At 36.8% G+C, this 57,233-nt stretch overlaps 7 protein-coding genes and 1 long non-coding RNA gene across 20 annotated transcripts; 4 read left to right on the top strand and 4 right to left on the bottom strand.

Annotated features, from left to right (window-relative positions):
- The first annotated feature begins 3,488 nt into the window (after nucleotides 1-3,488).
- On the top strand, nucleotides 3,489-6,704 carry LOC113278562. The gene is made up of 5 exons (XM_026527372.1): nucleotides 3,489-4,097; nucleotides 4,656-4,844; nucleotides 4,957-5,067; nucleotides 5,213-5,748; nucleotides 5,845-6,704. The coding sequence occupies exons 1-5, from the start codon at nucleotides 3,512-3,514 to the stop codon at nucleotides 6,433-6,435; spliced, it is 2,013 nt and encodes a 670-aa protein (XP_026383157.1). The 5' UTR covers nucleotides 3,489-3,511; the 3' UTR covers nucleotides 6,436-6,704.
- Nucleotides 6,705-21,869: 15,165 nt separating this feature from the next.
- On the bottom strand, nucleotides 21,870-26,771 carry LOC113284549. Of its 8 annotated transcripts, none has more exons than XR_003328212.1 (8): nucleotides 26,533-26,768; nucleotides 26,388-26,446; nucleotides 25,866-26,142; nucleotides 24,541-25,179; nucleotides 23,679-24,028; nucleotides 23,073-23,121; nucleotides 22,665-22,771; nucleotides 21,870-22,331 (listed from the first exon to the last, which is right to left on the bottom strand). It is a non-coding gene; the product is annotated as an uncharacterized LOC113284549 (long non-coding RNA). The 8 variants fall into 8 exon arrangements; XR_003328211.1 differs by having other exon boundaries at nucleotides 23,675-23,970; nucleotides 26,533-26,706; XR_003328210.1 differs by having other exon boundaries at nucleotides 23,679-23,970; nucleotides 26,533-26,706.
- A 5,271-nt stretch (nucleotides 26,772-32,042) lies between these two features.
- LOC113278560 (MLP-like protein 43) lies at nucleotides 32,043-32,825 on the bottom strand. Its single transcript, XM_026527371.1, has 2 exons — nucleotides 32,603-32,825; nucleotides 32,043-32,516 (listed from the first exon to the last, which is right to left on the bottom strand). Exons 1-2 carry the CDS (start codon nucleotides 32,787-32,789, stop codon nucleotides 32,362-32,364), a joined length of 342 nt encoding a protein of 113 aa, XP_026383156.1. The 5' UTR covers nucleotides 32,790-32,825; the 3' UTR covers nucleotides 32,043-32,361.
- A 652-nt stretch (nucleotides 32,826-33,477) lies between these two features.
- On the bottom strand, nucleotides 33,478-39,929 carry LOC113278559 (DNA polymerase I-like). Of its 4 annotated transcripts, none has more exons than XM_026527369.1 (15): nucleotides 39,592-39,929; nucleotides 39,259-39,499; nucleotides 38,993-39,071; nucleotides 38,688-38,726; nucleotides 38,133-38,168; nucleotides 37,271-37,324; nucleotides 36,625-36,752; nucleotides 36,490-36,558; nucleotides 36,197-36,282; nucleotides 35,587-35,696; nucleotides 35,394-35,444; nucleotides 35,228-35,286; nucleotides 34,646-34,690; nucleotides 34,379-34,453; nucleotides 33,478-34,145 (listed from the first exon to the last, which is right to left on the bottom strand). In XM_026527369.1, exons 7-15 carry the CDS (start codon nucleotides 36,748-36,750, stop codon nucleotides 34,035-34,037), a joined length of 732 nt encoding a protein of 243 aa, XP_026383154.1. In that variant the 5' UTR covers nucleotides 36,751-36,752; nucleotides 37,271-37,324; nucleotides 38,133-38,168; nucleotides 38,688-38,726; nucleotides 38,993-39,071; nucleotides 39,259-39,499; nucleotides 39,592-39,929; the 3' UTR covers nucleotides 33,478-34,034. The 4 variants fall into 4 exon arrangements, with proteins under 4 accessions (XP_026383154.1, XP_026383152.1, XP_026383153.1 ...); XM_026527367.1 differs by having other exon boundaries at nucleotides 38,137-38,168; XM_026527368.1 differs by having other exon boundaries at nucleotides 38,150-38,168.
- Nucleotides 39,930-41,981: 2,052 nt separating this feature from the next.
- Nucleotides 41,982-43,058, top strand: LOC113280719 (pentatricopeptide repeat-containing protein At3g53360, mitochondrial-like). Its single transcript, XM_026529306.1, has one exon. The coding sequence runs from the start codon at nucleotides 41,982-41,984 to the stop codon at nucleotides 43,056-43,058; it is 1,077 nt and encodes a 358-aa protein (XP_026385091.1).
- A 15-nt stretch (nucleotides 43,059-43,073) lies between these two features.
- Nucleotides 43,074-43,517, top strand: LOC113280718 (pentatricopeptide repeat-containing protein At5g27110-like). Its single transcript, XM_026529305.1, has one exon. It carries the CDS (start codon nucleotides 43,074-43,076, stop codon nucleotides 43,515-43,517), a length of 444 nt encoding a protein of 147 aa, XP_026385090.1.
- Nucleotides 43,514-44,254, top strand: LOC113280717 (pentatricopeptide repeat-containing protein At4g16835, mitochondrial-like). The gene has a single exon (XM_026529304.1). The coding sequence runs from the start codon at nucleotides 43,514-43,516 to the stop codon at nucleotides 44,252-44,254; it is 741 nt and encodes a 246-aa protein (XP_026385089.1).
- A 167-nt stretch (nucleotides 44,255-44,421) lies between these two features.
- LOC113284548 (5'-3' exonuclease-like) lies at nucleotides 44,422-50,571 on the bottom strand. Of its 3 annotated transcripts, none has more exons than XM_026534045.1 (15): nucleotides 50,140-50,571; nucleotides 49,878-50,052; nucleotides 49,686-49,765; nucleotides 49,369-49,407; nucleotides 48,758-48,776; nucleotides 47,603-47,656; nucleotides 46,994-47,121; nucleotides 46,847-46,915; nucleotides 46,601-46,686; nucleotides 46,079-46,188; nucleotides 45,866-45,916; nucleotides 45,717-45,793; nucleotides 45,361-45,405; nucleotides 45,100-45,174; nucleotides 44,422-44,891 (listed from the first exon to the last, which is right to left on the bottom strand). In XM_026534045.1, the coding sequence occupies exons 1-15, from the start codon at nucleotides 50,278-50,280 to the stop codon at nucleotides 44,760-44,762; spliced, it is 1,281 nt and encodes a 426-aa protein (XP_026389830.1). In that variant the 5' UTR covers nucleotides 50,281-50,571; the 3' UTR covers nucleotides 44,422-44,759. The 3 variants fall into 3 exon arrangements, with proteins under 3 accessions (XP_026389830.1, XP_026389831.1, XP_026389833.1); XM_026534046.1 differs by having other exon boundaries at nucleotides 45,717-45,775; XM_026534048.1 differs by having other exon boundaries at nucleotides 45,908-45,916.
- Nucleotides 50,572-57,233: the final 6,662 nt, after the last annotated feature.

Genomic DNA, 57,233 nt, shown 5'->3' with positions numbered 1-57,233 from the left:
GATTGTTGTTGGATGATCCCAAATGAATCCATCCTATGCCTATTTATAGGCTTCATGACCAACTCCTTACTTTTCTAGATAGTTCTATCTAGACTCTTCTTCAAATTAGATATTATAAGAAAATTCTAGAGAAAAGAATTCTCTAGATAATACTTGATGTAAAGAAGGCCTAGAAGATTCTAGTATTTGGGCTTTACTTAGAGTAGATGATTATTTGGGCCTTACTATTGGGTTTTCACAAATTATGTTTTTAACATCCTTCACTCTCAACTGAAGAGAAAAAAGCTTTAAAACTTCCAATTCTTCAAGATGAGGTGCTGCAAGTCATCAACAAACTTCCATCCGATAAGTCTCCAGGTCCAGATGGGATGACAAATGAATTTTTCAAAGCTACTTGGAGTATCATTAAAGAAGATTTTATGAAGGTGGTTAAAGACTTTCAAAATGGCGGGAAGATTGATTGGCGATTAAACTGCACGTTTTTATTTTTAATACCCTAAAAAGATGGAGCATCTACTTTCAAAGACTTTAGGCCTATAAGTCTGATAGGGGGGTTTACAAGATAATTACCAAGATACTTGCTAATCGAATTAAGGAGGTACTTCCTAAACTCATCCCCAACTGTCAAGGGGCTTTCGTTAAAGATAAACAAATCTTGGATAGTGTGTTAATTGCGAACGAGTTAATTGATTCTAGACTCAAACAACAACGGGCGGGTTTTATATGCAAAATCGATATTGAAAAAGCTTATGATAGGGTGAATTGGAACTTCTTGGACTATATGCTGGGAAGATTTGGTTTCGCAGATATTTGGAGGAAATGGATTAGAGGATGCTTGAAAACAACTCATTTTTCGGTTCTTATTAATGGTGTGTCAACAGAGAAATTCCGAAACTCTAGGGGATTGAGACAGGGTGATCCCCTGTCACCTTTCCTCTTTTTGTTAGTAGCGTAAATCTTGGCAAAAATGTTACAACAAGCTAGAGAAGCAGGCCTTATTTCAGGATTTCAGGTTAGTCATGATAGTGAGAGTATAACACACTTACAATTTGCGGACGATACTCTATTATTTGTGGATGCAAGTATAGAGGAGATACAACATGTTAAAACTATTCTGTTTTGTTTCGAAGCCATTACTGGGCTAAAAGTAAACTTGGCTAAGAGTAGTCTTATGGTGATTAGCAACAATGAACAAGACAAGGTATTGGGTTTACAAGCAGCGGAACTTCTTGGTTGTGCCAGCGGAGAGGTCCCGTTCACGTATCTTAGACTACCTCTTGGCACGAAAGCTAGGAAAATTCTTATTTGGGAACCAGTAATTGAGAAGATTCAGAAAAGATTAGCACCATGGAAAAAGAAGTATATCTCAAGGGGCGGAAGTCTGACGCTAATAAAGCGTACCTTGGCTAGTATTCCCATCTATTATATGTCGTTATTTTCTATACCGGTGTCTGTAGCCAATAGAATTTAGAAAATATCAAGAGACTTTTTATGGGGGGATACAGCTGAAAAGAAGACAATGCATTGGGTTGGCTGGAAGAGAGTTTTCAAACCTAAAGAAAAGGTGGGTTTGGGTATTCGGAGGATAAAAAAAACCAACAAAGCTCTGTTGGCAAAGTGGGTTTGGCGATATGGGGGTGAACGTAATCAGCTGTGGAGAAAGCTTATCGAAAAAAAGCATGGGGGCAACTCAGAAACGTGGTTACCAAACAAGGTCTCTACGAGACATGGTTATGGGCTGTGGAAGGGGATTATGCAATCCAGGCAGTTAATTCAAGACAACTCTCGCATCACGGTTAATGATGGCAAAAAAACAAGCTTTTGGAAGGATAGATGGTGCAATACTCTCCCTTTGAAAGAAAAGTATCCTCTTCTATGGAGGCTAGTAGAGCTAAGGAGGCAACAGTGAATCAAGCTGTAACATGGGCGCATTTGAATTCAGCATGGAATCTTCATTTCAGTCGGGACTTGAGGCTTTCGGAAATACAAGAAGAAATTAACTTGGTGGAGGATATAGAAAATCCCGAGCTCATCACGTCACAAGAAGACAGTAGAAAATTGGCTCCCTTCAGATTCGGGTAACTTCTCGACGAAATCTTGCTATGATGTCCAACTGGTGTCCAATCATACTGATAAACTCATAGATCCAAAATTGATTTGGAATGCTACTGTACCTCCCAAGGTTTCATTTTTCATTTGGTCTACTCTTTGGAATGCCGCACCAACCTTAGATAACTTATCTCGAAGAGGTATGCGAGTGAGGTCTCTGCAATGCGTCTTGTGTAGAGCCAACGACGAAACAATCCATCATGTGCTACTTCACTGTGCGTTCTCTTATAAGGTGTGGTCATATTTTCTTGAATACTGTAAAGTTGCCTTCGCGATGAATGAGACAACGGAAGGTTGCATTAAGTCATGGAAAAAGAAATTTCCAAATGCAATTCATAACTTCATATGGAACAGCCTTCCTTATGCGATATGGTGGGATCTATGGATCGAAAGAAATAGAAGGACTTTTCACAACAAGGATTCCGTACCAACTGATGTAATTATAGCTGTTAAATCACTTCTGTTTCAATGGGGACTCCTCTCTCAAGCTTTTAAAGGTTTGTATTTTGATTATTTGGTACATAATTGGGAAGCAAAGATTTATATGTAATTTTGCACCCAGCTAGGTTCTTTTAGCACTGCCAGTCTCTTTGATGACGGAGTGTTTTACTATATGTTCCCCTTGTGCCTCCTTGGCACTTTGAAACAATTTTAACTTTTATCAAAAAAAAAAAACACATTTTCTAGTTTGATGCTAAACCTTCTAGTACAGCCACAATAATGCAAAGGTTATTCTTTTCGACAATCTTTTCATTTACGGCCAACATACATTTTACGTCAGAATCCGTGTATGTCGATGATGTCATGTCCCTTTCATGCTTAAAGTAGGAGTATTTAAATGCTTGCTAATGGAGATAAGTAGTTGTTCCTCAATTGATGGATTACTGCTGCATCTTGAATTTGTTTTGCTTTCCATGTCTCTTCATTTGGACTCTTCCTTCCTTTATTACCATTAAAAGCTTAAATTCCATTATTGGCAGAGCATAAATGGGTTCAGTCTCACTAAATTTAGAATACAGAATAGGAGAGTGTACTAGTGATGGTAGAGTGATGCATTTGGTGTAGTATGAGATTTTTCATCGTAACCCACTGTAAACCTTGTTTAGGAATACTTTTAGGGCCACAGAATTGCTTTAGAAAAAGCCTTATGCGTAAATTTGATACTTACAACTAAAGGAGAAAAAAAGGAAAAGCATTTACTGTTGGTATGAGCCTCTTTTGAGTAGCATTTGCCCAGAGGGCACGCAAAATACAGTAAAAAAAAAAGGAAAAAGGTTAGTGCAATAATTTATCATATTCCTTTCTCACCTTCTAAATAAGCAGAGAAAGATAAAGTCTGTCTGTCACCAACAGACAGTGTTTACCCAAAATAGAGAAAGATATCAAAACAGGTCTCCAAGTGATGAATACCATAGCGGCCACTAATGAGGACTTCGATGTGATGAGAGCAGCACTAAGAGGGGAATGGGGTGACATCATAAACTTTTATAACTTGCAGCAAGTGGAACCATCATGTAACAATATCGATCTCGAAAATGATAACAACAAGGTTTTAGTCTGTAATGTTACAGGGGATACCATTCTTCACATGTGTGTTCAATACCGGCGAACTGATGTTATGAAACAGCTGTTGAGAATAATGCCAGCGGCGGGGGAGTTGCTATCAAGGATTAATAGGATGGGGAATACAATATTACATGAGGCAGCCAGGACTGGGATCGTGGAGATGGCTACGTTAATCTTAGAGAAAGAATTAGATGGTGGAGGAGATCAAGTGCTGATATCGGTTCCCAACTTAAATGGTGAGACACCTATATATTGGGCAGCAACGTATGGACATAAAGATATGTTGTTGTTCCTAAATACAACTGCTAGTAACAGAGGAATCACAAGCACATCCACAGCAACATCAATGGTTGGCCCGTTAACAATGAGGAGTACTGATGGCTCAACACTTCTTCATGCTGCTGTTCTTGCCAAAGCTTACGGTAACAAATACTATAAACTCATATAGATTGTCTTGGTAAAGTGTTTTGCTTAATTATTGTTAAGAATAACTGAACAAAAAATTGGATTTTAGACAAATATTGTAATACTCCCTCCGTTACTTTTTAATAAGTCAGTTTCTTTTCTTGAGAAAATTAAGGATATTAAGAGAACTAATTATTGAAAGTGGTCTGTTAGACACTTGTCAATAAAAGAAGTGAAGTAAAATGGTCCCCATGACACTTGTCAGCCAAAGAAATAAGTGAAATGGTCCACATAACACTTGTCATCAAAAGAAGTTAAAAAAAATTGGTCCCAGAAAATTAAAGTAATATTTGACTTTCCCAATTAGGAAACTGGCCTATTTTTTTGAAATATTTATTTATAAAAACTGACCTATTAAAAAGTAACGTAGGGACTAATTACTAGAGATGATATTGAGAACTCTGTCATGTCCTGCAACCTAGCAGCTTGTCTACTTCTACAAATTGTGTCCTCATTTGACCAGATTGTTTCTCTTCCTTACTTTTATTTTGGCTACATGTCCGCCGATAATTTAGATGTGGCAATGGAGATCATGGAGATCTATCCTAACCTTGCTTCTAATAAAAATGGTGATGGCGCCACCGCTTCACATTTATTAGCGCTATCACCTACTTCTTTCAAGAGTGGAACCATATATGGTGAACAGTACCTTGGGGCAACACCAATTGTTTTGGCCAAAAAGGCTGCAGCTATTGTTTATTCATGTAAGACCCATTTGTATTTTATTTTAGAGTCTCACCTTTACATATAAAGATGTTTCGAATATGCCTTATATTTAACCACTTCTTTCTTGAATTCCCCTATGTCTTATTTCAGTAATCCCAATCGAGAATTATGAGACACATAATGCAGCTAATCAGATAACACTACAACCAGATTCCTCGTTGAAGGAAAAATTCAAGCAATACCTCAGATTGCTATGTAAAGGTAAAAATTCAGATAACATAAATAAGTGCGTTTACAAGTGTCGAAATTTGCATCCTTGATACAGTGATAAATGAAAGAAACAATCCTGAAACCAAGTGTTATTCACTAAGAACTCATCACAATTTTACATCTTGAACTCGTACAGATTTTCCAGTCCTCAAACTCATATACAATGCAAAACAACAGCACACTTACGCAATACAACTTCTTAGGAAGTTACTTGAAAAAGATTATGGTCAATGGACGATGAGCTATGGCCCTCCCCATGGATGGGATGCCTTCCATAATAAAAACCATGAAAACCGACATCCGTTGTCGGCAATAACAACAAGGGTTATAACTCACCGAGTTAGAGAGAGGCCAATTATTTTGGCTACCAAGTTGGGTATTGTAGAGATGTTTAAAGAAATAATTAAAGCATATCCAGAATCAATTGGAGTTTGTGATGAAGAAGCCGGAAGGAATTTGTTGCACTTAGCGGCAGAATACAGGCATGAGTCGATAGTAGAATTCTTGAAGTCATCATCATCTAATTCAAAGAGGAACTTGGACATGTTGGTCGTCGGAATTGATAGAGAAGGTAACACGCCACTCCATGCTGCTGCTAAGCTTGGAAAACATAAACCATGGCATATTCGCGGAGCAGCACAATGGATGCAGTGGGAGTGTGTTTGGTTTCAGGTAAGTTAACTGTATATAATGTTAATGATACATACACAGATATGCTCACACGAATACATATAAAATAATCATTATTGTTGGGTCATATATATGCAGCGGGTAAAACGTATGCTTCCACCAGCTATGCTAACAGTGAAGAATCGCAATGAGAAATATGCTCACCAAGTATTCACTGAAACTCATATAGATCTTAGAGAACAAGGTGAGAGATGGTTAAAAGAAGGATCAAATAATTGTATGTTGATATCAGCTCTAATAGCGACTGTGATGTTTGCATGCGCCTTCACCGTACCTGGGGGAAACGATTCAAAGTCTGGACGCCCATTTTTACTCAAGAACCAAGATTTTGGACCATTTTTTCATTACGTGTCTTATTCCTTGTTCTTTTCTCTTATATCTTTGGGTTTATTTCTCTCTATCCATGCTGCTCCCTTTAACGAACACGACTTCTTTTTCCGACTGCCTTTGAGGTCTGTGTTTGCTGTAACTGCTCTATTCAATTCAGTTACTTTCGTTGCTTGTGCGTACTTCCAAACGTACATGCTTGTCACTGCCTGGACATTCTCTATAGGATTCCGTATCTTAGACATTGGATTAGCTTCACTGGGAGTTCTCTTCTTTGCTGAGTTATACGTTGACACCGTTGTGGGCTTTATCCGTTACTTGCTCGACATTCTTTTCATTTAACAACCAACAATTAGCACTGATCAAGGGAGAATCACCTACAAATGTTAGCAGCCCACATTAGTAGGAGGAATACAGTAGGGTTTTCATCAAGATAATAAAGTTCTATGGGTTTCTATAGCGTGTGGAAAATTAGTCAAAATAAGATGATTTCCCAGTTGTTTAGAATTTTTTTTTTCTTTTCTTTTTCTCTGATCCATTTGTTTTGTTCTGTTGTTTGCTTGTAATTCTAGTTCTGATGCCTCTACCTTATTTAGGCCGAGGGTGTAAGTCCTCCTTTTTTGATAATAAAATTTTGGTTGATACAGCAAAATAAAAATAAATAAAAGACACTCTTCAATTAAAAATAAATAAAAGACATTCTAGGTATCAACGGGGTCTTACGGCCCGGCTCTACCTCCATGTTAGCATCAGTTTACATAATTTATTTCTTTCTCGTTCCAAGATACTTATAATTTTATAACATTAATAAACACGTAATGGAAAAATTATATGAGTTGGTACATGCTTCTTTAATTAATAGAAAGTCGATACTAAAAAGCCAAGTCAATAATAGGACATTTCCCTAATATTTCAGAGTAAGTGAATCTCAAGGTCTCCGATCTAGTTCCTAACCAAGTTGTTGGTGCTCGGATAGGTCTCCATAAAACTCGATCATTAAGAACAGTAACAGACTTAGTAACCTCAGTACCACCACCATTATCTCCCTCCTCATCATCTTCTCCAGATGGATCGCTTTGTAGTTTATGATTTAATGTGTACTACAATAACATTAAGTTGTTTAGTGTACAGTATCCGGCTATCAGCTTGCAGAATAAGATAATACTAATAGAAAAACAATGGTCTCAAGGACAATGCAGGTTTATTTTCAGTACTTTCTAATAGCGAAATGTTTGTGCAATCGGTTAATCGAAATATGGATAATAATTTCTAGAGTCGAATATAGCTCCCACTTTAAAATTAATCGTGATTAGGTTGAAAGTTAGAGGGTCGTCGAACCTATAAGGGAGATCTAGATGTCTTGCTGGCATGATCAAATTTGGTCACCCAACCGCTCAGTATCCTCATATAAAATTTTAGTATCCTCATATAAAATTTTAGTCGTCGGGTAATGATTGGGGCGGTATTTAAGAAATTTAGTTCCAACAAATTTAAGAAGATTAGCCGTGTTTAGAATTAATAGCTAGGTCATCTTTATCCCAGGGCGTGACAATAATCCCAGTCTTCCTAGATAATAAAATCTTGACCGTTATAATACAGATGAGAAGTAGTCCAAATGTATTGATTCGTTTTCTCATATTCCCTTGCTTATTTTTCACCCGTTAACGAAGTGGCTAGTCAAACCAACAACGTCTAGCTAATCCGGGTGGCATGTCCAAGAAAAAGAGAAATCACTCGCTCGAGTAGCACCAATGTGGTTAATCTCGCTTCTCGGCTTGTCTCGTCTGGGTCCGAGACACCGAGACAACAGTGTCTCGCCGAGATACTCGGCCGGAATTTCGGTGCACTAGTAATCGTTTAAAGAGGACAGTTTGCACATTTGTACCCATAGAAACTTAATATAATTACATGTGACACTTAACTCTCATGTTATCGTGAGATCCTCAACACCTGCATACTTTTAAAATTCATTTGAAACCAGGGTTGCTAGCACCTAGCAATAAGAAAAGAAGAGAGGAAAGAGAAGATAGAGTATACCATTAACTTTTCCATTTTTTTCTAAGAATTGAATTTCTCTTTCTCTCAATTTTTTTTTTATGGGAGTTCAAGACTTATAGGTTTAGATAATTCTGTCTCACAATTGTTGAGCAGATTATGTTTCATTCAGTATTTATATGATTTAAAAGAGAAGATTTCTAAAACTAAATAAACAAACTGTACGACATTGCTGGAGATTCAATATAACTTGTTACAACAACTATCTTCTTATTCATCGGAAGACTTGAATATATACAGACTTCTTCTTCTAGTCATCAGGCTTGGTAGTTGCAACGGACTTGTACTATATCAGTCTTGGACCTGTACGTTGGATATGTGCTGTGACCGCACATACAAATATGACTTGTACATACGTCTAATACCCCCCTTCCCTCAAGTTGGTGTCGGAGGAGAGTCAGGACGAAGGCCCAACTTGCTGGACAGACGTCGAAAATGATCCACTCCTAGTGGTTTAGTGAAAAGATCAGCTAATTGATCAGACGACGGAATGTGAGTTGGTTTGATGAGACCGGGCAATAGTTTTTCACGGACAAAATAACAATCGATTTCGATATGTTTAGTTCGTTCGTGAAATACTGGGTTCTCAGAGATATGAATTGCGGCTTGATTGTCGCAATAAACTGGAATAGGCTTCGGAATAGTGATTCGAAGATCCTGAAAAAGATAATGCAACCATTGCAATTCAGAAGTAAGTCTGGCAAGAGCACGATATTCTGCTTCAGCAGAAGAAAGTGATATGGTTGGTTGTTTCTTGGATTTCCAAGAAATAGGACTATCGCCTAGCATTGTAAAATATCTTGTCGTCGATCGACGAGTTGTGGGACACCCTTCCCAGTCAGAATCAGTATAACCGGGAAGGGACAAAGTACTAGTAGCAGAAAGAAAGATGCCATTGCTAACAGTACCCTTAAGATAACGAACAACACGATGAGTAGCCTCTAAATGACCAGAACATGGTTGTTGCATGAATTTACTCAAGTAATTAACTGAGTAAGTGATATCAGGACGGGTGACTTGAAGGTAGAGTAGTCTACCGATGAGACGACGATAGATACTTGGATCCGTTAGTGGAGTACCCGAAATGGGAAGAAGCTTAAGATTTTGTTCAATGGGAGAAGGAGCAATCTTAGCACCTAAAAGACCATAATCATTAACAATGTCAAGAATGTATTTACGTTGACAAAGGAAAATACATTTTGGAGACCGTGAAACCTCAATACCAAAAAAGTATTGTAAACGACCAAGATTCTTAAGTGAAAATTGCCACTCAAGTGTATCTTTGAGCGTTTGAATGGCAGATTCATTGTTTCTTGTAATAATAATGTCATCGACATAAACTAAAACATATAAAGAAACATTACCAGAATCAAAAGTAAAAAGAGAGTAATCTGCACGGGACTGGCTAAAACCAGCATTAATTAAGGCTGCAGAGAATTTAGCAAACCATTGGCGAGATGCTTGCTTGAGCCCATACAAAGATTTGTTGAGTTTATAAACGCGTGTATCTCCCTTTATTTGAAAACCTGGAAGAATTTTCATGTAAATATCCTCAAGTAGATCACCCTGCAAAAAGGCATTGTTAACGTCGAGTTGATGCAAAGGCCAGTTATGAATGACATCAACATACAATAAAGCACGTACAGTGACTAATTTTGCAACCGGTGCAAAAGTATCGTGAAAATCAATGCCCTCTTGTTGTGTGTAACCTTTAGCAACAAGGAGAGCTTTGTGACGTTCAATTTCACCATTCGGTCTATATTTGATTTTAAAAACCCATTTACATCCAATGGCAGTTTTACCCGGTGGAAGATGAGTGATAGTGAATGTGTCATTGTCTTGAAGGGATGTATGCTCCTTTACAATTGCATCACGCCAAGCCGGAATTTTGATGGCCTCCGTAAAATTGCGTGGTTCGTCATTGGAAATGACTGATGAGAGAAATGCACGGTGTTGTGCAGTGAATTGATCAAAAGAGATATAATTAATCAAAGGATAAGGAGACTATGAAGTGCATTGAATAACAGAACATATATAGTCTTTCAAGTGGGAGGGTCGGTGATGCTCCCTAGTTGAACGACGCAACTCAGTATCCTGTGAAGAATCTGTAGAAGGTAAAAACCTATTGTCAATAGCAGGAGCTGAGTTAGAAAAGGATATTTGAAGGGAATCATTGGTCGCCCTGGAAGGTGATTCCCTGTCAGTAGTTGTCGAGGAGGCATTAGACTCTAAAGTGATATCGTGTAAAAATGAGCCACCAGATTCCCTGTCAGTAGGCACAGGTGACTGTGAAGGTAGTCGTGACATAATGTCTGCTGGGAGCAAACGTGAATATGAAAGAGGAGTAGCCTTGTAAAAAAATTCCTCTTGAGTAACAGATTGAAAAGAATCACTTATATGAATTTGTGCATCTTTGAAGGGAAAGACACGTTCGTGAAAAACAACATCCCTAGAGATAAATGTAGATTTGGTAGATAAATCCAATACTATATAACCTTTATGGTTGTATGGATAACCTAGAAAAACACAAGGTGTAGCACGAGGATCAAATTTATTGACAATTTTAGTATTGCGAGCATAACATAGGCAACCAAAAACACGAAGATTACGATAATCAGGTTGCTTACATGACAGGACTTCATAAGGAGATCGTTTAGAGAGTACCGGAGTAGGAATCTTGTTGATTAGATAACTGGAAGTAAGAGTGCATTGTCCCCAATAAGTAATGGGTTGCTTGAAAACGAAGAGCACGAGCAACAGTCAACAAATTCCGATGCTTTCTTTCCACCACTCAATTTTTTTATGGATTATAAACGCAGCTGCGTTGGTGGTGAATACCATTCTCATTTACCCATGCCTGAAACTCATGAGAAATAAATTCTTGCAATATAGGCAAAAAAGGTAATGAGACACCGGTAGAGATATTAGTAAGTTGTGTAGAGTATTGAGTGACAACATACTTAGCAAAAAACTTGATAATTTGCAAGTTTCACTTTTGGAATGCATTAAATAGAACCATTTGCAACATGAAAAATCATCTACAATGGTAAGAAAATACTTTGCACCAATGAGAGATGGGGTAGAAAAAGGTCCCCATATATCACAATGAATAAGTTCAAAACAACGTTTAGAAGAAATACTACGTTTATTAAATGATAATCGAGATTGTTTAGCCAACGGGCATACATCACAAGCAGTAGAAAAATTAGAATGAATATAATTTTTTGAATTACATAAATAACGAAAACGATCTAAACTGGGATGGCCAAGTCGACAGTGCCAAATGTCGAATGGCGTCTTATTATTAAAGAAAATTTTAGGTGATGGTGATGAGGAAGAGACCCGGAGCTGATATAGACCTTCATGAAGATCACCCTGACCAATCGCTATGTTCGTTGACAGTTCCTGAAAAAGAAAAGACTTGTGTGTAACAAGAACCACACAATTGAGAGCTCGAGTCAACTGACTTACAGATAATAAATTAAATTTTAAGTTCGGAATATGATGAACATTTGATAACTTAAGAGTGGGTGAGAATACTACTTCACCAGTATGTTTAACAGTGGAAAAAGTACCATCTGGGAGTTGCATTTGAATTAACGTTTTAACAGGTGAGTACGAACTGAAATAAGAAAGGGAGTTGCATATATGGTGCGTATCACCACTATCAACAAACCACGGCTCAGAAAAAACAGTGAGAAGCTTACCAGCAAAATTGACTCTCGGTTCCATAGGAGTGTCTTCAGCTGGGGTGCTGATGAGAGCTAACATGCGCGAATATTGTGCTGCTGAAAAGGAAGGATGACAGGTTGTTGTGCAGGCTGGAGTTCCGGAGGAGCAGCAGAGACATTAACAACAAAAGGATTCAATTCTGATGAAGATGGAAAACCATGAAGCCTATAGTATCGATCTCGCACATGGCCGTGACGATTACAATAGTCGCAGTGAGGCCTTGGGCGTTTGTTCTCTCTAGCGGGCGGTCGAGAAGCAGACTGAGATGGAGGAACATACCGGTTTGTATTGAGTGCAGCAGATTCGATGTGAGGAAGGGGACTCCTTGTAATGTGTTTATGTTCTTCTTCCTGCTGCACCATGTTGAATATGCGCAGATCAGTAGGAAAGCGATCCATCATTAGGATCTGACTTCTAAGGTTGGAGAAGCGGTCATGTAAACCCTGGAGAAACTCCATGGCTCCTTCACATTCAAATATTTCCAAAAGAGACTTACCCGCACCACATATACAAACTTCGGTGGCAGCCACCAGAGAACCGTATTGATCCCACAAAGTTTTAATCTTTGTGTAATACAGAGAAACAAACATCGGTTCTTGTCTAATAGCAGCTATAGCAGACTTAAGACGGAAAAAATAGGTGCATTAGATATACAGAACCTCACCTGGAGATTTTTCCAGATTGCATGGGATGACGGAGCATAAAGATAAATTTCTCGAATATCCGGTTGGCAGGAATTCAGTAACCAACTTCCAACGAGATCGTCGCATATTTTCCAACATTGATACTGCAGTTCATCCTTAGGTGGAGGAAACGAACCATCCACGAAGCCGAGCTTACCCTTAACATTAATAGCTTTGGTTATCCCCCTAACCCAGGAACCGTAATTATCACCTTGCAAAATAGGATAAGATAAAACTATTACATAATTATCACTTGGGTGAATCACGTAAGGGTCTAGGGTTCGAATGTTCCCTGAAGAATTGATTTGGGTTTCATGATTGAGATGAGTTGGACTTGGAGGAGGTGTTTGATCAACAGATTCCACCATTGTGAGAAATAAAAAATAGATCAGAGTTTGATATATGCGGAAGAGATAAAGATAGGTCCTAGGATGGATCAAGATGATACCATCAAGAATTCTAGGTTTAGATAATTCTCTGTCTCACAATTGTTGAGAAGATTATGTTTCATTCAGTATTTATATGATTTACAAGAGAAGAGTTCTAAAACTAAGTAAACAAACTGTACGACATTGTTGGAGATTCAATATAACTTGGTACAACAACTATCTTCTTATTCATCGGAAGACTTGAATATATACAGAATTCTTCTTCTAGTCATCAGGCTTGGTAGTTGCAACGGACTTGGACTATATCAATCTTGGACCTGTACGTCGGATATGTGTTGTGACTGCACATGCCAATATGACATGTACATACGTCTAATAGGAGTTGTTTACTCAAAGCTTTGAGCATGTTTGATGGATAATGATTTTGGAAAAAATTAAAAAGAGGAAAAAGGAGATCAGTGGTGAGAAATTTTTAATGTTAACAGGGGTGATAATGGTGTTATATTAGAAAAAAATTCCTCACTAATTAGAGAACCTAACATATGAAACTTTTTTGTTCTACAATGGTGGTCTCTGACTCTCTAGTGATCGATCTGGTAGTAGTAATACTGATTTGCATATGGCGTTTATTTTGTTTGTTTCTGTTTGTCTCTCTCAAGATTCAGTGTTGTTTGAGTTTTAATAATAAAAAGAGAATCCATATTATAATCGATGAAAATTGAGGAGTTTCAATTGAATGGGAACTTTGAAACAGATAAAACCCAACTAAATTCCGGTCGAAATTGTAGTCGAGATTGAACAATTCCGGAAATTTTTCCAGTGAGATCTCGTTGCGGAGAGAATGTAGATATCGGTTCCCCTAATTCCGAAACCGGAAATATCAACGAGATTCCGTCTGTTTTGGTCGAAATCTACTACACTGAGTAGCACACGTTAAAGCTTACATGAACAAATAATAAACTTGACCATAATATATCTATTTTTTTCTTTATTATCATTATTTTTTTTCTTTTTTTTTCTAAGAATCATAATTTATTGGTAGATATGCCCGATTACAAGGGTTGATCATATATATAGGTTAGGTAGGATGATGTTGCGCCAAAGCCTGCGGAAGCGTTTAGGTTTGCACTACTACGAGGTAGATCAATATCGCCAAGAACACAATCACACACACAAGAAGAACAAGCATTTAACAAGGTTGAATCCTCGGGAAGGAATAGAAATTTTATATATCACCGTATAGGTTGGAATATACAAATCTCAATCTGAGAAGAAGAGAACTCTTTCTAGTTCTGGTGTGTTTTCTCTAGTTCTCTCTATGGTTATTTATACACATCAATAGGAGTGGACACAGTCCTTAACAAGGAAAAAAAACTTTCCTACAAGCATAGGGTTTCCTAACTTAGATCTAAGAGACAAACCTCTTAAGCTTCTATACTTAGGACACAAGTACTTGGTTTCCTTAACCAATTATATTTCCTAATCTAATCCTTGACCATCCTACCAACAATTCTCCACCTCGTATCATGCATTCATGCATGAGACGATCAATAGACAAAATCACCTCCACCTTCTAACATCGATTGAACCATCATTGGCTGCCTATATATCCTCAATTGGAATCAAACCCGACCGTAGTTCTCTTAAATGGCCTTGCTAGAAGACCTCCACCAGGTTCCTAAGAACCTTTACCCCAAAATGGTCTTTCACCAAACTTGAAGGATGTGGATCAATTTCAAACAATGTCGAAACTTGATCCCAGATACTACTTTAGTCAAAATATCAGCTGGATTGTCTTTGGTATCGATCTTCATAAGTAGAATGCCTTTTTTTTAAAGAATTTCTCTCACAAAGTGAAATCGTACGTCTATATGTTTGGTTCTAGCATGATGCACTTGATTCTTAACCAAATAAATTGCACTTAGACTATCAGAATTCACATGCAGTTGGTGTTGCACAACTCCTAAGTCATCTAGCAAACCTTGTAACCATATAACCTCCTTAAATGCCTCAGTCACCGCCATATACTCCGCCTCCGTAGTTTAAAGCGCCACAGTAGACTTCAAGATTGATCTCCAACTTACTGGTGCCCTTGCTACAGTAAATACATACCCTGTAGTTGAACGTCTCTTGTCCAAATCACCAGCATAGTCAGAATCCACATACCCACCACACAACTGATTGTTACTTCTATCCTTCACAAACTCCAAGCCAACATCAACTGTACCATAAAGATACCTCAAAATCAATTTCACAGCATGCCAATGTCCCTTACCAGGACAATTCATATAACGTCTGACCATACTAACTGCATGTGAAATGTCCGGCCTTGTACATACCATCGTATACATCAAGGTACCAACATCCTCAACATATGGGACTTGGGCCATATACTTTCGCTCTTCTTCAGTAGTGGGAGACATACGAGCATTCAACTTAAAATGATCAGCAAGGGGAGTACTTACAGATTTAGTTCCTTCATTGACAACAAACTTCTGTAACACTTTCTTCAAATATGCCTTCTAAGACAAACAAACCATACCCTTCTCTCTGTCACGTTGAATCTCCATACCAAGAATCTTCTTAGCCTCTCCAATATCTTTCATCTCAAACTCAATTGACAACTTTCACTTCAAATTATCGATTTCTTTCTTGTTATTCGATGCAATCAGCATATCATCGACATACAAGAGCAAATATATGAAAGACCCATCACGTAGCTTATTGAAGTATGCACAATGGTCACAGTGACTTCTTGTGTATGTCTGACCAATCATAAACTGATCAAATCGCTTGTAACACTGTATTGGAGACTGCTTCAGCCCATACAACGATTTTTTCAGCTGGCATACACAATCTTCTTTTCCAGCAACCTTGAACCCACTCGGTTGAGTCATATAGATCTCCTCTTCTAGATCATCGTGTAAGAACATCGTCTTAACATCTAGATGAACTAGGTATAAATCATATTGTGCTACCAAGGCTAACAAAATACGGATTGATGAGTGTTTTACCACCGGAGAGAACACCTCATTGTAGTCAATCCATTCTCTTTGGGCATAACCTTTTGCAACTAACTTTTCCTTGTAGCATACGTAATTCACCGAAGATCCTTTTTTCTTAGCATATACCCACTTTCACCCTATGGCCTTCTTACCATTCGGAAGCTTCATAAGAATCCATGTGCCATTCTTGTAAAGAGACTCCATCGCTTCCTGCATTGCACATTACCATTCTTTACACTCTACACTGCGTACAGCTTCTAGGAAGTAGGAGTACCATCTTCAACAACTGGTAATGCATAAGCAATATAATCATTCATACAACCAGGATTCCTGGTTGATCTTCTCGGATTGCTGATTGCTATGGTCTCCGTGACCGTAGCTTCTGTATCTTCTACTGATTCTTGTTCCTCTTCCTCAACAGTGTCACTATCATTTGGAACTTCAGTAGTTACCTCTCTTGCAGATCCAATGTCTTCAGAAGTATTCTGAACATATACAGACTTAACTGGAATTGGTGGAGTTGCATCAATCTCCACCTGCTGCAAAGGCTCACTAGTACTGGGGCTTCTGTCCTCCACCTGCCGAGAACCCCAAGACTTTACCATAGACATCTGACATCTCTACTCATGACTATCTTCTCCTCAACTGGATTCCAAATCTTGAACCCTTTTACTCCACTCTCCATACCCACAAAGATTCCTTTTACATCACGGCTATCAAGATTTTTTTCACTAACATGATACCATGCAGGACAACCAAAAATATGAATTGAGTCATAATCATAAGTTCGTTTACCAAACCACTTCTCTATAGGAGTTTTACCTTCTAACGCAGCTGATGGCAACCTATTAATGAGGAAGCACGCATACGTAACTGCCTCAGCCCAAAACACCTTACCTAATCCAGTATTAGATAACATACATCCTACCTTCTCCAGCAAAGTACGATTCATGCGTTCAGCTACCCCATTATGTTGTGGTGTCTTCTTAACTGTGAAGTGCCTCTTTATCCCCTCATCCTGACATACTTGCAAGAACGGATTACTCTTGTATTCTCCATCATTGTCCGAACGTAGTACTTTGATCTTTCTACCAGTTTGAGTCTCAGTTGCCTTTTTCCACCTCACAAATATTTCTAGAACTTCATCATTATGCCTCATGGTGTACACCCATATGCGCCTAGAATAATCATCAGTGAACGACACAAACCAATGTTTCCCTCCCAATGATGCATTCTTGGAAGGACCCCAAACATCTGAGTGAACATAGTCAAGAACTCCACTAGTATTGTGGATAGCTGTGCCAAAGCTTTTTCTTGTTTTCTTTCCCTTAACACAATGTTCACAAAATGCTAACTTGCAGGCAATAACACCTTTCAACAAGTCTTGTTGAATCAACCTATGCAACGACTTCTCACCTGGATGTGCAAGTCTCATGTGCCATAGCTTCGTCTTCTCGGTAGATGCTCTCTTGATGTGTTCAGAAATAGACACATCCCCTGTTGTTGTACTCCCAATCAAGTAATACAAGTTATGATGACGTGTTCCCTTCATGATTACCATGGATCCAGATATACCTTTAGAATACCATTTTTCAGCGACTATCTTATAGAGATTAGCTTCTAAAGTTCCGAGTGAAATCAGATTCTTCTTTATGGAAGGTACAAATCTTACCTCCTTCATCTCTCTAACCATACCATCATGCATCTTGATATGAACACTACCAATCCTAATCACCCTGCAGGTATGATTGTTTTCCATACGTACTTCTCCATAAAGCTCTTCAAAACTTGAGAACCATTCCTGATATGGACATATATGATATGCTTCTCCAGTATCTAATTCCCATGTACCATCTGTAATAACACAAGCTGATGGTGTCATAGTTAACGAGAAATCAGAATCATCATCTGATTCTTCATTACCTTTAGCAATGTTCACCTTGGTATTACCGTTATCTCCTTCTCTCGCCTTACGCTTGGTACAATCCTTAGCCCAATGACCAAAGTCATGGCACCAAGCACACTCATCTTTCTGAAGTCGTGTTCTACTCTTAGAACGTCCTCTACCTTTACCATAATCACCAGTCTTCCTTCTCCTGTCTGTTGAACGACCTCTTGCAAGAAGCACATCATTATTAGCTTCACTTGCAAGGTCTTCACGGTCCATCTTCCTGAACTCCTCACTACGCAATGTTGTAGTGACCTCAGCGTATGTTATCTTATCCTTGTCGTGCATTAATGCTTTAATCACGGGTTCATACTTTTCAGGAAGAGAGTTTATCAGACACAAAGCTTGTTCCTCGTCGTCGATTATCTCATCGTAGTTAACCAACTCAGCAAGAAGTTTATTATATGAATCTAGGTGCTCGGTTAGGGTTGCACCTCTCTTGATGTTATAGAGATACAAATTCCTTTTAAGATGTATCCTATTGGCCACGTTCTTCACAAGGTATTCCTTCTCTATCTTTTCCTAAAGATCCTTAGCTGAAGTCTCGTGCTGATAATTAACTCTTACTGTAGTTGCTAAACACCCTCGTATTGAAGCAAGACATAATTTATTCATCTTGTTCCACTGCTTTTCAGACATCTCCACTGGCTGACCTTCTAGAGCTTCTTCTAGGTCAAGATAAACAAAAGCATCCATTACGTCCATTTGTGGACTCTGTATGTTCTCATAAAGGATTTTTCGGATCTTCGTCCCTGTCAACCATTGTTCACAAACAACCAAATATAGATAAAAATAGAACCTTTGATATTTGTATTACCTCAAGCAATCTTCAGAAAAATACCTTTACTTCAAGTGCAATTCGAATACCCGTATCCAAGAGAAAGCCTACGGAAGCGTTTAGGATCGCCAAGAACACAATCACACACACAAGAAGAACAAGTATTTAACGAGGTTGAATCCTCGGGAAGGAATAACAATTTTATATACCACCGTATAGGTTGGAATATACAAAGCTCAAGCAGAGAAGAAGAGAACTCTTTCTAGTTCTGGTGTGTTTTCTCTAGTTCTCTCTATGGCTATTTATACACATCAATAGGAGTGGACACATTCCTTAACAAGGAAAAAAAACTTTCCTGCAAGTATAGGGTTTCCTAACTTAGCTCTAAGAGACAAACCTCTTAAGCTTCTATACTTATGACACAAGTACTTGGTTTCCTTAACCAATTAGATTTCCTAATCTAATCCTTGACCATCCTACCAACAATTCTCCACCTCGGATCATGCATTCATGCATGAGACGATCAATAGACAAAATCACCTCCACCTTCTAACATAGATTGAACCATCATTGGCTGCCTATATATCCTCAATTGGAATCAAACCCGACCGTAGATTTCCTAATCTAGTCCTTGACCATCCTACCAACAGATGCGGTTTATTAAATAATACTCCGATATTCTTTTTGTATAAAATTAAAATTTTGCATTGTAACAAACTAATGTTGTGCGTAATTTTTCTTTTTTTTTTCATTGGTAGTGTGCGTAAGTTTAACCCCATGACATTCCTCCCTTTCCATGAGGCATTAACGGTAACATTCCTTTTTCCATTCCTCCCTTTTGATTTCATTTGTTGAAAATCCAGCGATGCGTTTTTAATTTTGTTAGTCTTTGGAGTTGCGGAGAACCTCGTGGAAAGACAAATGTTCCACTTGAGTTTGCCACGAGACTTGGATTTGCATATACTTTTAGCAACATATCTAAACAAAGCTTACGGTTATATATCTAATTTCTAAGAAAATCTGGGAGACGCGGTTTTAAAATAATTCATCACTACATGGTATTTAAGCAAGTTGTTTCCCCACTTGCACGAATTAAAGATGCGTCATTTTCTGAATTGTATCCCAGTTCTGGACGGAATTACAGGCGGTTATAAATCACATTTCGAACCATGTGGGTTTTCGCACCAAGATTGGCAAGAGGAAAAAGATAACGGGCTTTAAAAATGTCAAAATTTTAGTATCATGTGAGTTTTGCAAGCAAACGTAGTAACCTCATAACTACAAATATGTAATTATAAGCTTTCTTCATGATGGCTGAAATGCATTTATTTCATTTGGATGTGGATAGTGAAGCAATTGCAATATCTTAAGTTCTATATAGCATAAGGAAGTGGTGAAGCGTCCTGAACCATTTCTAAAACGATGCATCTCCGGGTTCATCTGTACAAATTCTAAAACTTCCCATGTCACCTTTATGATAGTAAATTGGCAAGCGGGATACGATGAGGCTCCTTATTATGGAGACTCCACTTATGGGATTGTAAATCCACGATACAATGGAGACACCACTTATTGGATCAAAAGCTGGGAATTAGTTGCAACTCCACAATACAATACATTATGCTACTACCACCGGAAAGTATACCTGAACGTGTATTTCTAAACCTGTCAAGTTCACGATAAAAAGTGATTTTTCAGTGAAACTCTACCGCGTACCTGGACCTGGGTGTTAAAAACATGCGTAAATAAGTGGAAAAGTAACCGCTAAAAAGATGCCTCCAATTGAAGAATAAATCACCAAACCAATATAAAGTTTCTTCTGCAATCAAAGTTTGAGATTTTCTTATAAACTTGGCTTGCATTTTTTTTTTTTGGCTTGGTTGTTTACGGTGTCTCACCACGAATTACATCACTCAATGTTGAGAAAAAATAAAATTGTTGGAGAGCATAGGTTATATGAACCCGACACCAAAATCCAAGTTTAAATCTGCATGCCGCTACTCAACTGTGTTCAATCGTATCTCGGCATCTCTCAACTGCGTAGGTTCTTATAAGGGGACACCAAAATCCAAGTTTAAATCTGCATGCCGCTACTCAACTGCGTAGGTTCTTATAAGGGGACAAAAGCATCTACGGCGACAAAGAAACAAGACAAACAAGACATAACAGAGGTGACTGTTTCAATAAAGATCCATCCGTAATTATGTAAAGTATAACAAGTGTTTTTTGAATAATTTTTGAGTCATTTTAATAGATCAAGTTGATGGTTACACCTCCTAGTTATCTCAACTGACTATATGGATTTAAGATTGTAACCAAAATCCTGCGAAACTTTAACTGGTCTAGTGTTTAATGTTTTGACAGAATATTATGATATCGAAGTTGTTTTATGAGTATATCTGAGCCCTCATTTCAAACAATATTATGATCCAGAAGGGAAAGAAGTGCGTGGGCATGTAATTATACCTCCAGTTAGTGGTGCTATGCTTATATCTGAGTCTGCCTAAATCTGGTTTGCACCACAGATGACGACGTACACCTATATTCAAGAAAATGATACCGATAAAAAGACGCACATGAAGTTCTACAAATCTGTCAAAGAATATCTCACCTGGGACTACCACCTCGAACTTCACCTAGGGTTGCTCGGCACTATTTGTGTCTGCCCATGAACCCTCCAATAAGGTACAAAATATGTAGAATAATCCAACAAAGACCATCTACAAACTTCACTGGGATAATCCACAGGAGGAGAACTCAATAGTTTTACATAGCTCTATTCTCAGATCTTAACCCGCAAAATCCCCTCAATATTGATAACACACTCTTCACTAAGTGTAAATGATACACTGTTCGTATAGGGTTATCGAATCAGAATCTTGATTTCAGTCAATTCAAAAGTGAAACATCAATGTAAAATAGTCTGAAAAGGCATGTAGAAAATTTCAGTTTATTGAGAATGTTTTTAACAAATATGGGGTTTTCCAATATGAATCTAGCCAAATCAATGATCATGTATATTAGATTGAGTGGTACTGATTGCAGGTAAGAATTTTTTGAATAGAACTACAACATATACATAAACTTAAATTTAGAATTATGAACCTAATGAGTAGAGATTTTCAAAGTGTATCTCAAACTTAATATAAGGATGCCTCTACAGCAACCTCCACAATTTAGTTGATGTAGTAAAAACATATTCGAAGAGTCTGTAAAAAAGTGTTCAGCAACATTACGACCAACAAAAATAATGAATTCACGGCATACCAAACTGACTTACCTCACACGCGTAAAATATGCACTGCATACAGAGCATAAGTTTCCTGCCTGCTCAGTACAACTTATATACAAAAACCAAGATAACAGTCTAAACTGTAAGAATCTCAACTAAAATAGAAAACAACACTCGAATTATTAGAAGAACACTGTTAAATATCGACAGTTAGACCTGACGTGAATCGAACACATAACCTTCTGACCTGGAGTCGGATGCGCTACCATTGCGCCACGGGTCCGTGATTAAAAAGACTTGTCTTAGTATGTGACAGAAGCAAGATTTACCTCCCCATATGATCAGATTCGTAATGCAATCCCCATCATAACCATCCACTGTTAGCCATGATATTAACTGGGGTATTTTCCCGCAACCTGAATTGCAATTAACCCACAATATATCAGCTCCTGTATCATTCTGTACATCGAATGCCTAATTCAGTCTCATGAATATATCCTGAAAATCAAACCTACAAAAACCAAAATTTAAAAATCACAGGTACCAGACCAAATATCACATTCAACTAATAATAGAACCCTAGTTCACCAAGGATAACTCCAAAACTTAATTAACACCGTCAATTTAGTAATCCACAATCCAAATTGACCCAAGAAAACAACTCCCAATGCAAATAACAATGACAAATACGATGGACAATCCTCCATGAAAACTACACCAGGTAACGAATCTGCAAAAGCCCTACACACCTGAATGGAGGCAATCATGAAGAGCGAGAGAGACTGAGATACCGCCAAAACCACCACCTATGATACTGACTGAACCCGTACGCTTCTCTCCACAAAACAGCTAGCACCTACAAAAATATATGATTCAAGTCATAAATTAGGTTGGATTTCACTGCATTGGTCATCCCTAACAACTCATTAGTTTCCAGTTTATCATCTTAAATATGATTTAAACCTTCTTCCAAACATATTGAGAGCATCCTTAATTCATATTTCATATATCTAACCAATAAACAATGTGATACCCAAAACAACGCTATCTATCCAAATTCTTCTTCAAGTAGGGCATACAAAAGTCAGGCAAATCCACTACAGAAACAACAACAACAACAACAAATAGAACCATTGACCATTAACACAGATAGATACCTTTCTCAAGAGCAGGAATGATATCGTCCTCAACATCGAACCATTTAACCTGCCAATAACATTTAAAATACATTATTTAAACAGTTGCAAACACGAAACTCAAAGAATTCAGAAACGACAAATACTTGTTTCTGCCGGTGTTATGTTGATATATTATATTACATAGATGACCTCATTCATCTAAACTAAGCAACCCATATTATGAAAGTTGAAAATCAAAATTAAGGGATTAAAGAAAACACATAAAGATGGTGTAGGAATTTTAATTACGAACGGATGCAGTTGTTGCTGATGGAATTCTCTTACATGGAAGAAAGAGAGCCTCAGGGGAATGAATAATCAAATAACATCAGAGGATACTAATGTATTCCCCTGAGTATAACATGTCAAAAAAGAAAACATCAGAGGATACTAATGTTGTCCTCCAGAATAAGACAAATACTGGCATCTCTCATAGTCTACTGGGACCAATTGAAACTTAATATTTCGGTTCAAAGAAAAAGATTCTAAAGTTGAGCAGGAAACGCGTATATCACAATGCAGCATTATTCAAATATTCAAGCAAATTAAAGTTGTTAGAATACCAAAATAAAAGTGAATACCTACCCAACCTTCAGTTCCATATCCACTTCAAATTCTACCTCGTACCCATGACAACGACGTAATGGAACTAAGCTGGTAATGGTTCAGGCTTTCTTTCAAACACTTTGTGTCTTTCAACTGGTGGTTTTGTTTTTATCTTCATGTCTCAATTAGTTACTTCAAATTGATTTCCCTGCAGAGAATTCGCATCCAAAGCAAACCCCATATCTCTTGATCGTATATATGAATACTCGATATTTTATCCATTAAAATCACTTGAAAAGATGGCAGCAAGATCATATTTCTTCCCTATTCTCTGCCAAACAATAACCCAGAATTCTTATAACTCGATTTCTTGCTCCGAATTAATTTCCCTACAAAAAATTCGATCCTAAAACAAATCCATAATGGCTTTACAGGCAATCGAGAATTTAGGATACACACTTCTTCCTTATCTAGTGTCATTATTGCAGAGAAAGATACAAAAACAAAATCAAAACGGAAAGGACCGGAATATGATTGGGGCCAATATGCACATTTCGTCACAATATGGATACAGAACAGAAGCGATTTCACTGGATATTGCGCATCACCTAACGTTAAATATAAAGACACTTGTCACGATGTTATAGTCTTTTTAAGCAATTAGTGATTCCGCAACAGAATCGCAATGTTAAAACCTTCCGCAACACATTCGAAACTACAGGTGTGGTTTGATGATCATTTGTCTTATACCATATGACCTTAACATGCAAAATGGGAAGTAGGTGAAATCAACGAATATATGCTAAGTCGAACGGAATAACATGCAAAATGGGAAGTGGGTGAATTAACGAATCAGTGCTAAGTCGAACCGAACATAACAAAAAATAGTTTAAATTCTTACCCTTGCAGCCATCCAATGTTATGTTCCAGTTGAACTTGCACTCTGCCAACTCCAAAATCAGCAGCCTCAATAGCTTGATGCACAAAAACGGAATAAATATTGTCATTTAGGTCTCCTTCACCTCCTTCTCATCCATTAGAAGATTAACAGCCTTCAATCACACTGGATTACATTGTTTTGATACAAATAATTCATTCCCTTGGAAACATCCATCGAGACTTTGAGCAAAGATGGAAGTTTAAAGACACCTTTATGATGCAGGAAACAATGTAATCCAGTGTGATTGATTCCAAGGAGTTTCATGCTTGTAAGCACATAATTATGCTATAGATTCCAAGGAGTTTCATGCTTGTCAGTATGCATGTTTTTGAGTATTTTCCAGCACCCATTAGATGGCTAGTAGACTGCCGTAATGAAAATTTTTTTTTCTCTTATTTCTTAATAAGCAAAACAGTGCTGATTCGCTAATAAAATTCGAACTTAATATTGTCTGCTGGTTACATGTAATTTCAGGATTTGAAGGATCTTTTAGGCCAGTAAACACCCCTCTAACCTTCAAGAGTGCACAGATCATCAAGGATACCATGCCGTTTTTTGTTCTTTGTTTCCTGTTCGGTTGTTCCATCCATGAATTATTACCTGACATGTATGCTACAATCTGATCAAACATGTTTGTGTTTAGTTCATCTAAAAACTCCCACAACCTCTAAATTTTTCATTTAAAATGCTTAGCCAAACTAAATTAGTGAAATTAAGTTCTGCGCATTTTGACATATCCAGCATTATCCCTTGAGAAAGTACGTTAAGAACACCACCTAAAGCACACGTGATTGCAAACGTCCCAACCATAAATAAGAAACTCATTAAGATCCATCCATATCAACCTTGGAAATCCTATATAAGGCTGTTCCTATCTTTGTGATTTACCAATGTTAGAATATATCTACAGTCTACACCATTTGGGATCGTAACTGCATCACTATGTCATTCACGATATATAACAACCTCACCACCTACTTCATGGCTTAGATTGGCCATCTTATAACTGCAATCAAGGGAAACAGTCACTACCTTGTGACTACACATTCTCATGGATTCTCTGAATTATATACTTAGGCGGGCAAGCATGTGTTAATAATAGGTGGTGCATAGTGTACCATTATAGACCACAGAGAGCAAGTAAAATGTACACAAACCAACAGCCAAAGAAAGATTTGATTTTAAATTAGCAAATCTTATCAGCAAAATATTAACAGATGACTCTTGTATTCACCTTAAATCAATGAGGAATGAGTGTGCAATAAATTATTGTACAAAACGCTTACCTGCACTTGTCCAATATGTACCAGCTGCAATGGCTTAAACAGCAACAGACCATTGAGCATTGCCACCCCTTTGATTATTCAATACCATAATAGCACCACTACATGTCTATATGGCCAAGCAGAATAAACAATGATGTCCAGGGTTCTTAAAGGCAACACTAAAAACCATTAGTAGTCTTCCTAGTAAACTCCCAGCTTCTCCCATGTTTTCCCAAGGTTGTTGTCAAAATAATACCTTAAGTTGCACAATGACGCCAGTCTTGCTTTCCTATTCAATCTGATACAAAAATCAAGAAATACAGATTTAAAATAATTTTACCTCCTAAATTTCTTGGAAACATCGACCACCATTGAATCATTCAACATTATTTGGAAATCAATACGAAAAGCATGAAGATACAAAATTAAATATGGGGCATCAGTAACTCAGAATTGCAAATAAAAAATCACCCAAATATCCAATTTTCATCAGATTCAAAATCAAGTAAAATAACGAATCGTCGATAAAGATAAAAAAATTACCTGAGTCAATCATTAATCTGAAAAGAATTAAACCCAAAATTAGGGTTCGGAAAGGAAATCTGCGATCAAGGACCAAAATCAAAATTTAGAATACATCCACAATTCATGGTGCTAAATCTAATAAAAGAAATTGATTTTTATTTACACTGAAAATTAATCATCCACAATTCATGTAATGAATAGAACAACCCCCATACGAAGTAATGAAGAACGAAACGGGAAAGGAAAAAGACGCCTTTCTCGCCACTAGTACGATTTCTGTTATCATGGTAAACTCTTGCGGGAGATGATATGTTTATGCTAAAACGGTGAGGTGATATAAATGGTAATAAAATATTCGAGTTTAATAAGTGTGGATCTGTCATTCCCAGCTGTCCAAGTCAAACGAAATACAGCCGATAATGACCGTGAGATGACTTTTTTTGACCAATCCTAACCACTCTTTGACTTCAAGGAGTCAATTACCACGTCTTTTTATAACTATGACTAAAAAATGATCCGTGTGGTAACGGTCCCGGATTCTTTCACAATATTGCAAGTTCAAGCAACAATTTTTTTTTAAACACACTCCAGTTGCTCTCAAATATTAGTGTTTTCCTCAATCCCAAAATGAAGGAAAAAAAACACCCCTCGTTTCAGTTGATGTATTAGCTTTATTCGAATTGTTACGCTTTTGTACTATATATTAAGAATCCTATTATTGGGGCTTTAACGTCTATGCTACTTTGGGACTTTTTTGGGTTCTAATATCCTTAATATGGATATGGGGAACCTAATCAATAGTAAAAGTCAAATATGCCCTTCTATAAATATATTACAATATAATTATTATAAATAAATAAATAATATTTTCTTCTTCATTTCTTCTTCTCCTTCATTTTATCATGATGAAAATGATGATCATAATTTCAACATGATAAAATCATGATCACTAAAAAACTTAAATCTATAATTCTTCTTTCTCTCTTTTTTTTCTTCTCTTCTTCATCATATCGTGATTCTCCATCGCATCGTGATGAAGATGATAATAAAAAAACTAAATTTATTATTTTTCTTCCTCTCTTGTTCTTAATCTTCTCCATCGCGTAGAGATGATAAAAAAACCAAAACTAAGAAAACCCATCATTTATTTTTATTTTTGATTGACTTAAAATTCGATTTGATTAATTTAAGGAAAAAAACAGTTTCTGAAACTATATAACGGCCGGGAGTTTACACTTTCCCAACCATGAATCCTGTATTACGGTTGGGAAAATACATGTTTCCCAACCGTGAACCCTGAACCTACCTGTACGGTTGGGAAAGTAAGAACTCTCAACCGTAAAAGAGTGTCTACGGCTAGGAACCTATTCTAATAATCACACAAAAAAAATACAAACAAAGGTCTAATTTCGGTTAGGTTTCTCCTGCCAAAAATTCTTATATTCGGTTAGGTTTCCAGCCGTAATTTGAAGTTTTGGCTTGGAAAACATAGCCGTAACTATTTCTGATACTTACAAAAAAATAGAAGAAAAAAAATTGGTTGGGAGCTCTTATCGACCCAGCCGTGAAAGAATTTTACGGCTAGGAAATCTTCAATTCCGAGCCGTAAATTATTATTCACGGTTGGATCGACAACATTTCTCAACCATAACTACAAAAAAATCCATATTTTTTCCGATTTTTATCGGTATTGAATGAACAAAGTTATTAATGGCAATCAAGTATGAGATTCTCTTGAGTGTTTTAAAAATTTTCAAAAAAAAAATTCAAAATCATCTTCCAGAATCAAAAGACAAAAAGAAAAAAAAAATTGATGAATAAAATTAGTTAAATGATTTATCCTAATCTATATACTAATCATTATTAATTTGGTTAATCACCATAATTAACATTAATCAAATTGGGGGTACCTTAGAGGTGGTAGTCTTTTTCTTTTTCTTCTTCTGATCAACCAAAGAGGTGATAGTCGTGGATAATGTCATCATTTATCAAATCCAATGGAGAATATTTGACAAAGTTGCACATATATTTCGTATCGTTTATATCTTTTAAGTCTTGGGATCGCCAGTGGGGATCCGAAGTAAGTGCCTAAATAAATCAGTACCCCTGGACTACATTACTTCATCTCTTGAAGACAGGAACAGTTGTTAAATTATCTTCGGGCCAAACTCCAAAGAGTACCTACCGTGAAAGGATCCCGATAGTATTATCCCAAGAAAAATAAATCATTCAAAGGTTTCGGAACTTGAGTTTCACTGAATCACTCTAACAGTATAATCCAAAATTTTAGACCAAAAAATACACTTTCATAGTTTGCTTTGGCCTAAAATTATAGACTAAAAAGTGCGGATCATGCCAACTATAATGCGGATTGGCAAAATCCATATCTTTGTGGAATATAGTGATGCATTATTGTATGTCATCGTTTCCGTATTAATATTATTATACACATTAGATTTTGTGCACCATCCAAATCTCAACTTTTTCTTTTTTCAGTCTTGCATTGGTTACCATTGAAGAGCTTCTTACTTGCCGTATGGATTTTAGACAAAGCAAAAGTATCACCACAAAACCGTGTAATAAAAATATGTACCTAAACCGAGTAATATATTGCCACAAACCATCTATAATAGATATGGGCTCATAATATTTCAGATTATTATGAGATATAGAATTTCATCGCTTCATCTCTTCTCCTTATTTTACCGTGCGAAACTTAAAAAAAAGGTTAAATAAATATATACGTATAATTGTAATTGGTAAACCCCAATCCTAACCGTTTTCTTTTCCTCCTGTTTCTTTTGTATTCTCTCTGCTACTTCCTAAATTTCCTAGGGTTTCTATTTTTATTTTCTTTTTCATTGTTGAACAAATTGAAGTTATTACTTTTTGATTTATGTTATTGTATTTTTTTTTTAATTTTGCAACTGAGAGTCAATCACGACGGGGCGAGTCTTAGAGATGACATCAATCATGGAATCTGCAATCAAGGTTTAGAGCATCGCGACGGGGTGATATGCAGCACCGGTTACATGCCGGTTTTGATAAAAGAAAATTATATAGAAGTTACTAGAAGAGAAGTAACCGTGTTTAGAATTTTATTTTATTTTTCGAAAGAAAAGATTATATTAAAAGAAAAAAAGAGAACCAAAGAGTAATCCAAGGTCAATTACATACACATTAGATTATATTTAATTCAGAGTCTGAATACCTACTATATTATAATTTTCTATTCCAAATTAATACATAAAGGAAAAGAAAAAAAGAAAAAACAAAGGATTTCATACACATTTTATAGAAAAACAAAAGGAAAAAATAAATTCACCGTCACAAGCACATCCAATTAAAAGGGGTCGGGATCCAATAACAAAACTATTTGACAAAATTTCTAAACCATAAGATGTAATTAATCAATTGGTTGAGAATTTCCGGTGAAGTGACATGTAACTATTGTTATTCCTTGTTTGGTTGTCTCTTCCCTGAAACTTAAGAAATAAAATTTTAGGAAATAATGTGATTTACTGATCTCATCTTGATGACGGTTACGCTTACCACCGTGATCAGTTTTTTTTCTCTAAAGAATAAAAACCCATCTCTTTAATAATGTCTGATATCATTCATCGTAGAAATTTTCTTCTTGTCCTACTTCTACTGGATTTGAATATATCCGCCATTGTCACCACCAACAACAGTTCTCCTACTTGGTCATCAGAATTAATACGTAATGGACATCAATCTCTTGTAGAAATGTTAATTAAGTTAAAAAAACAAGCTAATGGAGCTGTAATGAGTTGTATAAATGATTCCTCTACCACTGCAATCATACAAACAAGATTTTTTGGTGTTGTAATTAGCAATGTTTCTTCTCCTAATGAAAATCAAGAATATTTCATTTGGTCCCCTAATTAATTATACTCCTCATATGCAGGTGATAATATTGGGTTTAAGGGGAATTATTCCTCAAAGTCGAAAATGGTGAATCATGATTATCATGCCTGATTTTGAGTGGGTATATTAGCTTCTGATGAAGACATAGATATGAAAATCCACGACAATCAATATATGTACAAGGAAGAAAAGAGTAAAAGAAATCGGTGTTGTTTGATTTAACTCATCATCACATATGGAAAAGAATTACTTGAAGCTTCAGTTAAAAAAAAAAAAAAAAAAAAAATTCTCAACGCTATCGGAGCAGAATTATTAACGGGGACGGTCAAAGAGTATGAGTATTCTACGTAGAATTTTGACCAACTATGCCTAAGCAGCCAAACAGAATATAGAGCCAGTTAAATTGCCAGGTAAGCAACGTTATAAACCATTGGATACAAATAATCCTACGACCCACAGGATTTGTCAAAAGCTTTTGTTAAAATGTTTTGTCAAGGCATCCCGACCCATGAAAATAAGCCTTGTTTAATTTCCTTCATTTTTGTTTAGTCTATTTCTAAACTTTGATGTAACTTTCTTTGATTATTAGTGAAATGAATGTGATTCATTTGTGATTATTAGTAAAATAAAAAAGTAAAATAAAACTATGAATATGCCGAGCTTGTTGCCAGGTTGCCAACCACTAGCTTTGTATGATTTGTTCCATAAATATGTTGATTTCATAAGGAAAAAAAAATTAATTGGGGGATAGAGGAAAAGAACAAAAACGAGATTTAAATATCAAATCAGGGTCACCCATTATCTATGTATTTTAACTAATTCATAATCTACCCTCACTAATCATGTTTAGTGGTTAAATATAAGTTATTAAGTTAATAAATTTGTTTGATAATCATTAGAATAAATCATTATCATTGAATTTGTTGATGCAACAACACTAAATCAAGATATTTGTGATCATGAAAGCTTAGGTGAAGAATCAATCCAAGAAAGTGAATAAGATAAACATATAAGTGCTCCAACTACTCATGTATAAGTATTAATGTTTGAAATTTGATTTTTTTCATTGAATTCGCCATTGTTGCGCTTGAAAAACTCAATATATATATCGGCATGGTAAAAGTATGAATACCATGCCGACAGGGATCAAATCAGCATGGTATTCATACTTTCACCTTTCCGATACACAATATCTCTCAATTTTAAATTGTAAGTACAATGTGGGCACAGAAAGTTCATTATCGAGCATGCCAGTAATAAGGTCGGCATGGTACATTGCTTAATTTTCTATGCCGGCACATGACGCAAGATTTTTTGTATGTTATTGTCCTAAAATCGGCACGGTATACTTGAGAATCGACCATGCCGGCATAAGCAAGTTTTAGGATGGATTTTCTGAGCTATTTTGGTCTCGGTATGGTATTCAAACTTAAAACTAAGCCGGCATGATATTCAAACTAAAAACTATGGAGGTACTAAATATCAGCATGGTATTCAAAATAAACAATGCCGGCACAAAACTGGAACTGAAAATTTTCAGTTACAATTTTTGATTCTAACCTAAACGAATTCATTTAAAACAAATCGATGATTATGTTTCTTTCAAGGAGATATATTTATATAATAGATTAATCGCCGAGAAATTTTTGAGACAATGATGAAATCGTGTTGAAATCAATAATGGATAAAATGAAAAATCAAGGAGAGAAGCCGACAAAGAAGGAGAAAAGAAACGAAGTTAAAATATTGAAGGATATTTTAGTATTTACATATCCAAAAATCACCCTTAGCAGAAACTATTGGATGGGGATAGTAATTCATATCTCCAAATTAAAAAACGTATCCCCATTTGCGCGTTGTTTATTTAGATATTGATTATAGATTAATCAGCCTTTATTTAGACACACCTGGTTTTTACTTTTTAAACAACACAACATCATCAATTTTCTACAAATTGCATGCGTATCCTGTCTATGCTTGCTTAAGCAAATGGAGATCCATTCCAATACTAGCTAATTCACATGCCTGGAGAATTCCTACCGGATCAAACACAGCTTCATTAGGTTTTTCATACTCTACGGACCACTTAACCAAACTTTTACCATCAGCAGTACCAGTCTTGGGAAGTAATATCCAATTTGAAACTGAAATTTTTAAAGTCTTCCATGACATCTCCTTCCAAGACAGTAAATGTAATTGACCTATTTTTGTTGTCGACCGCCGTTATCTTCTCCTTGGTCGAGATCGTTGATCCACCCCCTGAGATTACATAAATAGTCTGTTTCGTTTAAACGCGTAAACATAACAGTATTATGACTGTGTCACGTTTCGTTTAAAGCTCTTACCAGCTACAAATTTCCACACAAAGCCAGTGCATAGACGGATTTCACCCACTCCGATAACTTGAACGCTTTGAACCACTTTAGGAAGATACTTTGATAGTTGGGGTGCATCACGAGTGAACATACGATATAACTTGTCTGGACAGCACTTGACCTCATGCACAAGCTCAAGTTTTTGAAGTTGAGCCATTTTATATATAAATCCTAGAAATTAAGGTGGCAAGGAATTAACTGGTAGTTAAATGGATGCAAGTCTGCACGAGGAGGTGCCCTATTTATTTATAGAATTAAAAAGAACATACAGATTAGGACTACATGTAAATCGAGTAAAATAAATTAATAAGGCATTCGGTTTCAAGATGGTCCATAGAAACCCGTTTTTTCAATACCTAATAAAAGGAGATTCAAAGGTAATACTGACTCTTATCTTGAATCTGATTCCTGTATTAGTGCTTTCGATTTTCTCAGATTATCCATCGCACAAATGGAACACGCAAGTGAAAGCATTTTTAGAAATGTTTTGATGGAATTTCTTGTACACCAGTGGTGGAGCCAGGACGGTAAGAAATGGGTAGGCAAAAACCCTTCCTAGGCACGCCACAAGCTGGGTTGGGGAGGAAACTGCCCACCATACCATAAGAACTGAATTTTCTCATGCATGAAAACCTCAACTCAACCTCCTTTAAGTTTAGTTACTTATTTCACAGGATTATACATGTGAAATAGAAACTATACAAACCTATACAGGTTGGCAGATCTAGAGTTGGTTGAAACAACGTGTACAACACAGTTAACCAGCAGCCATGAATTAATCTGTAACACTCACCATGATATTGTTATTATGAATTAATATGTACAATGAAAAGTTGGATCCAGCTCTCATTAGAACAGGTCGGATGGACACACATTGAATTGTCTGACTGTTGTTCAAGACATTAGCCAAAAACTACTTGAACCTTGATTCACCCTATTTGTTTGAGACCATTCAGTCTTAGCTCGATGAAACGCAAATAACTTTTGAAGATGTTGTCGAGTGCTCGATCCCAAAAACTATAAGTGGGGGCGAAAACTCTGAAACTTGCTTACAGAATCTAATTCAAGCTCTTCAGAAACTAAAAGAAGAAGCAAACTGAAAGCTGGAGAAAGAGGACAGCCAAGTCAAGCTGAGCAGGAACTCCAGAGGATTTTAGAAACTAAAATTAAGATGTTGCCAGATGTTGGCAGAAAAGTGCCAGCAGCAAGCATATTCTTCTGAAATAAAATGGTGCCTGTATTAATGAATGAATGAAGCCACTCGCCACCTCTTAGTTCTTGTATTAAAACCAGCCTAGATATGCACAAGTTATATTACAGAAGAAGAGCTTGCATGATGCTGAAAGCAGCTTCTGTCAAAATCTCAGTTTTACAGAGTACTCTTTGTCAAAAAGGCAGCTATCTAAAGCTTTTTCCATAGAAAATCCGATCTTCTGATCAGGTAATCAGCAGAATGTCCTTCAGCATATGCACTTATAGCTCTCAAGAGGTTCCTGAATTTCTCACCATCGTCCTAAAACCATGCAGTAAAAAGTAAAGGCACACAAAATTCAGTGATGAAATACAAAAGCCGAAGGTATAAAAAATCATGACTCATGAGTTAACCAAATGCAATGCCCAGACTTAAGATTCCCCTTGATTCAACTACCATGGATACTAGTACAATACTATTAGTGTAGTAACTTGAATTTTCTTAAAAATTCTGCCTCTAATAGTTATTGCATAGAATGAAGAAGTAGCACTAACCGTGGGTTTCTTGAACAGGAGATCACTTGTTGTGTAAGGAACCATATAGGATGGAAGGTCTGCACGCAACGTCACCTGCAAAAAGAAACCTTGATAAAATCAATAACATTCTCACATAAACATCCTCAAAAAATTTCATCAACATGAAAGGAGGCAGAAGTTTATTCACAAGAGATTTATACTCTAGGACTCCCTCATCCCAAGGAATGACTGTGCAAAGACAAAATAGTTGCTAGGGCAAGTAAAAGCTTGGATAGAACAGCTTACCAGATTCTTGCTCAACATAGCTTTATCAGCATTTAATCTCAAGGCCTGATAAATAGCAAACATAACAGACTTATGAGTATTCTGTCTAAAATTGAATCAACAAGGAAAGAAAACAAATTTTATATAAACGAGCAAGTCCATTGTCCCGAAGTAAAACAGTGAAGGTTTCCAATGGCAACGATTCTCTTACAGTTTTTACTTTCTTCAGTAGGATTTTTTCATATTTCTTCTTTTTTTGGCAAAACTCCGAAGAGAATATATTAATAGAAAGGAAAAAATAAAACAGAAAAAGAGGGGGAGGGGGAGGTCACTGAACCCACATAACATCTAATGACACATATTCTTAGTTGAGTTACACAGGCTCATTCCTACATGGTCACCATCTTAGATTTTCTTTCCTTGTTCAATTATTTATTCGGGTTTTTATATCCTGTGTATGTCAAATAGACAATACCTTTTATACATAGAAGTGAAATGAAAAAATCGTGACATCCAATCCTCACTTTCCGTACTGAATGAAGAAGAAGAGAAATCATTTTTATCAACCCTGTTCAACCTTCTAATAACCTGGTGAAAGATTACCTTTTTAATGCGTTCCTCTGCTACTTGATCAACACATTCTAGCAAGTTCTCCAAAGTACCTACGAAATGTACCCCATTCTAATAGTTAACCCTTCTACTGATATTAGATTTAGTGATTACAAACCATATAGAGTATTCGGAGAAAAACAAAAGAAATTATCCATACCAAATTTAATAATTAACCTCAAAGCATGTACCTCTCCAATACCTTGAACTCCTGCACCTCTAAAACCATTTAGTTAGTTGCATGGGCATCAAAAAGGTGAGTACAGCAAGATATAAGATAATTCCTAAACTGAATAAACAATAAATCAGCATGACGTTTATCTAATTTTCATCTTTAGGAAAGAACACAAAACCTGGAATATTATCACTTTTGTCACCCGTCAAAGAGAGCATGTCAACAAACTGAGACGGTTTCAAATCTCCATATCTTTTTGAGAATTCCTCAACTCCGAAAGAGACCATCCTACGCCATTAATACCATTGATATCGTCAGATATAATTCGGTAGGAGGTATATACAATTAGCATACAGTCAAATATAATTAGCATTAGCACAGGCACAGAGGAAGATGTTTCATTCGCTTTTAGCAATATTGGATGATTATAGGTCATGTGGTGTTTGAATCATTTGACAATGACATGTCATCGTAAAACACTGAAGGAGATAATGATTTTCTTGATGCTGGATATTGATGCAACTAAAAAACCAGAACTTGGTTTTGAACTTCTTTCATAGATTCCACTATTCCAGTCAAATCTCAATTCCATAGATATTCAGTAGGTCAGCTAATGGCTAGGAAAATCTAAGAGATATGACAGGAATTTCATAGAAATTCAGTAGGTCAACCGTCACAGTATGACAGAAATTCTTTTTACCAATACACAGTGTTACTCAGTTTAGTGTCTTTCAATTTAAGAAGATCTACAAATGACAATCGCTGAAAATTGCAAGTTAGACACTTACTCTGATCCACGTGAAGCAATTCGCAGAAGCCGTAATGCAGGTGATATAATCTGAAAGAAATCTTTGTCAGGAGAGACAATCCGTACCTGTTTAAAAGAAAGTTTGCAAAATTAGCTCAGGCTTGCAGATCGAGAAATCGTGACATATTTTCCGCCTCAATTCTTGATGGGTAGATATGAGCAATGAAACATTTAAGTTTAGCAATCATAATTATAGCAAACATCCCAACCATCCACATCATATTTAAAGCATTTCCCACCATAGCAACGAAATGTCAACGGTAAAGCAACTACCTTGAATCCATTGGCAACACTATTGACAGCCAAAGTTCCTATTACATCATCAGCTTCAACACCCGGTACCTGATTAAGGTTCTTAAGTCAGTTCTCAGTCACATATTTCTTTTTGAGATAAAAGATATCAATTACCTCAATTACTTGGATCGACATGGCTTTGATTGATGCTTTCAAGAATTGAAGTCCCTGAATTACTGTATCAGGTGTAGGACTACGGTGGGCCTTGTATGCTGGATACAAAGTGTGGCGAAAGTTCATACCTTCAAAAGTTCAAGGACATAATTAGTCTATTGAATGCGAGGACATGAATCTTACTACAGTTCTGCTAAAAAGGATGGCCTAAAACAGACATCGAACCAAAAGGAAACTATGAAGTCAAATCCAATAAAATAACCAAATAATAGATCAATGCACCAGGGAAAAAAGAAACAACACAAAACGTCATTTATACTGCATAGGTTGTTATGGAGGAAAAGGAAGTTCTTGAATCATATAGTACATGAAACAAGAGCTTTCTAAGAGGAACTACAGATACCAATTTCATACATTTTGAGTAATAATGTCCATTTGTAAAATATAACTGTGAAGCATTTTGTTGGCATAATTTCTGTTTCCCTGTAGCTAGCCTAAATCCGAGAATTAAATCCGATAAAAACCTAAGCCCCGATTGCACTAACAACGTAGACAAACTTCAGGACTACGTGGCTTAGTCCAGTTATTCCAAAGGCCGAAAAAAAGAGGTTAGTATACAAAAACTTCTAAAGTTTTAAAATGTTACCTTTTCCATTATAATTTTCTCTAGACGGAACAGAAGTATGGCCAAAAGGAATTCCTGAAAAGAAAAGTTGGTGTGCTCAAATTTCACTCTAAGTGACAACTCGAAATACCAAAGAACCAAGAATCCAAAATACATCCCACTGACTCTATCATGAGTTGATGAAACCAGACGATATAACATTGTAACACTTCAACCTAGACCATAAGTTAGAAATAAGAATACACTCCAGTGACACCTGCTACAAATGTATACTCTCATCTGCAAATTAAAACGGTTTTCAAAGAGCAAAGGCTATTAATATTAGAGTTTAAACATAGAGGCCAGACAAAATTTGTAAAAGGTACCAAATGGGCTCTACATTGTTAAAAAAGATGCCTATACTGGTTCACACTTTTATTTCCACATCTAACGAAAAGCAAATAAAATTGACAAATATCACCAAGTTTCCCATGCACAGAACATCTTGAAAACGGGTTACTACATTCCTTGAGCTTGAGTTTCTACAGAAGCATGTGATATCAGTCTATAACATAACTCAAATTGAGCAGTAAAGCTAAATGGCATTTTCTCATAATCAAGGTTTATACCAGTGTTCTAGCAAGTGGCAACTCGTAAATGAAGTTGAAGCTTTTCGAGACAATTAATCTTATTACAATTCGTGCAAGCGTAAGTACAAAGACATCTTATGAATTATAAATATAGTAGTAGTACTGATGGCATAGCGGATAGGCAAACACACAAGTTGGAAAAAAAAATGCAGTTGGCTGCTTAAAGAGTTATTCTACAAAGATAAACACTTTACTTAGAGAACAAAACCATACAAATGAAATCATACACATAACAGAGATGTAAATGATGTTACCGACGTATGTATCTCACCATCATGATCAAACACCACCTGCATCAGAAAGGTGCTCATTTGTCAAACACCATTGCGGTAATCTCATGTGAATATCAATATTAAGAAGAGAGGCGAAAACAGATTACATCCAAACATTGGATTGAACAGGATAGAAACGACTGACTTACAGTCCACCAAAACAGATATTTTTCCGTTCATGATCATTGTATAAGACTCAACCAATCTAAATTTAGGTATATTGAGTGCATATAAGTAAGAACACTGGAGCTGGACGTAGGATTAAATTTTAGTAAGAACCATACTGTAATAACTTGTTTATTTTCCTGAGAAAATCACCGATGAATTTACCAAGAGAATATAGCAATTTTACTAACACTAAATATGATAACCGAACACGGCAAAGCGTTATTTTCATTTCAGTACCCCATTACCATCCAAGTGCAGACAACAAGAAACAAAAGATAAAAGGACACATAAATTTTGCAGAAAAAATGAAATGAATGCTAATTAAATGAATCTTAAGCGAAATATGCAATCTAGAAGGAAAAAGCATACCGCTACATGTGACGGGACCAATTCGAGCACATTAAGAATCTGTAGAGAAATGGATGTCAGAAATGCCAATTAAAAAAAGAAATCAGACAAAGAAATTACACCAAAACATCCACAAGTGTTACCACCACTTTTAGGTCAGCAGCAACTAGAAAGCAACTCCAATAGAGTCTGAGCTAACTCAACTAGATTAATAACGAAACATGTAGCTATGAAAAAGACAACAAGGGCACCCAACGTTGAACAGATGCAATCAACCTAACAAAACCTTCTCACAATCAAATATTCAGAAAATAAGCACAACTTACAAGAGACAAAGCTGAAATATTGTATTAACCCAATCTCCATTGCCATCAGCATTTGGTAAGTTGTCCCGCTCCAATCTCGCTAATCCAAATCACAAATTCATAAATTAGCAACGCAAACAGAAAATAATACCCAAAATTAAGCAAAACCCATAATGCAAACCACCACATACAAAACCAATTACAAATTGTTGTCTTAAAAAGAATAACTAGCATAACTTTAGTCAATTCATTTAGTACAAGAACCTAACTGCAGTGACATAACTTACCTAAAAGCTTGTAATACGCTCTGTATATAATCGAAGTTCCATCAATGAGCATCACTCGACCATTCGAACCACTAACTGTACCACCCTTTACTTCATCCCTATTATCCAAATTCACAAAGTTTCCTCCACTCACTACTCGTTCAATTTCAGCACTGCCCACTAAATTACCATGTAATGTAGCCGCATGAGTAACAAGTCTAGGTAATTCAGTCTTTAAACCATCAGATAATTTACAGTAACCCTGAAAATCAACCACCAAAAATCAAACGGAAACCCCAATTGAAGTCAGTCACTGAAATGAACTTCTTTAGGGTTTAAGAAAACTGGAAATACCTTTCGAGATGATGATGATGAGATGGAGAAGCAAGGACTGAACCCACTCATCAGCTGCGGTATTAACAGCCTTTCTCCTCCGGGGCGATGGCAACAACTCCTCCATAAGGAGTTCAGGTATGAATGTGAAACTCGAAAGCAGCTAGCCATACTCATAACATATTGCTACAAAATTGAAATGATTGATGATACTGATGTTAAACCCTAATTTGGAACGGAGAAATTAGGGTTGAGATTTAAACGACGATTTTTCGCCCGGGAAATTCCTTTCTCCGGACAAAATTAGAGAAATATTGGATTGGTGTAGAGCAGACGCCCAGGGTTTTAGCGATGAACGATTTTTTTTTGGGGATTGGTTTTTTTTTGGAACATGGTTCTATTTTTAGTAAGATATTTAGAAGTAAATCTAGGTCATCCCTTATCTAAATATTTATATTAATACTTAAACTACCTTCCTGATTAATTTTGGGTAATGATTAATGAAATCATTAGTGAAATCATTAAGCTAAAGAAGTAGAATTATTGAGTGAGTAAAGTTAGAGAAGATGAAGAAGAAAAACATGGAAAATAAAAAAAAATGAGTTCACTAATCTTGAGTATTCAATTGATGATAGCACATCTGAATCTTCATCTCCTTCCTCTCCTAGAGTATTTGTTAATCTTCACAATGATCCGGATATGAGTTATTTCTTAGATGGTGATTGTATTCTTCCCCAAACTCAATCTCAAGATGAAAATGATGGATTTTACCAACCACAACCGGAGGAAGAGCATTTGGGTTATCAGGTATGCTTCAAACTTAGATAATGTTGGCTTAATTGCTCCAAACTTTCAAAAAAATGAAATTTTTTATGTAGATTTGGGCCAGTTCGGTTACCATATGTCAAGAACATGTAACCAAACACACCTGAAAGTGTAGTTCGGTTATGTTTTCCAAACACGCAGATTACCGAACTCGCTCGTTAATGGAGGTTTTGATCGTACAATGTAATGTTCGGTTTGCCCGCAATGTAACCGAACTTTAGGGTCTAGAAGTTCGGTTGGTTCGCAAACTTTTATCCAAAAGCGTATCTAACCGAACTCACCAATAAAAAAAAAAAACAAAGTTACAGTGTTATATTCGGTTACCTAGTATAAAATGGTAGGTAACCGAACTTTGAACTTAACAATTTATTTGGGTACATCTTGTGTGTTTGGTTACATATCAAATTGCTCTACCAACCGAACTTAAAGTTCGGTGATATCCTTATTTTGCGAAGGAACCGAACTTATGGACTTGTGTTGTTCTAATACAAGGAGTTCGGTTAAAAGTATTTTTTTGCGAATCAACCGAACTCTGAGTTCGGTTAAGAAAAAATTAATTCGTGATAACCGAACTTTTTGCGACGAACCCGAACGTTTTGCAATGTAACCGAACTAAAAGTTCGGCTGAGAATTTTTTTTTGCGACGTAACCGAACTTTTCTCTGAAAAAAAAGAACCTCCATTAAACCTCTCTGCAACTTCCATTTTCAATTCATTTTGATGATTACTTCTCATTTATTAAACCAAAAACGAATGACAAGTAATGGGTTTCTTTGTTAATGTTTTAAATTAAGCTATATATATATATAGGTGGTGGTGGTTGGTGGTGGTGGTAATCGGTGGTTGGTGGTGGTGATAATCGGAGGTGGTAGTGGTAGTAATCGGCGGTGGTGGACGGTGGTGGTGGGAAGAGGTGGTTGTTATATATATATATATAGGTGATTATTAGGTTGGTTTTAAATTAAATTAGGTTAAGAATAGGTTAGTCATTTCAACATTTTAGGACACCCGATATAACTATAGGAAAGATAGCCTAATAAAACCATGCCCCCCTTAAAAAAACCATGATCCTAGAAAATCATTCTTAGCAATAGACATAGTTGGGCCCACTGTTTTCAGCATCAGGTCCATGAATATCTGAATACGAATAGATAATGACACAAAAAACTGCTATAGCTTAGCAAGTCAGAAAATAGAAGTTAGTTTGCTTTACAAAAAAATGTTAACTTTTTGGCTTTAATAAGTTATTGTGAAATTGTATATTCAAATTAATTTCTGGATTTTCTGATTCCAAAAATCAAAAAGTAACTTCTGGTGTGACATTCAAACGCGCTTTTAACTATTTTTTTTGTTAAATGCAAATATTAAAATTCATTAATCAAGTAATGTAGTACGATAAGAGTGTAATTTATTTTTTTATCGAAAACACTGGTTAATATATTTGGTATTCTTACTTTTTGTCGTAGATAGGTTGACATATGTATAAGATTTTTGATTCTTGCTTCTTTTGCTAATATATGGGCTGCTGAATTATGCTTATATAACTTAATTACCGGAGCTTTGGGTAGAACTTTGCGGTCTGCTACTATGGAGTATGGACACTTCATGACAACTTCATCTTCACTCCCGAGTCTCACCATTGAAAACCAGAGAATCCCCATTAATATTCTCCCAATCTACAGAAAAAGCTTCAATCCAAAGCTTTGCAGTATCTCCAAATTTGAAAATTTTGTCAAAACATTTAGTAAAACCCATCAAGAGACATACATATCCATCACAGATGACATTTCCAGTAATGGGTTTGCTGCTGAAAAAAATCTTGATAAATTTTCTTTGATTAGTACATTAGGTGAATGTAGCAAAAACAGAAATCTTGGTCATGGTAAACAATGTCATGGTTTAGTGCTCAAACTTGGGTTTGATCAAGATAAGTTTGTAGCCACAACTTTAGTTAGTCTGTATTCGAAATGTGGTGATCTTGAGAGTGCTTGTAAACTGTTTGATAAATCATCTGACTGGGATATTGTATCATGGAACAGTTTCATCTCTGGTTATTCAAGTAATGGGATGTATAATGAAGCTTTGAATTATTGTATGCAAGTTTTTAGCTTGGATATTCAACCTAACCATTATACGTTTTCGATTGGATTAAGTATTTGTGCAAGTGTTGGAGCAGTTGAAGAAGGAAGACAGCTTCATGCTTATATTGTAAAGATGGAGTATTTTGCTTACCCGGCTGTCGGTAATTCTCTTTTGACAATGTATAGTAAGTTTGGAATGATGGATGAAGTTGAGATTTTGTTTAAGAAACTCCCTGAGAAAAACTTGATTTCCTGGACAGCAATTATAACGGGATTTTACCAGCAAAAGTGTTTTCTGAAGGCGCTGAGGCAGTTTTGCGATATGATAAAGAGCGGAGAAGATCCAAATGAACATACTTTTGTGGTAGTCATGGCATCTTGTGGTGGTATGTTAGTTCCTATGTATGGTAGGATGATTCATGCTCAAGCAATTAAATTTGGTATGGCTTCAGGTGTTTTTGTTGGGACTGCAATCTTAGATATGTATTCAGAAACTAAGCAAATGGATGATGCAAGGAAGCAGTTTGAAGAGATGGGAGTTTTAGCATCTCATGTATCATGGAATGCGTTAGTAGCTGCATAGGTTCGTAATGGCATGATGGCGAAAGCACTAGAAGCTTTTGATAGAATGCTTGGAAATGGTGTTTCATGTGATCAGTTCACTTATTCGAACGTTCTTAAAGTATGTTGTTCCATACCATCTCTTTCAAGTGGCCAACAGATACATGCTCATTTGATTAAATTCAATTGTGAATCGAATATGCATGTTGGAAGCTCTCTGATAGAAATGTATGCAAAGTGTGGTAATTTGACAGATGCAGAATATGTTTTTCATGCCATGCCAACTCGAGATATGATCTCATGGAATTCTATCATTAAAGCTTATTCACAAAATGGGTATCCGAAGAAAGCTATTATGCATTTCAGAAAGATGACTGAAGAAGAAGGAATAAAGCCAACGAGTACTACATTTGTTGCTGTTCTCTCTGCTTGCAGTCATTCAGGATTGGTTGATGAAGGACTGACCTTTTTGCGTCAATGATCCGAGATTATGAAATCATTCCAGAAGAGTCACATTTTAGCTGTATGGTCGACTTATTAGGTCGAGCTGGCCGACTTGAAGAAGCTAAAGATTTCGCTAGTAATCTTCCGTTCAAACCCAAAGCTTCAATTTGGAGACCGTTACTTGCTGCTTGCCGCTCCCACAGAAACTTAAAGATGGCAGAATTTGTCGCAGAACGGATAATGAAGCTGGAACCAGGAGATCCCACGGTTCACATTACCCTGTCAAACATGTATGCTGAATCAGGGAGATGGGGCGATGTCGAGAAAATCCGGAAGTTACTGAAACTCAGTGAACTGAAGAAAGAACCAGGTTGTAGCTGGATAGAAGTCGGTAACGCGATGCACAGATTCTACTCAAGAGACATGAAGCATACTGAGATGCCGAAAGTATATGGCAAGTTAAATGATTTAGTGAAGCAAATCAAAGACATCGGATATGCTACTGACACAAGTTTGGTGCTTCATCAAGGTGTTGGAGTTTCGAAAGAAGAGCAGGTTTTGTATCACAGTGAAAATCTTGCAGTTTGCTTTGGCCTTCTAAACTTGCCGACTGGGAAACCAATTCGAGTTTTCAAGAACCTTCGAGTTTGCCAGGATTCTCATACTGCTATGAAGTTTATTCCAGAGATCAGCAAGAGAGATATTGTATTAAGAGATAATTATAGGTTCCATCACTTCAAGCAAGGTTGTTGCTCCTGCGGAGATTACTGGTAAATAACTTTGTCAATTACTGGTGTGTTGATATGTATGATTAGCAGAACCGTTCCAGGAAAAGTGATACTTTTATTTTATTTTCATTTTTGCTTATTTTTTGGCCAAACTGGAAAAGTGAAAGTACCCAACGCCAAAACACAGAGTAGCTTCTGAACAGTACTTCTATTTTCATTAAAGAACAAAATTGGGGGTGTGATGCTGAGGTAACCACACAAGTAATTGTACAATTTATAAAAATTTGTAATGGGTTACAATATTTCATGGGAATCCCATGTAAAGATTACATTCATTCTGGTTTCTCTAGAGTAAGCTTTGAACTATCAGATGTAGGTATGCCCTAATAATCTACAAAGTGGAGTTCATACTCCGGATGTCACAGATGATACGCCAGCTTGAACTAGCTTTCCAGCAACTGCTTATGGCCACAGCAAGTATCTGGCTTTGCGGAGGAAGATAAGTGTGAATGGATGATGTTATCGATGGCGTTAAATGAAGGAACTGTATTCTATTGTTTATATGAAGCTGTGGTGTGCTGTTTCCATAGATTGTCTGCTTTTCTAATCAGGTGCTCAGCAGAATGTCCTTCCGCATATGCACTTATAGCTGTCAAGAGATTCCTGAATTTCTCACCATCATCCTATATAACCATGTACGAAAAAGAAAAGGCACACATAGATAAGAAGAACGGAAAAAACATCTGATGGTAGATAAATTTACAAGTACACCAAACATAATGCATCCTGATACAATAACTACGAATCAGACTGGTGGCATGCTACACAAAACTTTCCCCAGAATTGGCCCTTGGTGGTAGTTGTAATACAGGCAGAAGAAATTGAACATACCTTGGGTTTCCTGAACAGGAGATCACTTGTCCTGAATGGAACCTTATGGAATGGAAGATCGGATCGCAGCATCAGCTGTCAAAATGTTAATGTAAGCTGATAAGATCTCTACCATTCCCACATAATTCCTCATAAATGTACTTTTGCAAGGCAGGATCATAATCTAGAAGTTCCACATTCTAACTTCTAAGACATGATTTTGGGAAGACGGAATATTTTTATTTGCTAGGAAAAGAAAAACTTGACGAGAAAAGAGTTTACCAGATTCTTGTTTAATATAGCCTGATCAGCATTTGAGACCAATGCCTAATAAACAGCCAATATAACAGACTTAGAAGTATTCTATCAAAAATGAACCGTAACGGGAAATAGCGAAATGAGACAACAGAATTTCATAACAGCGGTCTAATTGTTATAATCCTTGATTCTTTTGTGAAGTTCCTTTTCAATTAAATTCTGTCTCAAACTGCAAATTGAGGAATATGTTGACATTTACAGGATACAAAGATCCAAAAGAGTTCAAGAAAAGAAAACCCATGACCGTGATCATGTAGGAATGAGCCTGTAGCTCGATAGGGAACATGCCATGTTACACGCTATTAACATTCAAGGGTTACCTTTTTAATGCATTCCTCCTCTACTTGATCAACACATTTAAGCAAGTTCTCTAAAGTACCTGAGAATATATGTAACCCTGTTGACAAAAGTTTATTCACTGAGCAGTAACCATCTAGGGTTTTCAAAAAATAACAAAAAGGGAGCTAACCAAATTTAATAATTAACTTCAGAGCATCTGCATCTTCAATACCGTTAACTTCTGCAATGCAAGACAGTTCGGTTAGTTCAATGAGCATCAAAAAGATTAGAGTGCAGCAAGATGTAAAGAGGAAGATAAGACCCTACACTGGATGCTTAACAGACAAAGCAGCGACTTAGAGCTTCTTATCTAATTTTGAGATATGATAGAAGGATAAATTACCTGGAATATTATCAGTTTTGTCACCCAGTAGAGATACCATATCAATAAACTGAGATGGCTTCAGGTCCCCATATCTTTCTGCAAATTCCTCGACTCCAAAAGAGACCATCCTATGCCAGAGAAACCATAGATCTCATCAAATAACATCTCTTTCAGATGGTGTATTAATTTTCCATATAATCAGGATAGTTTATGCTAGTACAGAGGAAAATTTCTAGCCTATTGGTTAGAGGATTTTAGGTTATCAAGTGATTACATCGTCAGTAACGAGATCCTTAGAATGGCACAAAAGAAACCCTGAAAGTATGATCATTCACCCCAAAACTTGGTTTTTGAAGTAGGTCAACAATCCATCCAGGCAACTTGGGAAATAAAACATGAGCTTTGCCTTGAATAGGACACAACTAAATTCTAATAGCAAACATAAATATTGCAAATAAACAACGCCTAATCAAGTTATTGTTTTTAGACGATTCTACCATTGAAAATCACTTAAAAATTGCATGTTAATAAGACACTAACTCTGATCCACGCGAAGCAATTCGTAGAAGCCGTACTGCAGGTGAAATAAGCTGAAAGAAATCTCTGTCAGGGGAGACAACACGTACCTGTTTATAAGAAAGATGCTAATATTAGCACAGGGTTAGATATGAGCAATGAAACATCCAAATTTAGTTTAGATCATAATGCAAAGTAAACCTCCATATATCAGCATCATATTACAACGTTTTCACTATAGCAAGAAAATAGCAACTTTAAGTAAGCTACCTTGAATCCATCCGCAACACTATTAACAGCCAAAGTTCCTATTACATCATCAGCTTCAACACCTGGTACCTGGTTTATCAATTCACAATCAGTTGACAGTCACAATTTATTCTTCTATACATGTAGCTGCACGTTAATATTTCTTACCTGAATTACTGGAATTGACATAGCTCTGAGTGACAGTTTAAAGTATTGAAGTCCCTGGATTACTGTATCTGGTGTAGCATTACGGTGGCCTTTGTATGATGGATATAAAATGTGACGAAAATTGGTACCTTCAAAAATTTGAAGAACATAGTTAGTATTTTAGATGAGAGGTGAACATGAATCGTGCAAGGATTCTGGTAGTAAGTATAGATAAAACAGGCACCAAAGTAAAGGCAGCTGTGACTGATCAAATGAGATAATACAACCAAATACAGCATGTAAACTGCAACATTTACCAAAAAAAGAAATTTAAGATTTTTGAAACGAACAAAAGATGAAAAATCATCTTTCTGCAAGGGAAAAAAAAAGAGAAACCAATTTTACACACTTTGCGTAACAATGTCCATTCGACAAGTACAAGTGTGAACCATTCCGTTGGAATAAGTTGTGCTTCCCAATAGATACCTGAATCCGGAATTAACTTCAATAAAACACCGTCATGTCACTATCAAAAGACAAGCTTCAAAATGAGGTTCATTTATCCAGCTAACCCACATGCCAGCAGAAAGATATTGGTGTAAAGAAAATTGTACAGTTTTAAAATCTTACCTTTTCCATTATAATTTTCTCTAAACGAAGCAGAAGCACGGCCAAGAGGAACTCCTGAAGAAGAAAGTTGGTGTGCTCAAAATTTACATAAAATTACCACTCAAGAACCCAATAACCAAGATATAAGGACACAATACGAAGACCCCTGCTTTTACAAATGCGTACTCTCACGTGATACTTACAACGTTTTAGACAAAGCAAGCCTATTGATCGTGAAATTAAACATATAGGCCCAATATTAATCATATAGGCCAGGTAAAACCTGGTACAACTCATTAAACGGACTGTCTTTTGGCAGGAAAAAGACTCATACCGCCCAAAAAAATTGTTTCAACATCTAAACCTAAGCAAATACAATAGATGAACTCCCAAGTTCCCTACCCAGATTCTTGAAATGGGTTGACGAACCCCTTAGAGTTCCCAGAGCCGCTTGCAATAAAGTTAGCATGGTTATAAAACTTAAACTGAGTCATAAACCTAAATAGCATTTTCCACTAATTGGATTCTACTAAAAGCTTGAGCAGTGCTCTGCCAAATGCTTAACAGAGTTTAAGCTTTTCGAGACAATATTTCTTACTATGATTTGCGCACGCATAAGTGCGAAGGCATCCTGGAAGCATGCAAAAGTATAGAACTATAAGTTGGAAAAATGCAGGTGGCAGCCTAAACAGGTATCCAACTACTGTAGAAACAGAGAGAGAGTGAATGAAAATGTTTAAAACACTCAGAGGCGAAACTCCTTTCTTAAGCATTTCTCTCACAAATCCCTTTTTTTCTTATTTTTAGATGAAAACAAATCCTTTTACAAATGGGTTTCACAGTATATGGCATTTAATTAGAAGGGAGCCTCATGCAAATCCACGTGCTAAGGGGATTGGCTGGCTACGAAGGGCTGATGCCAAACTTGGTCGGCGGATGCCGTTTTGGTGATCCCTCTAATTCAAAACCAAATCCATTTTAAAAGGATTTGTTTTCATCAAAAAAAAAAGGGATTTGTGAGAGAAATGCTCAAGAATCAGAACTCATTCCAGCACCTACTACGAATAAGACTTCACTTATGCAACAAAAGCATACAAGGACACAAAAGTAAACTAGTGAAAGCACAAGCAGAAAAGAGACGTAATAGAAAAATTAATACCAACTTATGTATCTCACCATCATGATCAAACACCACCTGCATCAGAGAGATGCACATATGTCAGATACGATCATAATAATCACATCTGAACGCAAGGAAAAAGGAAAAACAGTGTGAAAACTCAATATTGACAGGATAGAGTGTATGAAATACGAAGAACATAGAGTCACCAAAAAAACTGTTCTTTCTTTCTTTCATAATTATTATACGAGACTCTTAGCAAATTTATAATTTGAAACTAATACATAAAAAAATAAACAAATACTGAGCAACTTAATGTGGAATCTGGACGGATCATCCCAAAATGACTTGATTCTTTAGTGATTTTACTAGCCAATCTACTATAGAAACTTAGCAATATTGCTATAACTGAAGCGCTTCATACTGAATTGACACGTAAACTGCGGAAGCTGATGGAAAATATGGACCCTACCGATTGTTGAGATTTCTAGGCTCTGGCGTGTAATTAGAAAACCTTTTTCAGTTCCTAAATGGGATAGGCCAAATACAACAGAAACAAAAGAATGAAAGGCAAAAACAAGTTTGGACGAGAAGAAAGAAAAATTGACACTTCATTAAATCTTAACTGAGTTATGCAAATCAAGAAGAAAAACAGAAAATAGCATACCGCAACATGCGAAGGGCCCAACTCAAGCACATCAAGAATCTGTAAAGAAATAATGTCAGAAATGCTGAAAGTTCCAAGATTACAAAACAGAACAGGAATATATTATTAAGCTATCGTGCAGCAACCTTTTAAGACAATAGCAACATAGAAAGCGCGAATCAAGTATATACTGAGCTAACTAGATTATATTAAAACATAAGCACACATATACTGGTAAGCGAAGATGTATATTCAATAAAGGAACAAAGGCACACATGTATAAGAGATGCAACAGACCAGTTTCTCAATCAGATACACAAACTACAAGCATAACTTACGAGAGACAAAGCCCGAGATATTGTATAGACCCAATCTCCATTGCCATCAGCATTCCAGTAATGGTCCCTATCCAACCTCGCTACTCTCAAAATCCAACAGTACGTAATAGAAAATGAGACATAGCAAGAATACCAAAATACAAAACACAAGAATCTTAGTCTCAATCATAAACTGCATTGACAGAAACATACCTAGGATTTTGTAATACGCTCTATAAATCATATAAGTCCCATCAATAAGCATCACTCTACCCTTCCAAGTATTATTAAGCTTAACACTTTGTTCAACACGATTAGCCAAATTCACTACTCTTGAAGTAATTCCCGGTGATTCTGACTCTAACCCATCAGATAAATTACAATAACCCTACAAAAAAACCACCAAATTTACTCAACTACATTACAATTATCACTAACATTAAGGGTTTAGGGTTTAAGAAAATGCTGAAATTACCTTTAAAGACGATGAACAAGGAATCAATCCACGTTGTTGCTTATCAGGGATGTTGCATCCAATCATCAACTGAGGTATTCCAGAGCGACGGCAACTCCTCCTGATGAAGTCGGCAACTCGAAAGCAGCAAGACATATTCATAACATTTTTGCTTCAAAATTGAATGATTAATGACCTTCTAAGGTGATGTGAACCCTGATTTCAATCTGTAATTTTGAGACGAAGATTTTAGCTCAAATTCGTTGAAGAAATTAGGGTTTATACAAACGGGAAATTTTCGCCCGGGAAACTCCCCCGTTAGGAAAATGATGGAGGGGTTGTGGACATATGCGGCTGGCTAGATAGGTGGAACCTTTTTGGTGTATCGTCTGCCCACTGTCACACCCAGAAACTGACTCCAATTTTTCCTGGATGCAACCAGCACAATGCGGTTCTTTCAAGTGAGCACCACAAAGTTTTTTTTTTTTTTTTCTTATACAAAACAAAACTAATCATATAAAACCAAGATGACCAAACACGTGGTACAAAAAATCCAGCCATATTATTTTTAATAAATGAAAACCATTTAATTAAAAAGTGACACAAAAATCTCAGGTCAAATAATAATGTGCAAATTTAGTTTTTATTACTTTAAAAAAAGCCAAACATACCCTTTTTACCTTGTCTTCTTCTTCTTCTCTCCTTTCTTTTTTCTATTTATGCGGTCTTCATCTCCCCACCACCATTAACACCAGCAGCAACAAATATCTCTCCATGAACACCATCGCAACACCTCCGTCACCACCAGCAACAACATCTCCGTCACCACCAGCAACAACATCTCCGTCTCCTCCACGAAACCTTCGTCTCTTTTTCTTCTATTTCTATTCAGATCTATCACCAACAGTAGCTCCGCCACCATCAAACCAACCGATGTGTCCAGATCCGCCACCAACAGAACCTCCGTCTCCTCCATTAACACCATCATCACCTCCGTCTCCTCCATTAACACCATCATCACCTTCTTCTTCTCCGTCTACCGATTTTCCATCAACAACACCGCCTCCTCTTATTTTTGTTTTTCCCACCAGTACATCAGATCCGCCACCAATACTACTTCTACCTCCTCCTTTTATCATCTAAAACCACCACCAATACCTTTAAATCGGCCACCAACAACACCTCATCTACAATCAACACCAGTACCTGCAGATCCGCTCCCAACATCACCTCCGCCTCCTCGTTCAATCCTCTACAATCACCACCACCACCTTATGATGTTTTCATCACCAGCAAATGATGATACATCTTCAAAGCCGAAACCAATATTGTATTGGGAAATGACAGATTTATGATGAAACCAAAATTGGTTTCATCAAATTCTGACAGTTTTGGTTGGTGAAAACAGTAAACTAATGATGAAACCAAATTTGGTTTCATCATAAACTTGCCTATTTTCTGTCATGAAACAAAAGATTTTAATGATGAAAATTAAGTTTATGATGAAACCAAATTTTGGTTTCACCTGATTTTTGTCTAGTTTATTCGGTCTGACTTGGAAGACGGCATGTTTGGTTTCATCATTGAAGTTATGTTGGTGAAATGACAATATGTGGTTTCGATTGTATGTACAATTGTGGTTTTGATTATATGTGTGTATGAATTGGGAGAATGTGTATAGCAGGGTCTGGTACTGGTACTCCAGGTATTGAAGAAGAAGTTTTGTTGGTAGTGGTGACCTTAACTGAAGTTATGGAAGTGATAAAGAATGGATTAACTGAGTAAGGGTGGTGCTAATGCAATGAGAGTTGTAGTTGAGCTTCAGGTGTTGCATAAAGGACTGGTATGGGTTACAATTAAAGAGGTGTATGTCTGCATTGTTAAAAGTGTAATGAATTGGCTGAAGTTAGGTTTCATCGTATTTTTTTAATTTTGTTGAATATTAATATATGTGAAGCCAATTTTTGATGGTGGGATACAAGTGGATTATTTTTTGTTGAAACTAGTTGTAGTTGAGGGGGTAATGGTTAGGGCTGCACATAACCGACTCGACCCGCCGACCCGACCCACACCCGTCGAAAAATACCCGTACCCGAACCGACCCACCTAGGTATGGGTCGACTATGGGTGAGGCACGTGAAAACCCACCGTATGTTGGGTCGGTTGCGGGTAGGAACTTCCTTCACCCGACCCGACCCACCAACCCGCCCAATATTCCCTAGCATGCTACCCCTTAGATTTTCTATCCTAGAATGAATCTCAGCCATTGGATTGAAAAAATAAAATACCTAACCCTAACTAAGCATCGCACTCGCAGCCCACACCTATCACTTCGGCCTCTTCTTCTCTCCTTCTCAGAGACAGAGTCACGGAGACTCTTCTTCCTTCGTCAATTCGTTGTTCTTGAATCTTGATTAGTGAACTGAAGGTATGAATCAACTTAAAACTTGTTCCCAACTAGTTGAACTCTATGTATTGTTGATTGTTCTTGACTTTCTAAATAAATCTAGGGATTCATTTGAAATTGATTTCAATTTCCCGCAAGATATAAAATATGACGGGTAACCCACCACCCGACCCGACCCAACCCGCCTTATTGTGGGTCGGGTGAAAAGCGACCCATTGTTATGGTGGGTCGGTTGCGGGTGAAAAGTTCAATTTCCTACCAGCAGTGGGTCGGGTGGTGGGTGAGGCCAAACCCGACCCAACCCGACCCATGTGCAGCCCTAGTAATGGTAGTGGTGGTTGTGGTGCTGGTGGTTGTGGCAACGATGGGGGTGGTGCAGTTGACGGTGGTGGTAGGTTTCATCTTATTGTGGATTTTTTTTTGTTGAAATTAGTCTTAGTTAAGGAGGTAATGGTAGTGGTGGTTGTGGTTGTGGTGGCGATGGGGGCGGTGCAGTTGACGGTGGTGGAGGGTTTCATCTTATTGTGTTTCATTTTTTCTTCTTCTCCTTTCTCCTTTCTTTTATGATGAAACCAAAATTTGGTTTCATCTTATTTTGGTGAAACCAATTTTTGGTTTCATCATTTTCCTGGTGGTGGCGCGGTGGTGGTCGGTGGAGGCGGCGGTGGTCAGTGGCGGCGGCGACGAAGGTGGTCGGTGGCGACGGCGACGACGGGTGGTGGTGGTGTTGCTGGTGGTGGGTTGTTGTTCGTGGTGATAATATAATAAAATTTAAAGGTTGGGTTGATTTTTGTTTTTGTTGGGGTGATTTAAATAGTATAAGGGTAATATAGACAGTTTATGTTAAATGGAGTTTTTGTGAACATTTTGTTTTGGTGGAGTTTTTGTGCATGGATGTGACACCTTTGGGGTTATAACTCGCGGACCGTATGCAAAAAGGTCTATATTAATAAAGAAAATCAGATTTGTCACAAAGAAGTAGCAGAACTGATAAAACAAAAAAGCTACCAAGTTGCATTACATGACAGTAAAGAGCCTGTCAAAACCAGGTGAAAGAATTACAAGGAAACTGAAAAATTATAGAGCTAATGGTTCCTAACAATGCATTCCAATTATGAAGCATTGTATTGAGAGTAAAACCGGTGCCTATAGAGCAATTATAAAGCAAATTTTTTACTTTTTCAAGGATCTAATCAGAATTCTTAAATTCGCCCCTAAAAATCTTGTTATTGCGCTCATTCCATATAGTCCACCAAATGGCAGAAGGAATCAAGCCCCACAACCTTTGTTTCAAAGGATTTACTTTCCTACTGCTCCATTCCCAAATATTAGCTTTGACATCTTCTCTGAAAACCCAAACTAAGTTGAGACTATTGAAAAACAAATGTCGTTGCTTCATAGTCTCTTCATAATGCATAAACGAATGGGTATTAGATTCATCAGCTTTTCTACATAAGATACAACCATTGATAATAATACTATTCCTCAAAGTATCCAGAGTTGGAGAAGCATTGTAACACATGCCCCTGATGTGATTTGTATATAGTGGTAAAAAGTGATTCGATTCTCGAACTTGTGAAGGATAACTTTAGACTTAAATTCAAAACTAAATAGAAAACTCACTAATAATTATAACAAACACTGACAAAGTTGGTATCAATATTAAAAGAACACTGAGGCTAAGATTCCACTATTTTCCAAGTTTAAGGTGATTTAATCTAATCTTTGTATTCATGCAATTTTCTTGTTTAATTTGATTCTTACTATTGCAACAAGTAGATTTTCAAAAGCAATAATTGTAAATACCAAGTATGAAGCATCAAAAGTCTTAAACTAAGCATACTCCATCAAAATAGATCATAATTACTCAAATAAAAATCATATTCGATATTAGTTCAAGGAAAATAATCATAATAAAATTGCAAATAAAAAGATAAAATAGAATATACAACTTTTTGTTGGAAAAATAGCTTCCTCTATCGCCTCAGCAATGGGGTTTAGCTCCTCATATTAATCACTTGCTTAAATATTGGTTTATGGTTCAAAAGTCGATTAAAAGGAAGGAAGACAATAAAACGGACAGTTTGCAACGCTGTATTGGCGCTACAAAGAAGCTGTTACAAACGACGAACTGTTACAGAGACTTGTTGGTTACTGTAGCAGTGTTACAAATTGAGACGCCTAAGTGTTGAGATATTAAGACTGACAGAACAACTGTTTTGAATGGTGTTTGTTCTTCAGCTTCTTCTTCTTTTCCTGCTGGTGTAACTCGCTCTGCAACTCGACTGATTCTTCTCTGTTGGGTTCTAAACTTCTCCTAAGGTTGCGTCCCTCTTCTATGAGCTATCCCAACTCCTTTTATAGCCCACAGGTTGATTTAATCTCCAAGAAATCTTCGGCTATTCTTATCATTCCTCCACCTCAAAGTCTCGGGATTTCTTTCCCTGCCAAGCTTCTCTACGAGGTTCTATGAGTTGTAAACTTCTCAAATAAGGTAATATAGAGTCCCAAATATAGTTAACCTCTCCAGAATCTCGCCAACTCCCATATATATAACCAGAAAGTCCGACAATAACTTCACTTCCCTGTTTCGCTCAAACCGAAGATTTATCACTGTTTTATCGAATCTAAAGCTCATAGCAATCCTGTTTTGACTCATCAACTAAATTTCAATCCATCTCCACGTAAAACTCCGACTAAATCTCCTCCTAGTCATCAACAGAACTTCGATAAACATCCAGCTCCTCTGTTTCTTCTTCCGGCTTATCTAGCCCAACTCATTCGATCCAATCACACCTACCAGCCCTGTTTAGTCATAATAGGATATATCCAATCCAAAGGGCCCATTGAATCCGGCCAAAACTCCAGCAAAATCTCGCCTGAAAATTCCGCTGCAAAACTGAATTTGAATTCAGTTTTTCCCGCCAAAATTCTGGTGAAGATAAAGAGGCGCCCCCTATCCAAAGTAAGGGTGCCTTTCGCAGCTGCCTTAAGGGGTGTCCTGGGGGTGCCCCTTATCCAAACCGGGGGTCCGAATAGAAAGTGTCCTCCGGGTGCTTTCCGAAAACTTTTCGAGCCAATTTTTTCCAAAAATATTTATTGGCCAAAAATACCTACAAATAAATAAAACACCATAATAAGTACAAAAATGAGCCCTAACAATATATAGAATCGAGACAAATCGGACACAAAATGTGTCTATCAAATACCCCAAACCTATTATTTGCTAGTCCTCGAAAAATAGAAATAGAATAAAATCTAACTCAATGTCGCAGGCATCGTCGATTGCATTTAAGCGTATGCAATAAGCCTTTAACCCCTAGGTGTCCCTAGTGGCCGAGTTATAGTCTCGGAGGCTTACCAGAGGTATACCCACAAAACCTTTATACTCCAGACCCTAGCTATCTACCAGAACCTTGGAAGGCACTAAGAATCTCCTTGGTTGGCATACTTATTGACTACAGGAGGAAGTACCCTGATGCGAAATTCCAATTGTTGTACACGAGTTCGCACTCAAGCATACTAAAATTCATATAAAGTGACAGAGCTCTACTCAGATAGTCGCACTATGGACATCAATATCCGGAGTCAAAACTAATCACATGGATAGATCAAGAAGATGGATATAGAAAAACATAGATGGTTTTGATGTTTACTAGGTGAACGGTGTTTCTCATATCTGTCTGAAGGCCTCCGCCAAATGAACCTATCCTAATGGACTGAGATACTATCTGACTAATATCAACACACTGGCATATACAAGGGTACCAGTGTTGATAATCCTAACTCTAGGTCAACACAACTGGCATATACAAGGGTTCCAGTGGTCGACTTTATTGAATTTATTCCAGTTGGTCTGATGGTCTGGTCTCAATTTTTTTTTTTTTGTATCTCAATCACTCTAATTCACCCTAGCATGGTAACAACTTGAATCGTGAGCCCCACCTAATCACTTAGAGAAACATAGTTTAAAAACAGAAGTGAAAAGGACTCAACGAGATATGGTGAAACTATCATGTTATTTCTAACACCTGAGCTCTGTGCTTTTATGAATAGACTCTTTAGATGTTTCCATCTAGTCAGATTGGTTCCTCAACTCCTACAACCAAAATGCTTCCATCCACTTAGATTGGTTAGTGCCATCCTTAATAGGATAAATTTCTAGGCTCTGGAGTTTATTTATTGCAACGAAAAGGTAACAAAAAGTTCTACCCCACCCCCAAACTTAAATCTAACATTGTCCTCAATGTTTCTAATTAAAGAACAGTACCAAAAATAAGTAACATGAGGAAATAGTAAAGAGAGAAGTCGGAAAGATAGTACCTGGGTGAAGTGTAACCAAAAACCTACAAAAATATATACAACATACAAAATCGCCTCGATGGTCAATCAAGGTAAACAGGGTCCTCCAGAGGGACCTCCTCAACATCACCTGTAGGAAAAGGCTCTAAAAAGGGCTTCAATCGCTGACCGTTAACCTTCGAAGAACTACTACCATCTGGTGTCTCAATCTCAACAGCGCCATGAGAAAAAGTACGGACCACAAAAGGACCGGTCCACCGAGAGCGCAACTTCCCGGGGAATAGATGCAAACGAGTGTCATACAGAAGAACTTTTTGACCTGGAGAAAATGACTTTCGTAAAATATTCCTATCATGCACAAGTTTCATTTTGTTCTTATACTCCTTAGCACTATCGTATGCATCTC

The sequence above is a fragment of the Papaver somniferum genome, chromosome 5 (genome assembly GCF_003573695.1).
Source record: "Papaver somniferum cultivar HN1 chromosome 5, ASM357369v1, whole genome shotgun sequence".
Lineage (NCBI taxonomy): Eukaryota > Viridiplantae > Streptophyta > Magnoliopsida > Ranunculales > Papaveraceae > Papaver > Papaver somniferum.
The sequence above is the reverse complement of the archived record's forward strand: the minus strand, read 5'-3'. Positions and strand labels throughout refer to the sequence as shown.

What these genes read in the sequence shown, in the direction of transcription:
- LOC113280718 (XM_026529305.1), top strand. Translation starts at nt 43,074, where the DNA reads ATGGCGAAAGCACTAGAAGCTTTTGATAGAATGCTTGGAAATGGTGTT.
- LOC113278559 (XM_026527367.1), bottom strand. An exon ending in ATTGCTTCACGTGGATCAGA is followed by an intron (nt 35,697 to 36,196) that starts GTAAGTGTCTAA and finishes TTAATGGCGTAG; the next exon opens with GATGGTCTCTTTCGGAGTTG. An exon ending in GAGGTTAATTATTAAATTTG is followed by an intron (nt 35,287 to 35,393) that starts GTATGGATAATT and finishes TACATTTCGTAG; the next exon opens with GTACTTTGGAGAACTTGCTA.
- LOC113284548 (XM_026534045.1), bottom strand. Translation starts at nt 50,280, where the DNA reads ATGAATATGTCTTGCTGCTTTCGAGTTGCCGACTTCATCAGGAGGAGT. An exon ending in TGTCAATTCCAGTAATTCAG is followed by an intron (nt 46,916 to 46,993) that starts GTAAGAAATATT and finishes TTGATAAACCAG; the next exon opens with GTACCAGGTGTTGAAGCTGA. An exon ending in GTGTTGCGGATGGATTCAAG is followed by an intron (nt 46,687 to 46,846) that starts GTAGCTTACTTA and finishes TCTTATAAACAG; the next exon opens with GTACGTGTTGTCTCCCCTGA.
- LOC113278562 (XM_026527372.1), top strand. Translation starts at nt 3,512, where the DNA reads ATGAATACCATAGCGGCCACTAATGAGGACTTCGATGTGATGAGAGCA. An exon ending in TGCAGCTATTGTTTATTCAT is followed by an intron (nt 4,845 to 4,956) that starts GTAAGACCCATT and finishes GTCTTATTTCAG; the next exon opens with TAATCCCAATCGAGAATTAT. An exon ending in CCTCAGATTGCTATGTAAAG is followed by an intron (nt 5,068 to 5,212) that starts GTAAAAATTCAG and finishes GAACTCGTACAG; the next exon opens with ATTTTCCAGTCCTCAAACTC.
- LOC113280717 (XM_026529304.1), top strand. Translation starts at nt 43,514, where the DNA reads ATGATCCGAGATTATGAAATCATTCCAGAAGAGTCACATTTTAGCTGT.
- LOC113278560 (XM_026527371.1), bottom strand. Translation starts at nt 32,789, where the DNA reads ATGGCTCAACTTCAAAAACTTGAGCTTGTGCATGAGGTCAAGTGCTGT. An exon ending in TGTGTGGAAATTTGTAGCTG is followed by an intron (nt 32,517 to 32,602) that starts GTAAGAGCTTTA and finishes ATGTAATCTCAG; the next exon opens with GGGGTGGATCAACGATCTCG.
- LOC113280719 (XM_026529306.1), top strand. Translation starts at nt 41,982, where the DNA reads ATGGAGTATGGACACTTCATGACAACTTCATCTTCACTCCCGAGTCTC.